At 37.6% G+C, this 72,089-nt stretch overlaps 1 protein-coding gene, 2 long non-coding RNA genes and 1 pseudogene across 4 annotated transcripts; 3 read left to right on the top strand and 1 right to left on the bottom strand.

Moving 5' to 3' along the window:
* The first annotated feature begins 26,911 nt into the window (after positions 1-26,911).
* On the top strand, positions 26,912-33,019 carry LOC130748718 (syntaxin-132). Of its 2 annotated transcripts, none has more exons than XM_057601964.1 (13): positions 26,912-27,111; positions 27,853-27,969; positions 28,386-28,442; positions 28,532-28,580; positions 28,862-28,950; positions 29,033-29,106; positions 29,198-29,240; positions 29,323-29,383; positions 29,550-29,575; positions 29,665-29,742; positions 29,891-29,971; positions 30,069-30,134; positions 32,651-33,019. In XM_057601964.1, the coding sequence occupies exons 1-13, from the start codon at positions 27,094-27,096 to the stop codon at positions 32,810-32,812; spliced, it is 921 nt and encodes a 306-aa protein (XP_057457947.1). In that variant the 5' UTR covers positions 26,912-27,093; the 3' UTR covers positions 32,813-33,019. The 2 variants fall into 2 exon arrangements, with proteins under 2 accessions (XP_057457947.1, XP_057457946.1); XM_057601963.1 differs by lacking the exon at positions 32,651-33,019 and adding an exon at positions 30,233-30,660 and having other exon boundaries at positions 26,919-27,111.
* On the bottom strand, positions 32,507-35,182 carry LOC130748719 (uncharacterized). Its single transcript, XR_009022763.1, has 2 exons — positions 34,986-35,182; positions 32,507-33,667 (listed from the first exon to the last, which is right to left on the bottom strand). It is a non-coding gene; the product is annotated as an uncharacterized LOC130748719 (long non-coding RNA).
* Positions 35,183-41,336: 6,154 nt separating this feature from the next.
* LOC130749217 (probable LRR receptor-like serine/threonine-protein kinase At3g47570) lies at positions 41,337-43,903 on the top strand (annotated as a pseudogene).
* An 18,702-nt stretch (positions 43,904-62,605) lies between these two features.
* On the top strand, positions 62,606-63,372 carry LOC130748981 (uncharacterized). The gene is made up of 2 exons (XR_009022815.1): positions 62,606-62,861; positions 63,001-63,372. It is a non-coding gene; the product is annotated as an uncharacterized LOC130748981 (long non-coding RNA).
* Positions 63,373-72,089: the final 8,717 nt, after the last annotated feature.

The raw sequence follows: 72,089 nt of genomic DNA on the forward strand, positions 1-72,089 counted from the left end.
ATAGAACAGAGAGAAAAAGTACTTCTGGAAATTGTCAATTTCTGGGAAGCAATCTAGTCTCATGGGCAAGCAAGAGGCAATCAACCATTACACTATCAACTGCAGAGGCAGAATATATCTCAGCAGCAATATGCAGCACTCAGATGCTCTGGATGAAACATCAGCTGGAGGATTATCAGATCCTTGAGAGCAATATCCCAATCTATTGTGATAACACTGCTGCAATCTCATTTAGTAAGAATCCTATCCTGCATTCAAGGGCAAAGCACATTGAGGTAAAGTATCACTTTATTAGAGATTATGTACAGAAGGGCGTACTTCTTCTGAAGTTTGTTGATACTGACCATCAATGGGCAGATATCTTTACAAAGCCCTTAGCAGAGGATAGATTTAATTTTATTATGAAAAATCTAAACATGGACTTTTGTCCAGAGTGAAGATGGATCAGAACCTCTGACTATGATACTTCTTGATCAGAAGATGTCTAGTCCAGAAGGTAACTCAATCAGAGTGTGTGTACCCACTGGTACTGACTCTGAAGCTGAGACAACAAAACGTGTGTCAGTATTTCTGATGCATTGTTCCTTGTGCCCGTGTGACAGTCTGTTATGATTGCGTGTAGATGTGCTTCTCTCCTGTGTGTGATTGTGTATTTACTGTTACTATCTATCTTTAATTTTCAACCGTTGATCTTAAAGTGCTTTTTGAATCAACAACGGTTATTTGTTAAAACCCACTATACACACACGATCTCTTTCACTTCCGGTTTTTACTCTCGCTCTCTCTGCTTTTCAAAACCGCTTTTCTCGATTTCTCTCTCGATCTCTCTTCATCTTTCAACCTTCATCTTCTACCTCAAACCTTCAACCGCTTCAAAGATGGTGAGTCAAACCAGAAGATCTACTGCAGATGCACCTCAGTTCCCTCACATGGTAGTTGGTCTAGCAACGGGTCAAAGGGGCCCTGAGAATCCGACACCAGATCAAGGTCAAGCTCAAGAGCAGATTCTTCCAATTGCAGAACGGGGCTGTGCCGTTCACTGTGTATATGCTCCTGAGGAACTCCAAGTCCTGGCAGAATGGAGATTCGACCTCGACAACCTGGCTACAAATGGGTATGATCTTCGTCCTGAAGTCCAAGCTCAAGGTTGGGGAAATTACTTCAACAGACTTCGAGGACCGGTGTATGATAGACTGGTAAAGGAATTCTGGAAGCACGCCGACTGCGATGATACTCAGGTGGTATCTCATATTCTCGGAAGAAAGATCATCATCACCGAGAAGTCTTTCGTGAATTTGCTGGGTGCAGACACTGCTTATGGGTATCGTTTCCAACTCACGGAATCGAAGCTGAAACCCAGCACCAAGGACACAATCAACCAGGCCCTGTACACCACTTACAAACCGGGCAAGACGACTTACAAGGTGATGGACCTTCACCCCAAGCTCAGGATCTGGCACAAGATCCTGCTCCACTGCATAAACCAGAGACCAAAGGGCAGTTCACCAGACTACATCAACTTCAACCAGAAGGTGATGTTGTTCTTCATCCAAGACCAGAAGAAGATCTGCCTTCCCTACTTCCTGTTCTCCTACTTGAAGGAATGCATCCGGAAGTCTCGCACCACTGCCTCCATCAAGTCAGCAATCAAATATATCCCTTTTGGGAGACTGCTCTCAGACTTTCTCATTGAAAGCAACCTGGTGCAAGATCTGGTCAATGCTGGATGTGTAGAGGATCTGAGTACCATGGTCAGTGATGTCTTCACTGCAAATTCTCTGAAGAAGATGGGTTTGGTCCAGAAGAAGATTGCTCCTGCTCGTGAAGACACATCTTCTGAGATCAGAAGCAGAAGGATGCCTCTGAATGACTATCCTCTGTGGACACAGGCAGACAATCCTGACGCCATCAGGTGCTATGTTGATGACCTAAGGGCTCAAGGATTCGAAATTGATCTTGATGATTTCGTCAGCAGACTGCCGCCAGCTCCAGAGTTTCCTTCTCCTCCCAAGAAGAAAGCTCAGAGGAAGATGCTACTGGACGAATCTTCTGAGGAATCCGATGTCCCTCTGGTCAAGAAGAAGAAGAGAAAGCCTGATGATGGTGATGATAGTGATAATGAGGATGGTCCTCCTAAGAAGAAGAAGAAGCAGGTCAGAATCGTGGTGAAGCCTACTCGGGTGGAACCAGCTGCTGAAGTGGTCAGAAGGACTGAACCTCCTGCCAGAGTGACTAGATCATCAGCACATTCAAGTAAGCCTGCACTTGCTTCTGATGATGATTTGAATTTATTTGATGCACTCCCTATATCTGCCATGCTTAAACACTCTTCAAATCCCCTCACTCCTATTCCTGAATCTCAACCAGCTGCACAAACCACCACTCCACCACATTCCCCAAGATCTTCCTTCTTTCAACCCTCCCCTACTGAAGCACTTCTCTGGAATTTGCTTCAGAACCAACCCTCTAGGTCAGAAGAACCAACCTCTCTCATTACCATCCCGTACGACCCATTATCTTCTGAACCCATCATCCATGAACAACCAGAGCCCAACCAAACAGAACCACAACCCAGAACGTCTGATCACTCTGTTCCCAGAGCATCAGCACGTCCTGCTGCCAGAACCACGGATACAGACTCTTCCACAGCCTATACACCTGTATCCTTCCCAACCAATGTTGCTGATTCTTCTCCCTCCAATAACTCTGAATCCATTAGAAAATTCATGGAGGTCAGAAAAGAAAAGGTGTCTACCTTAGAGGAATATTACCTCACTTGTCCAAGCCCTAGGATTCCTGGCCCTAGACCTGAACGTCTAGTTGACCCAGATGAACCTATCTTGGCCAATCCTTTACAAGAGGCAGACCCTTTGGCTCAACAAGCTCACCCTGCCCCTGACCAACAAGAGCCTATTCAACCAGAACCTGAACCCGAACAATCAGTGTCTAACCAATCCTCGGTTAGATCACCCCATCCTCTGGTTGAAACTTCAGACCCTCACCTTGGAACCTCTGAACCCAATGCTCAAATGATTAACATTGGTTCTCCACAAGGTGCCTCTGAAGCTCATAGCAGCAACCACCCAGCCTCTCCTGAAACCAACCTCTCCATAATTCCCTATACTCACCTCCAACCCACATCTCTCTCTGAGTGCATCAATAATTTCTATCATGAAGCCTCTTTGAGGCTCCGCAATGTGCACGATCAGACTGACCTCAGTGAGAATGCTGAACGTGTGGCTGATGAGTGGAACAATCTGGCACTTGGCTGGTGGCTCAAGTTCCAATTATGATGCAGCTCCTGCATACAGAGGGAAGTCAGAGCATTGAGGCTGCCAAGCAAAGGTTTGCTCGAAGGGTGGCTCTTCATGAACAAGAACAGAGACACAAGCTTCTTGAAGCTATTGAAGAAGCCAAGAGAAAGAAAGCTCAAGCAGAAGAAGCTGCACGTCAAGCAGCAGCTCAAGCTGAACAAGCCAGACTAGAGGCAGAGCGACTTGAAGCTGAGGCTGAAGCTCTTAGATGCCAAGCACTTGCACCAGTTGTGTTTACTCCTGCTGCTTCTGCTTCCATTCCAGATTCTCAAGCTGCTCAGAATGTTCCTTCCGGTTCTGCTCAGTCAAGCTCATCCAGACTCGACATCATGGAACAGCGTCTTGACATTCATGAATCCATGCTGATTGAGATGAAGCACATGATGATGGAACTTCTGCGACGAACTGACAAACCTTAGTTTTAGGATCTCTTCTTTTTCTTTCTTTTTCTTTAACGTTGTTTTATTTAAACTCTGTTCCTTTTCATTTATTTATTCTACTTTATTCGTTTGTGATTCTATATGCATATCTATATATATTTGTGTCACATATGTTTGCAAAAATCTTTTTATTCATCATTTTTTTATGTTTACATCATACATTCTTTCCCTAAAATCTAGAATGGAGGATCCCTCCTCATTCTTCTGCACTCTTGGCGCTGCTCTGACCTATCCTTCTCCAGACGCTCCAGTACATGCTGGATGTTGCTGAGCCTGTCCTCTAGCTCATCCCTCTCCAGAATCTCTTCTGCGGTCTTGAGCTTCTCTTCCAAACTTTCTTTTTCTTCCAGCAGCTTGAGTTCAAGCCGGCTGAGTTCTTGCACCTCCTCAACGAAGGCAAGAAATTCCCTCAGGTCTCTCTCCAACTCTGGACGCAAGTCCTCTTCCAGCAGTGTCCGTGTTAGCTCCGAGATGGTCGTTGTACCCTCTGGATGCCTGATGTTCAGGAACAAGTCCTCCTCAAATGCCTTCTTCCTCAGCTCTTCTAGTGCTACGATGTATGATGCCATTTTTTTCCTTACTGAAAATTGTTCGAGATGTGAAGCTTACCTTTCTCTCCAACACTTTATATAGGCTTCACTTTCTCTCTGAAAGTTAATGCTCCTACGGTTTCTCGAGGTTAAGTTCTTGGTAACTGACCCTTCTCTTTACTCACTTGACCGGTGGTAAACGTTCTTCTCTTGCATTAACTCTTCTATTTATTTCGCCTAACTCTGATTCTTGCATCGATTTGATTTCCTTTAAACTTAGACCTTCTCTAAGGGGGAGTACCTTGTACTTCAAGCTAAGTTTTTCACACCCCAAGCTTTTTGCTTATGACAAAAAGGGGGAGTAAACCCAGTTTTTGATGTGTAAGATGTGTTAGTGTGATTTATTTTTCTTTTGGAGATTTTAAGAGTTCCACCTTCATGACCATAGATGTGTCACTGGGCAAATACAAGGAATACATTTCACTTCTTCTGAAGTGATTATAAGTTGACTCTGATACCCAAGACTCTGATACCTTGTCCATGACTCTGATTACTTATGCGCTCTGATTACTCGATTTTCATCTATGTCATAAGTTTTTCACTCTGAACTCTTATATTATTTAGCTCAGAATCTAGACTTTACTAACGTTTTCATCAAGTATTAGATTCAGGGGGAGCTAAGCTCAGAATCAAGCAGTGACTTGAATTCAGAATGAGCAAGATAAACTATTCACATCAGGATAAGTCTTATTCTATATCTCTAAACTCTGAGTGAATTCAGTTTAATGTTTAAGAATTGTTCATCAAAAATCTTAGTTTTGTCATCATCAAAAAGGGGGAGATTGTAAGATCAAGTTTTGATCTAGTAGTACAACTCTATGTTTTGATGATTACAAGTTAACCTTTTGATATGAACAATTGTGGTACTCTAACGTGTTTTTCTGAGTGTGCTATTTACAGGTTCTGACCTCAACTCAATCTCACACAAATCAGAAGCACTGTGTATAAAGAGTGACCCAAGCAACGCTTTCGCATTCACCATGTTCAGTATGAACAGTGGAAAAGCTTCAGAAGTTCTGAAGTTATACAAACTCTGATGTGGACTCAGTCACTAGAAGCTCTGAAGATCCAGAAGTTCTGATAACCAAGAAACACTGAAGGTTCAGATGTTCTGATGGTGTAGAAGACTCTGAAGATCCAGAAGCTGAATAGTGGAAACTCTGAAGTCCAGAAGCAAGAAACTCTGAAGGCCATGTTCTTACCTCTGAGTTCAGAATCAGAAGATACAATGGTCAGAGGATCTGTGCTTTCCCTCTGACTCTGATCAACCGGCTTCACAAGTTCCAATATGAAGCATTCCCCTGATCAGAAGTCTCCTAGGTTTAAAGGTCGCGTCGCTATCCAAGTACAAAAGCTACTGTACCTTCCTGACGACCTACCTAACGTTCTCAGCCACAGCAGAAGCTGGATTTTCCAGAACTGCCCTCCAACGGTAGCATTTCCCATGCATCGCTCAACCCTAATCCTTGGAGTATATAAAGAGGCTGAAGACTGAAAGAAACGGCTAGAAGAAGCATTCACATACGCAAGACATATTCAAAATCTTCTAAGTTTTCTTTCATCTGAAATTCATTGAGTTTACTATTAGCTTTTTAGAAGCAAATCTCTTGTAAACAATTCTTTGATAAACAGTTTGTTTAGTTCCTTTAGGAGATCAAGGTTGATCGGATCCTAGAGAAGACTAAGAGAGTGAATCTTAGTGTGAGCTAAGTCAGTGTAATTGTTAGTCACTTGTAGGTTTCAAGTGCAGTTGTAACTCTTACCTGATTAGTGGATTGCCTTCATTCTAAGAAGGAAGAAATCACCTTAACGGGTGGACTGGAGTAGCTTGAGTGATTTATCAAGTGAACCAGGATAAAATCCTTGTGTGCTTTTCTATCTCTTATCTTTAGCACTTAAGTTCTCGAAAGATTTGTCAAAATCTTTAAGGTGGAAGTTTTATACTGAAAACGTTATTCAAACCCCCCCTTTCTACCGTTTTTCATACCTTCAATTGATATATCAAATACAATAGACATATTCACCGTGCAACGCACGAAAAAAAAAACACTTGTTCTTATTAACAGTAGACACTAGACACAAGACATGTTTCTCTTGTATCCCGTGACTAGAATGAAGTCACAGTTAAGATTTGTCTACACTCTACACACTCCAATTTAAACCGTACTGCTAATCTAATTTAAATTTTTGACTAATTTTAAATGTATTTGACTAGTTCAAAAACTCTTTAAAATGCATAAAAAAAACTCTTTAAAATATTAGTCTACACACTCCAATTTAAACCATACTGGCAAGCCAATTTCAATTTTCGGCTAATTTAAAATTTATCTGACTAGTTCAAAAACTCTTTAAAATTGTTTTGGTAAATGAGTTTATTTTTTTATTTTTTTTGGTGCTGTAAACGAGTTTATTTAAGTAGTTTAAACTTTTTTAATAAGCAACTTGAGGTAGCTGATAGCTTAAAGGTTAAAGTTCATTAAATTTATTCTCAATTTATCCTTATCATTTTATTAAAAATTCATCATTTCCATCTTTATATTTATAAAAACACTAAACTCTAATTATTATTTTTTTGAAATAATTACTCTTCAATTTAATATAAAAGATAAGAAACTAATTTTTAAAATATAAATATATTTATTTTATTCTATTTAATGTAATAAAAATATGAAAATAAAGATAAATTAAAAACTAATATTATCTAATATTATATTTTTTAAATGATAAATAATTTGTGAGAGATTATCATATATGTATTAATGTGGAAATAAAGTAATGTTAATTATAAAAATAATTATACAAGTACGTTATTTCTAACAACAGTAAGACTAATGATTAAGACATTATAAGACCTAGTTTCAAAATTTGCATGTTCCTAAATATAAGACCTCTTACAAAAATCTAGCAAAAGATTTTGTACTATTCCATATTCACCCCTCACATTAATTGTATGTTTTCAATTCCAAAGTTACCACATACCATTAATTACTACTATTCCAACTAACTATGAATACAATGATTATTAGTAAGAGAAAATGACAAAGGGTAAATAGGGAAGAATGTATACATTTTTAAAAAACCAATACACTAATTAGTCACATTAAGTGCTTTCTTAATAAGCGCAATTTTTTGGAATAGGTCTTATATTTAGGAACGGAGGGAGTAATAAGTATCTAAACAAGTTCTATATATCTTGCATTACATCTATCTATGTATTAAAATGTACCAATAGATATATTTGTTGGGTTTGAGAGAGAACAAACACCGAGTGATTTGAGAGAGAGAGAGAGAAAAGAGAGAGTTAAAGTGGGAGGAAATTGATTCTATTGATTTCTATTATGCATTCAATACACATTGACCCTTATATAGTCAACACATTCTAACAACAGTAAGACTAATGATTAAGGCATTAATTACTCACTTAATTGATGCCTAACCCTAACTACTAATTTTGTATTAACTTCCAACACCCCCCCCATAATGCAAAATTCTGGACAGATTTAGCAGTAAAAAAACAGCATTAAAAATGCTTAAAAAAACCTACTATCACCATCCATCACTTCACACACTTAGTAACAACTAAGAATTCTACTGGATGGAAGTAACACCAATTAGTCTTCTAAAATCTTTGAACTTGTCTACACGTAATGGCTTTGTCAAAATATCTGCAAGCTGTAGGTCAGTACTGCAGTGCTTGATTCTAATCTTCCCTTTGCTGACTTGATCTCTGAGAAAGTGGTACTTGATCTCTATATGCTTGCTGCGTCCATGTGATAAAGGGTTCTTGGACAGGTCTATAGCAGATCTATTATCCACCAGTAACTCCACATAATCACCAACACTTATTTGCAACTCAAGAAGCAAAGTATGGAGCCATAATGCTTGACATGCAGCTGAGCAAGCAGAGATGTATTCAGCCTCACATGTTGAGAGAGCAACTACTGATTGCTTCTTAGAACACCAAGAGATAGGAGCATCTGCAAAGGTAAAAATGTACCCCATAGTACTCTTTCGATCCACCAAGTCACCACACCAATCAGAGTCTGAATAGGCTACAAGTTGTAGCCCAACCTTCTCATCTTGGAATGGAAACAAGATGCCAAATGATAATGTTCCTTTCAGGTACCTCAGAATTCTCTTGGCAGCTATCAAATGAGGATGTCTTGGCTCACTCATGAACCTGCTCACCAAGCCAACACTGTATGAAATCTCAGGCCTAGTGTGACAAATGAACCTTAGACTCCCCACCATTTGTCTAAACTCAGTAGCATCAACAAGAGCTTCACTCTCACATTTATCAAGCTTGAGATTCACATCAGCTGGAACCTCTGAAGCATTGCAATCCCACATCTGAAATTTCTTCAAAACTTCCATAACATACTTCCTTTGATGCATGAACAACCCTCTGTCAGTTTGCATGAACTCCAAGCCTAGGAAATATGACAAAGCACCAAGATCAATCATCTCAAATTCTTTCTTCAAGTGACTCTTGAGAGTTTCAATTCCTGAGATGCTGCTGCCTGTGATCAGTAGATCATCCACATATAGGCAGAGAAACAAAGCTCCATGTTCCTGATTTGCTAGAGCTTTAAAATAGAGACCATGCTCTACTGAGCATTTCAGAAACCCAGACTTGACTAAGAAGGAATCAATCCTTTTGTTTCAAGCTCGAGGGGCTTGCTTTAAGCCATAAAGAGCTTTCTTGAGCTTGAGTACCTTGTCTTCACTTCCTTTTAGAACAAAACCAGGAGGTTGCACTACAAACACCTCTTCTTCTAGTGGACCATTGAGAAAAGCTGATTTGACATCTAACTGCCAAAGAGTCCACTTATTCCAGGTTGCCAATGCTACTAATAATCTCACTGTCTCTAACCTAGCCACTGGTGCAAAGACTTCAGAGTAATCAAGGCCTTCTTTTTGCATGAAACCTCTAGCAACTAACCTGGCCTTGTGCTTTGCAATAGTGCCATCAGGTCTAAGTTTGGTCTTAAAGACCCATTTAACAGTAATAGGAACCTTGTGAGCAGGAAGTGAAACAAGTTCCCAGGTATCATTCTTCTCAATGGACCTCAGTTCCTCTTTCATAGCCTCTTTCCATACTTGACTAGAGAGAGCTTCTTCAAAGCTAACTGGTTCATAATCAGCTAACATGGCTATAGATTGCACAAGATCTCCCTCATCATTAATAGTATCATCAGTGAACAGTTGATATTCCCTGAGATGTGGAGGGAGGCTTCTCAGTCTTGATGGTCTATTATTCAAAGATGGAGGAGTAACTGGAGGAGCTCCTGGTTGTTGTACTGGAGCCACTTGAGATGCAGTTTGTTTTATCTCATTATCTTCTTCCCAGTCAAGTAATATACTTGTCATAGTGGGGGACAACTCTTTCAAATCCTTCCATGAGCTGGCTTCATCAAAGTACACATCCCTGCTGAATAAGACTTGATTTATTTGTCTTGGGATTGTATAGTTTATAGGAACCTGTAGAGTTGTAGCCCACAAACACCAGAGCGTCACTTTTATCATCCAGTTTCTGTCTTCTTTGATCAAGAATATGCCTATAGCAAAGAGAGCCAAATATTCTGAAGTGTGTCACTGAAGGCTTCACTCCTGACCATGCTTCTTCTGGAACCATGTCTTGAACTCTCTTAGTAGGGCATCTATTGAGAACATATACAGCCGTAGACACAACTTCACCCCAGAAGCTATAAGGAAGAGATTTGGTTTTCAACATGCTACGAACCATATTCAGGATAGTTCTATTTCTCCTTTCTGCAATCCCATTGTGTTGTGGGGTATAAGGAACTGTTATCTCATGAACAATTCCTTCTTCTTTGCAGAAAGTGCTCATCTCTCCTGAAGTGAGTTCACCACCACCATCAGTCCTAAGGACTTTAATGGCCTTCTCTGATTGCTTCTCAACTAAACTCTTGAATTCTTTGAATATAGAAAACACTTCACTCTTCAGTTTGATGAGATACACCCAAATCTTTCTACTCCAATCATCAACAAAGGACACAAAGTATCTACTTCCACCAAATGATGGTACTGGGAAAGGACCACACACATCTGAGTAGACAATATCCAGAAGTCCGTTTGCTCTTGAGGGTGTGAAATTGCTAAAAGAAGTTCTCGGTTGCTTGCTGATCAAGCAACAATCACACACTTTACTAGGATTCTGAATTGGAGGTAAACCTTTTACTAAGTTCTTTGATCTCATCATAGTCAGGTCTTTAAAGTTCAAATGTCCAAATCTCCAATGCCATAACCAAGCATCTTCAGTTAAAACTGAGGAATTTAGACATTGAGATTCAAAAGCCTTGAGTTGAACATGGAAGGTTCTATTTGAGGACAGTTTTGTTCTCAAAATCTTTCTACCTAAAGGATCAAAAATTTCCAAGAACCTTTTCTTCATGCTAACATCAAAATCCTTCTCAACTAGCTGCCCCAAACTAATCAGATTACTAGTCATGCTAGGAACATACCACACTTCAGCTAATAACACTTGCTGGCCCTTTTTATCACTGAACATAATATCTCCCATACCCTCAGCATGAAGGATTCTACCATCAGCAAATCTAACACTGCTTTTTCTATTCTCATCAAAATTTATTAACCAATCTCTGTGACCAGTCATGTGATTTGAGCAGCCAGAATCTAAACACCATCTATCATCTCCATCTAGCACACTACTAGTTACCATCATTAACAATAGTGGTGTTTCATTAGAAGTTACCTCATGGTCTTCTCTTGCCAGATTTGCTTCATCATGCTGCTTGTCCTTACGATTTTCACCTTGTCCAGGAGGTGCCTTGCACTCAGATGAAAGGTGACCAATCTTGTTGCAATTTAAGCATCTAATTTTCTTTCTATCAAGCTTTCTTCTGCCTCCACGCCAATTGCTGGAGCTACCCCTTTTCCTAGATTCATCATCAGGGTTTTGATCTGACTTGTCCTGATCTTGATTCTTTGCACTGCCAGCCTTCGAATCACTCTTGGTATCTCTACCTTTGCTTCGATTACCCTTGTATCCACCTCTGGAATAACCTCCTTTCTTGGAAGATTGGGCCTGCAAAGCCTGATCTTGAGGCTTGTCTGTGGATCTCTCAATGAGCTTTTGCTCATGTGCTTCTAGAGAACCTTGAAGATCCTCTACTTTCAGGGTATCAAGCTTTCTTGATTCCTCAATGGCAACAACTATATGATCAAAATTTGGGGTTAGAGTTCTCAGAATCTTCTCCACAATGGTCTAATATGTAATCACCTCTCCATTTGCCTTCATTGCATTCATATGTGTGATCACTCGATTGAAGAATTGAGCAATCTTCTCATTCGATTCCATTTGTATCAGCTCATATTGTCTTCTCATCGTTTGCAATCGAACTTTCTTCAACTGCTCAGCCCCTTCGTTGCAAGTCTCAAGAATCTTCCATGCATCCTTTGAAGATTTCGCAGCTGCAATCTTCTCGAAGTGGGCTTCATCAACTCCTTGGTGAAGAAGACAAATTGCCTTGAAATCCTTACGTTTGTTCTCTTTGTGCGCAGCGGTTTGTGCTTCAGTGGGCGCTTCACCAAGATCGGAGAACCCGTTCTCAACGATCTCCAAGACTTCTTGAAAGCCCATGATGGCCTTCATCTGAACGCTCCATCGATTCCAGTTCTTCCCGTTGAGTACTGGAATGTTCGCCGGAAGACCCATGTTCGTGTTGGACATCGCGAATCAGCGAAAACCAACTGAAGAGCAGAACAATGGAAAGACGGTGGCGAATCGGAACAAGAGATAGGAACGATCGGCAGCACGGCGGCGACCACCGTGATCGGTGCCGTAAACGAAGTCTGTGAGGTGATGAATCCAGGCCAAGAAGAACGAAGCTCTGAATACCAGTTTGTTGGGTTTGAGAGAGAACAAACACCGAGTGATTTGAGAGAGAGAGAGAGAGAAAAGAGAGAGTTAAAGTGGGAGGAAATTGATTCTATTGATTTCTATTATGAATTCAATACACATTGACCTTTATATAGTCAACACATTCTAACAACAGTAAGACTAATGATTAAGACATTAATTACTCACTTAATTGATGCCTAACCCTAACTACTAATTTTGTATTAACTTCCAACAATATTTAAAACATTAAAAAAGTTATTATGAGTGTTTGACATTACAAAGCAGATCAACAAGCTTGTTATGTTGGTCTAATTGTATGCAAATAAGATACCAGATTAGACACATGTTTGAACTCTAAGAAAATTATTTATTGTGAGAGATTATCACAATTTCCTAAATAAATGAGATTAGTTTTACCCTTAAAATTAAAGAAGTAGAGATCTGGATACCGAAAAAGAAAAGAAAAGATGTTTTTTTTGGAAAAATCAAATATATATATTAATAAGAGGGACTAAAGCCTCCATTATCTAGTACAAGAGATAGCCAAATGCAAAAAAGAGAAGAAAAGACAACAGTACAGTGTAAGACAAGTAAAAACCATAACAATCAAAACTAAACTAAGCTGGTACAAGAACACGCAGCTTGACAGCAAGGGGTTGAAGAAAAGAAAAAATGTTACATACAAAAGATACAACATAAAAAGACCAAATTTTGGGATTATTTAAGTAGTGCTGTTTAAGATAGGAAGATTTAAAGGAAAGAAATCAAGGTGACAATCATTATTACAGAAGTAGAGTGTATGTCTTGAGAAGCAATTAACCAACTATATCAATAATTGAATTTTAATTTGTTTATCTTTGACTATTTTAATAATTTGAGCTTTATTCCAAGTTTCTTTTTCCCTGAAAACATTCCTGACATTGTACATCAGAATGGCCGACAACCAACAACAACCTCGTTTTATATTGAAAGAACAAAATCCAATCTAACTAATCATGTATCCTTCTCGGCGGCGAAAGGGAAGCTTATGGATTTAATTGGACCACCTCCTCTTCTGGCTAATTCTTCATTGCACCACAAACTAACTATAATATTTGAGCTTAATTAAAGTGTCCAGTTTAGTTTTATAATTAATTTTTGGAGCAATTCTTGTCACTGTGGTTGATCATATAGATGACATAGTATTAGTGGGGAATTGAATTATGAGTAAATAAATATAGTACGTGGATGCGGTCTTAGCCTAGCCATGTGCGCAACATAGTTACTCCATGATTCGCACACAAATTCTAGCATATGAGTTAAGTGTGTATTTGTCCAGCTCGGCCTACTAGGGACCTTCTGTCGGGTTGGTTGGGACCTTCCTTATGGATGGCGAAGGTTAACTTTGTCCTTCTGCTGCTAGTTCTCATTTAGCTGGCTTTGGCTTCGTCGTTCGAGATGATTGCGGAGAGGTTTTTGCTTCAACTTCTTTAGATGTCGTGAAGGCCCTCTCCTTGTGTTTGATTGAGGCTCTATCCTTCTAGTGGCCTCTCTCCTTAGCTTTTGATCTTTGCTTCCAGCGGGTTTCTTTTGAGACCGATTGCATGCTTCTGTCCAAGGCTTGGAAGAAACCTTCCAGGGACCATTCGTACTTTTCTTCTATTATCCGAGATTTTTCAATACATAGTTTTATCTTTTGATTTTGCTTTTGTTTGTCGTTGTGGTAACTCTGTGGTGGATGGTTTGGCCAAACTTTCATTTTCGTATGGTTTTTCTGTTTGGATGGACGACGGCGGAGCTTGTTTCCTTTGTCTAGGATGATGCTCGGGCCAGTATCATCTGTGTTGTTGCTTAATAAAATATGCTCAGTTTCAAAAAAAAAATTGTGGAACTCAGTGGATTTATATTCAATGGGATAAATCTTACTTCTTCATTCCACGTTAAACTCAACGTGGCATTCTAATTTTTTCTGCGTGTATATATACCCACGGATACGTGAAATCAAATTTTCGTTGACACCAATGTCAAACCAAACACACACTATTGACTTGCATTGTAATAAGTTTTTCTTTTTGGTAGAGACTAGGGTAGACCTCTTTTTTTTGTCCACCATGGACCAAGGAGTTAAAACCGTTGGATCTAGGAATCTAAGGATATTCTTTAAATTAGTGAGTTAAGATTGAATTAGTCTTAAAAGTATTAGATGTAATATCCTCTCTTTTACCACTGTGTTTGTGACAGAATTTTTGCATTTTGATTACATTGATGGTCACCCAAATACTACTAAAGATCCAGGTTTCTGTTTGATGGTGGAATCAGGGGTTGCAGGGGTATATTAAGAAAAAGCAGATACATGTCTCGGTTGGTTACACATTTTGGTGTTTCTTTGGTCTTGATGCCTGAATGTGATTTCAATAGGGAGCTTAGTGTGTTTCAAGTATGCCTTGACTTGTTTTTGAAATTTCATTAAATTGAAACCTATGAAGCACGGACTCGGGACACGGACACGGGCGGGAACGCCGACACGGCTAAACTCCAAAAAATAGGATACGGGGACACGGTTAATATATATATATATATATATATATATATATATATTAAAAAAAACAATATGATAATTTGTTCACAAAATTAAGAGAACATTAGACAAGTAAAGGTTTATCTGTAACATTCCCAAAGTATTTTTTTTAGAAATCAAGAACATGTATTGATGAAGGGGAGCCTTGGGAACAAAGTTTTCCCAAGTAAACTAATAACCAGCAAGGAATAAAGGAAAATAAATACACAAAAAGGAATTAACAAATCTAAAACAGCAACAACAAGCTAGTAGCCGAGAGCTTGAAAAAGGAAAAACAGTAGCAGTAAAACACGACCAAGGAAAGCAAGGAAGAAGCACCAATGAACTTCAAAACACAAAAGAGTATGTGCTTCAAACGTGAACCGTATGCGTTATGAGCTTTTCATAAGGTTTAATTGATTTTTAATTAGATAAACTTTGTTTTTTTTGTACAAAGATAAAGTTTGTTTGACTTTTAATTTATCTTTTTTTAAGTAAAAAATAATAAAAAAATGACACAAGAGTTCTTATATATGTGTCCAGCCATAAAGGTGTGTCGGCTCATTCTACAAGTCGTGTCTCAGCCGTGTCCGAGCCAAGAAATAATAATTTAAAATTCAGACACGTCTTAGACGTGTCCGACACGTGTCGGTCACGTGTCTGTGTCGTTCGCGTGTCCGACACGCGCGGACACGCCTCTGTTCTCACGTGTCTGTGCTTCCCAGATTGAAACCCACCGCCACCATTACCAGTTCGAAACCTAGATCTACATTGTAAACAGAAGATTGTGAGGGAGAGAATAGTAGCTCCAAGATCGGTGGCTCTCGGTTGATTCATCTCATGGATTGAGATCAAAGGGGCATGCAGATCATATTCAACCTGGTGACTCTTTGTTGTTTAATCCTAGAATAAAATCAAGGAAACACTTATCAAGAAAGAGGGGAGAATGAGAAAAAGAGAGAGTTTTTGAATTTTTTGTAGATCTGGTTGATGCTTGATGGTGGTGGAGGCGACAGTGGTCAGTGGAGGTGGGGGTGGTCGGAGAGGACATGGTTGGGGGAGAAGGGGCCAGCCCACCGCTGGAGTGACATGAAGGGGAAGAGGCAGAGTGGTATGGGAGGCTGGAAAGGAGGGGAGAGTAGGAGGGAGAAAAAGATGAAGGGGTAAAGTCTGAAATACCCTTGGTGCACCGATGTTTCAAAAAAATAAAGGTTCATCACAGTCTCCACTTTTCTTTTTTTCAACAAACTGATAGCCAATGGCCCTCAAGTGACAAATTAGGCTCAACACAACTGATGAAAGACCCAAAAGGAAACTGACCAAACCCAAATGTATGTAGCATTTTGTTTGAGTTTATTTCTACTGTTTCTAGAGTATTCAATTAGCTAGGATGATGTCACTTGTATTTGTCATTCTCCCTTTTAAGATTTAGTCATTTCTAATAAATTATGTGAACATTGTTGAGTAAAGTAAGCAAAAATTAAATATTGTTCAATCATTTTTATTGCCTTCTTCTAGCTTATTGTTGTTAGTGATCATCATTGATTATAAAACTTTCCTCCTATCAATTTGGTGCTTTCATTCTCGTTACCATGCCTTCCAAACCAGATATCACTACCTTTTATTTGAGATCTCGGTTGCCATTGATGACAAGTTGTCATCCCATAACTCTCGCCAAGACCGGCTAGAGCTCCACATGGATTCCTGACATGACGTCATTACTTACGTCCTTTCTAGCCTCATGGAGAAATTCTAGCAACGCACTCACTCTGGTTGATTTTTTTTAAGTAACACATTTCTCTTACTTCTTAAAAAAATGTTGACTTTTCAAAAATAAACCAACAACAAGAAGTGCATGTGTTGGAGTGCGTCTTTAAAAGAGTGTGTGATAGCACGTCTTAATGGGTATAAGTATTGGGATAGTAAGGCAAAGTGAGAAATCTCACATTAGATGATAGAGAAAGTATTGAGCAATTTATAAGTGAAACGATTCGTCCACTCATGTTCAATGCTTTAAGGTCTTTGGTGTAGAGAAGTACCAGTAACACTAACTTTAACATTCTATGTTCAACATTCACATTAATTTACTCAAATTCATATGATTTTTGGTGAAAAATATGGTGACCAATCCACTTTTATAATATGCTCAGAGCTCAATATACGAAGATCTCCTAGGGATTTTGGTACATCATATTAGGCAAGATAGTATATGATTATACAAATGATTCTGAGTTTATCTATTGTTTGGTGCTGACATTGTTTTGTATAGGCTTATCCATCAATCCACTCTTATACATTAAAATGATGGATTATTTAATTCAACATATAAATGATAGAAAATACCTGATAAGATTGTGACGTATAAGCTATTTGAAAGTATTTAGGCCCTGTTTGGAAGAGCTTATTTGAGCTTATTTAATAGTATAAGCTCTTATGCCAGTGTTTGGGAGAGCTTATGCAAACAACTTATGGCCTACCATAAGTTGTTTTGAGCTTATTTTCATAAGTTATCAGGATAGCTTATGAAAAAGAGTTTATGCTTATATATCTTATTTTCAATTTATTTCAATAATTTTTTTAAAATAGCTTATGTCATAAGCGCTTATGACCATAAGCACTTAATTAAGTTGTTTTCCCAAAAGGGGCCTTAATCCACAACCACCACCACTCTCCACCACGGCCGCTACTCGGCTGCTGCCATTGCCACCACCACCGCCGCTGCAATCGGCACCACCACCACCACCGCTCTACAGCACTGCGATCACCACCACAACCAACTCTACCACCACCCTTACCATCGCCCTGACCACCCTCCACCACCATCATCACCACCACAACCACAATCACCACTCTACTGCCCCCAGTCGTCAACATAACCACCCTTCACCAGTGTCATCAACTTTGTCGCCACCACGTACCACCCTTCGCCACCGCCACCTCCATTGTCGCCACCACCACCCTAGAACATTGTTGGCACCACCAACAACGACAAACTCCACCACCCTCTCACAATCACCTCCACCACCATAAACTATCCCCTTGACACAATCGGTAGATAATTGATATCTTTAAGCATTTAGTTAAAGGTTCGATTCCTAAGCAGTGTGTATAGAGAAGAATATTTTGGTAGAGACATTCCCACATAATCTGATCTCAATCTTCGAGGGGATTAGTCTGATAATTGTCAACTGTGGGATACGTTAGTGGAAACACAAAATGATTAGTGCCATATAGAGCATATTTATGCGACTTGATTATTTATCATGAGAGAGTAGAACATTAAGTTATGATCGTATAGTTATACACTAATTGTTGATATTAAAAGTGGCTTAGGGTAAAAAATATCACATTACATTCATCTTTATTTTTGTAACATGGAGGGGCTAATTATAAGTCCCAAGAAGCGAAAACACTACACTACGTCAACACTAAGGGAAGACAAAGTTATCGAAGCGTCCTGCTACAATAAACTATGACACTCTGCCAAGGGAAAGTGAAGACATGGACACCAAATCAAAAATCATGGGCAATCTAAGCAAGACGATCTGTCATTGAATTGGCTTCTCGAGTAGTAAATTGGAACTTTACCTCAAGGTGAGACGGAATCCTCCGTTAAATGTAATCAACCATCTCCAAATATGGGGATGCAAGAGTTGCACGCGATAGTATGGCCTCAATAGCCTCGGTGGAGTCACTCTCAACAACTACCTCTGGAAGGGAATCCTGCACGATCAAATCAATCGTGGTACGGATATCCCACAGCTCCGCCAACAAAGGGTTGGAAGTGCCTAATCTCCTACTGAAAGCTCTCACCCAATTCCCATCGCAATCACGAATAACTCTACCACGGCTAGTCTCCCTACTATGCCACACCGAGCCATCAACATTGCACTTAAGCAACTAAACATTAGGAAACATCCAACACAAACTGGAACTACTGCTGGGACTAGAATCAAGGAGTTCCATATTAGCATCTGAGTAATCATAAAAAACTGAATTCATCGTCCATTGAACTGTTGCATCACTCCACTGTAGTTGCTAAAAAATCACAACATTCTGCATTTTCCGCAAGCTCCACTCCATGTTCGCGAAAAGCTTTGGCCAAGCTGCCCCATCACGACGCCCAGCTCGCAAATTCCCAAGGAGCCATTGCTCGAGATTATGCGAAAAGAAGGAAGTGTAAGATCAAGTTTTGATCGAGTAGTACAACTCTATGTTTTGATGATTACAAGTTAACATTTGAGTATGAACAATTATGGTACTCTAACGTGTTTTTCTGAGTGTGCTATTTACAGGCTCTGACCTCAATTCAATCTTACACAAATCAGAAGCACTGTGGATAAAGAGTGACCCAAGCAACGCTTTCGCAACATCTATGTTCACGATGAACAGTAGAAATGCTTCAGAAGATCTGAAGTTATACAAGCTCTGATAAGGACTCAGTCACTAGAAGTTCTGAAGATCCAGAAGTTCTGACAACCAAGAAACTCTGAAGGTTCATGTTCTGATGGTGTAGAAGACTCTGAAGATCCAGAAGCTGAATAGTGGAAACTCTGATGTCTAGAAGCAAGAAACTCTGAAGACACTGTACTTCCCTCTGAGTTCAGAATCAGAAGATACAACGGTCAGAGGATCTGTGCTGTCCCTCTGACTCTGATCAACCGGCTTCACAAGTTCCAACATGAAGCATTCCCCTGATCAGAAGTCTCCTAGGTTTAAAGGTCAAGTCACTATCCAAGTACAAAAGCATATGTACTATCCTAACGACCTACCTAACGTTCTCAGCCACAGCAGAAGCTGGAATTTCCAGAACTGCCCTCCAACGGTAGCATTTCCATGCAGCGTTCAAACCCTAATCCTTGGAGTATAAATAGAGGCTGAAGTTTGAAAGATGCGGTTGGAAGAATTACACACGCGCAAGCTATATTCAAAAACCGTCAAGCATTCTTTCATCTGAATTTATTGTGTTTACTATTAGCTTTTCAGAAGCAAATCTCTTGTAAACATTCTTTCTTAAACAGTTTGTTTAGTTACCTTTAGGAGATCAAGGTTGATCGGATCCTAGAGAAGACTAAGAGAGTGAATCTTAGTGTGAGCTAAGTCAGTGTAATTGTTAGTCACTTGTAGGTTTCAAGTGCAGTTGTAACACTTTACCTGATTAGTGGATTGCCTTCATTCTAAGAAGGAAGAAATCACCTTGACGGGTGGACTGGATTAGCTTGAGGGATTTATCAAGTGAACCAGGATAAAAATCCTTGTGTGCTTTTCTATCTCTTATCTTTAGCACTTAGTTCTCGAAAAGATTTGTCAAAATCTTCAAGGTGGAAGTTTTATATTGAAAACGTTATTCAAACCCCCCCTTTCTACCGTTTTTCATACCTTCAGGAAGGCCTTAAACGAACAACATGCAAAGAGCACCATAACTAGGCCACCACGACACAACCAAGGAGAGCATGTAGGGTGGATTCACGTTAGGAACCACACGGAGGACATAGGTCATTTTCCACAAAGTGGCAATGCATGCTCTTCTAATTAGTCATGTGGATTTGAATTATTTTGCATATGGAAACTCCTAATTCACGTAATCTGGATTGATTGGCTGCTCTAAATACTTTAATTTCTCCAAATTCTGCAAATATACTTTCTATTTTAAATAAAATGTATTAGGATTTTTGTTGAATTCAAAATCGATTCATCTCAAACACATCGCTGCAAAATACTACTTCTCCATTTGGGTGTTGGGTATGTGAAATCATATTTTCGTTGGTTTGAAGTTTTTTACATTACAATAAAATTACAATGTTCTTAAACTAAATTGTAGTACCACAATTATTATCATAATAGTTTGGGGCGTGTCGGATGACATTATCCTCAAGAGTTTAAAAGCAATGTTCTCGAGCTACTTCTTCTCTTTATATACATAAAAGCTGCAACATAATCAAAGTGTAAAACCAACGGCTAAAATAAATTAATTAATAAAGATATAACTTATGGAAAAGGAACATCTCCTTAATCCAATTCACAATACATTTATAGTATAGAGTCATAGACTTGAATGTTTTAAAATGAAACTTACAAAACTACTGCTTACAATGTATAAATTGGCATTTAAAGTTTTTAATTAGATTTAATATATTGAATGGTATAGTAACCGTGTAAATATATAATATCAGTTACTTTTAAAATAAAATAATAATAACAACAACAGTTTTAAAACTTCTGAAATATGTAAGTAATATACAACAAAAACACTCTAAAACAAAAGCAACAAAGAATTGTTTCTCCTTGATTAACAGGCTGAATATTAATCAATCAATTACAAAGAGTCTAAATTTGTCTCACAAAATGCGTAGAAAATTCAGCCTTTGAAACTAAAAAAGCTTGATTTTAGATACACATTTGGAATGAGCACGCATAGAAGTTACATTGACAGAAATGTTACATGAAGTATATGTCGTGGCCTTCAATTTGATGAATTTGAGCACAATAGCTTTCCCATGAAGTATAGTAGTGGATGTGAAATTCGAAGGCCCATCTAAAATATGATTAAAAAATTGGGTTTCCTGGATCAATTTTTGTATCATAAAATTTGTTTTTGCTTTCACAGTGATAGTGCTTCGAGCTGGGATTAATGCTGCCCTAATGGGAACTTCGCCTACAATGGTGTTAGCATAATTGACATAACCATTTGAGTTTCTGAACTTGAAGTTTGCATAGTTTGGGTTCCCCATTGTAATCACTGTGTCTAGACTCACATTTGTGGCCATACCGGGGAAAAATTCGTAGATTGGAAGTTTTTTGAGGCCGACAAGGTTAACATCAACGACAGGATCGCGGGTTTTGAAGATGGTTAGAGCCAAGGTCACGATCACAATGGCAACGATGATCACCACCACGCACGCACCTAAGCAGATTTTGATGACTCTAGTCATGGTTTCTGATTTGCGGCAATGAGATGTAGTTGTGTATGAAATAGTAAAGTTATATAGTGAGTGTTATGCTTCACCAGGTTATATATAGGTCGGGAACAATTTTTGTGCATGTGCAATTGTAACATGTCACTTCCATGTAATTGACCAAATAATTTTTCTTTATCAATATTCCTTATAAGTTTGCTCATATATAGAAGAATATGAAGTTTTTTATATGGTTACCAAGAAATTAAATGCATTGTTTTAATGTTCGCTATTCCGAGTAATTGAGGGAATGCAAGATGATTTGGTCAAAGAATTAATGAATATGTTTTGCTTATAATCCATGTCATTTGATATGTTTTATAACTATTTTGTACAAACCTTAAAGTTAGATGAAATATTGTCTTGAGGGCTTAATTATATTTCTAAATAATTCCAATTATAAACATGAAAAATATCAATGTATTAAAAACTAAAATTGATATGAAGGTTTATAGGGAAATATCTTATAACCAAATCATTTATGACTAAGAACTAAATAATAAAATATGTTTTTCCATACACGATATCTACCCACATCAGCACTAACATGTCCTTGAAATATTGTCAAGTCATCAAACATTGATAATTATTTTCCATAAAAAGAAATTGATAATTATTTAAAACAAAAACATTTGTATTAGATGAAAAATGATAGGGATCACCAAATTTGTTTAATTTAAAAAATTAGAGGACTTAATTAATCAGATTAACTAGGGGATCATACTAAAATCACTTGACAGAAAAAATCAAATTAAGCTGACAAATTATTGAGTATTGCTTAATATTTACCTAGAACATCTTCAGTGTGGGTGCGATCCCAGGTCCAGGGTCCAAATGCACCATTATTCGTTGCAGGCATTTGGGGACTCTTGAGGTGTTGAAATATCATGGTTTTGGGGGGAAATGGTTGGACTATCGATGTTGTTGTTCGTTGGATTCAGCAGGAGTGTGTGTGGTCCCAGGTTCAGGGTCCAAATGCACCATTATTGGTTGCAGGCATATAGGGACTCTTGAGGTGGAGAAATATCATGGTTTTGGGGGATAATGGTTGGACTGTCGATGTTGTTGTTCATTGGATCAGTAGGAGTGTCACGATTATGGCTTATGGCTTACGAAGTGGAGTAGTAATGGTGATGGAACGGGCCCTGGTCAATGGAAAGCTCCTCCCGTATGCGTGTGCAAGTTGAATAGCGATGGGGCTTTTAGGCATAACCATCGTCGAATGAGCATAGGGGGTATTGTGTGTGACTCTTCTAGTGCCCGGGTCGTTGGGTTTATGGCTGGTCGTGATGGTGGTGATCCTCTCGTGGCAAAGATATCAACGTTGTGGATTGGTTTTACTCTCATGTGGGATTCTAATATACGTAAAGTTGTTTGTGAGGTGGATTGCTTGGAAATAGTGGAGGCTTTAGAAAGGGATAAGTACCATTTTCATGAGCTCACGTTTGACACTGGTGAAATCAGGAGCTTGCTTTAGCGTGCCTGGTTTATTTGGGCTGAAGAACACTTTGATCCAACTCATATCAGTGGAGAATCTTTCAAGATCTGATATGAGTGATCAACAAGTAAAAATAGAAACAAATCTTTTTAATCACAGATTTGCTTCAACAAAAACAACCCGCAACTGGCTCCCAACACACAGTTACTTGACCTTCAAGTAAGCACAGATCATACCATAAAGCATAACCACAAGGGACCCACTTGCATGCCAGCAGGGGCGGATGTCCTGGCCTTCATCAAGGCAGATGTCACAACATCGGCTAGGACATCAGGTTGTTTTTAACAAAATTGATGACAACAAAGGAACAACAATCTCCCCCTTTGTCAAATTTTGACTAAAAACAACTTCACTGTCAAATTTTCTTGATCTCATGGATAATAAGGAGGGAGGATCGATCAACAGGCCACCAATCCTGGATGGCTCCAATTATGATTACTGGAAGGTTCGAATGATAGCCTTTCTCAAGTCTATTGATATCAAAACTTGGAAGGCTGTTGTCAAAGGCTGGAAGCATCCTGTCAAAGCTCAAGCAGAAGGAAGTACATCTACTCCTGAAGAAAAACCTGAGGATGAATGGACAAGTGCTGAAGAAGAAGCTTCTCTGGCAAACTCAAAAGCAATGAATGTTATCTTCAATGCAGTGGACAAAAACATGTTTAGATTGATTAATACTTGCACTGTTGCCAAAGATGCTTGGGAGATTTTGAAAACAGCACATGAAGGTACAACCAGGGTGAGGATGTCTAGACTCCAGATGCTTACTACTCGTTTTGAGAACTTGACAATGACAGAAGATGAGACTATTTCTGAATATCACATGCGTGTGCGTGATCTGTCAAATGCTTCATTTGCTCTGGGAGAACCTATGTCAGATGAAAAGCTTGTGAGGAAAATCTTGAGATCTGTAACCAGCAAGTTTGCAATGAAGGTCACTGCGATTGAAGAAGCTCAAGATATCTGCAGTTTGAAAGTGGATGAGCTGATTGGTTCTCTGCAGACTTATGAGTTAAAGTTGGGTGAAAAACCTGAAAAGAAGACCAAAAGCATTGCTTTTGTATCCAACACCACTGAAGGAGATGATGCTGATAGTGAAAGTGAGAATCTATCTGAAGCTCTGACACTTCTTGCTAGAAAATTCAACAGAGCTCTAAGGAAGATAGACAGAAGGACTAGGCCAAATGTCCAGGACATTAAGTCTGACAACTCTAAATCCTACAATTCCCAGCGAAAGGTCAAAGAAGAGGACAAATCAGGCCTAAACAAGGGTGTTCAGTGTCATGAATGTGAGGGTTATGGTCACATTAGATCTGAGTGTGCAACCTACTTGAAGAAACAAAAGAAAGGCATGGTAGTGACATGGTCAGATGAAGATACTGAGGATGAGGAAGAGTTAACTGCCAACAAGGTTAATGCCTTCTCCGGAGCTGTCAATGACTCAGATTCCAGTGGCGATGAAATGACATTTGAGGATTTGGAAGAGACTTACAAACTCCTACATGTTAAATGGAAGGAAACTTGCAAACATCTGAAGGAGCAAGAAGATGAGATGAAACAAGTTAAGACTGAAAATGAAAACCTAAGGGAGACCATTGATAAACTGCAAGATGATTTGGATAAATGGAACTCAAAATTAAAGGATCTTGAAACTGTTAAAAAGAACCAAGCTCTGATACCAATTGAAATTCTGGTTCGCACAGGACAGATGTCGAACGCGATGTTGGGACAATCGGTTCGACAATTGCACAACAGTACATAAATTAAATCAACGAAAAAAAACACAGGGAATTGTTAACCCAGTTCGGTGCAACATCACCTACATCTGGAGGATACCAATCCAGGAGTCAATTCACTATCAAATAATAGCTCTCAGGTCACATGAAAGTCCCTCCTATACCTAAGTACTCCCCCTTAGTATAGAGCCTCTTCAATGTCTACCACTATTACATAAGTGAATCTAGCTTAGCCCTTCTCCTCTAAGCTATGAGGAAACTTCCCCTAACTCCTAATGATCACTGCCACAGTGACCGATCCCTTACAAGAGATTGAAAGATAGATCTCATGATCAAACAACAATTTGAAGAGATTACAACTCAACTAAACAAACCAACTCTAAGCCATATGATTATCAATGGAGGCAGTAGAGAGGTGTACAAAATAACAGAACAAGGACTCACAAAACAAAACCCTAAAAACCCAATCCTTGGGTGCCCAAGGCACACTTTGCAACTAGGGTTAAGCCTCCTTAAATAGTCGTTCTTCTGGTCTTGATCTTCAATGGGCTTGCACGAAAATAGAGTCCACAAAACAGATCTGGAACAAATCTTTTAAACCAGTAACAAATCTTATCAAATAAGATTTGAACAAAAGATAACAACTTTCACAATTTAAACCAAATCAAATCCTCTTCAAAAGATTTGATTCCACTATAATATATTCCAGATAGCATAGAGAAGCTTCTTCAATAACCCTAACTTGATTATCACGAAATCCATCCAAAGCTTCTAGAAAAATCAGCCAAACACACATCAGATCCGCAGGGACAAATGTCACAGCACGATGTTACAACATCTGGTCCCACATCTTGGCACACACATACATTAGCTAAAATGCAGACAACATAAAAAAAGGAACAACAGTTCCATCAAAGAACTCAGATCTGCTGAGTTCACAAGCAAAAATTCTCACCGAAAAAGTAGATCCAACTCAACGCATGCAACGAGTTCATAAACCAAAAAAATTCTTTGAAAATTGAAAATTAAAAAAAATAGAAATAGGAAAAGATCATCCAACATGAATTATGTGTAGCGTAGTAAGGTGAATTACGAAGTTTATTTACCTGAGAGACAATGAATCAATTGAATTTCCTCTTGAATTGTGGTTGATTGGTGCGGTGATCAGGGTTATCCATGCGATTAGAAATTTAGGAAGGTGAAGATTGGTAGGTTTTCAATTTTTGGGGAAAAATGTTTTAAAAGTTGATGAATGCCGAAAGCAGCAATGGAAGAAAGAAAGAAAGAAAAACCGCGTTCTAATTTGATGTTAAACGTGAATTTTGGTTTTTTACTTATTAAGCTATGGCGGCGCTTCAACCGTTGCCATACATTAACACAACTTTTAGCAGCGGATTCCAAACCGCCGCTATATACGATATTTAAAAAAAAACTCAAAATCCGGTGTGGCTAAAGCCACACATAGCCTACACATGGGTCCGCCCATGGTGGTGACATTGGTGGTGGTTGCATGTGATATGGGTGAGAAAAAAGATGCAATGCTATGCAAAAGATAAAAATAAAAATAAACATAGAGTCCCTTGAGAAGCAATAAGGACATTTTTGTGTGTTGTTAAATCTTGTTGATTCTAGCTGGATACAATCTGGACAGACAATCAGGTAAACGATTCCTTTACTAAAGAGGCTTGTCCAAAGGCCAACATGGGCCTATATTTAGTGAATTTCATATCCATTGGCCACCCTGTTTTCCTTATTGGTAAGTAATTATGCACACGTTTCACTTTCCCTAAAAAAAAAATTCATCAAATAAATCTTTTTCAGAAACATATTTAACTTTTAATGAAAGAATAAAAACGGTGAAAATTCATAAAATAAATACAAATAATAACATTATCATAAGTGGAAATCAAAATATTTTTATATTTTTGAAGAATTTATTGGAAAAAAATAAACAAAATCAAACAAGAAGCAAAAACAAAAGGCCTTGTGTGTGAGAGAGAGAGAGAGAGAGAGTTCGTGGGTTGCCTTGTTTCGCTTCGCTGTCGTTTCGCCGGCATAGACAGAAGAGAAGAAATTATTAGTCTTTCAGTTTGGTATCTGATTTCGACATTCCTCGCTCTGTTTGGTTTTGATTATCCAAGATGAACGATCTTCTTACTGTAAGTAACTCCCTCTTTTTATGCCAAAATTCAATTTTGATCACTGGGTTTTTACTTCTCGTTCCAAACTTTCTCTTTTTAATTTTATTTTTCTGCTTTCTTAATCTCAGATTTCATTCCCTGTTTATGTTATTACTTGGGATAGTGTTTTGTTTTTCTTTATATCAAAGAAAGGCTCCACTTTTGCCCTTCAATTCTATGATGCAAATCTGGAATCATCAAAGAAAATTTTATATATATATATATATATATATATATATTTCAAGCCTTAAAATTCAGTTCAAAGATATTGGTAGTTGAAGTTTTCCTAAGGGTGTTTAACTCAAGAATCAAGATCATAGTTAATCTCCATTTGGGTTTTGAGAGGTCTTGTTCTCTGCTATTCTTAGTCATGTTTCCTAGTCTAACTTTATTTCTGATTTGTGTCCTCTGAAGAAGGAGACCAGAATGTTTGGCATTTTGAATTGTTCTGATAGTGATGTCAGTGACATTGATTAGGTTAGGTATCTCATTCTTGTCCTGTTGGCGTCAGTGTTAACCGGCGTTAGCACTTACTTTTGAGCCAAAAAAGTGAAATAGCGGATATTGCGGTGCTATAGCACTATAGCGTAGCGCTCTGGGAGCTCACTGTTTCCGCTATTTTCCGCTTGAGGGCTTGACATAGCAGATTTTAGGCTCTCCGTGATCCGCAATTAATAACACTGAGTCTAAGGATAGTTTTTTTTCTTTTTTTTCTTGCAGGATTCATTTGTTGGTGATGCTACTTATGGCCAGCCTTCAAGACAAAATGATATTGAAATGGGAAGGCAGGATTCAAGAAGCAACTCTGATATGGGAATGGAAACTTTTAATAAGCAGGTAAACAATGCGTATACTATTTACTATTTTGTTGGTTCAAATGTTACTTTGGCCTTAGGTATTTTGTAGTTTGTGATGTTTGGATATTTGTTAGACTATATTTTACACAAGGATGAAAGCTAATTTTAGTATAAGGAGATAATGAAACTGTTAAGTCCTTCATGTTTCATGCTTTTTATTCAATATTTCAGTTGAGTATCCTACATGGGAAATCCTATTTGGCACGATTGTTTTATTAACGACACTGCACAACTTATTATGTGCCGTTGATTTCCACATGTTTAATTCTCTTCTCAATCAGAAAGCCTCCTTGCTTTCGGCCCACATCATGATTTGTTCTGGTCGTGCACTGAAATTGTCGTGTTATACAGCAGACCTCATCCTACATTTACTGATATTCTTTATGTTGTTATTAGACCCAAGAGATTGATAAACAAATTGAAAAGCTGTCCGGGCTACTTCAAAAGCTAAAGGTATCTATTATCTTCATTATTCATCACTTTTTAGCAGCAAGATCTCATCTATAACTGTTAGTTACTGAGTCAGAGTGTACTTTTGGCAGGAAGCTAATGAGGAATCAAAATCTGTTACAAAAGCATCTGCCATGAAAAGTATGTTACACTGCAATGTTTGTTATTTTTTAGTTGAAAGCATTGTTCTGAATTGGGTCATAACTTATAAGATTTTGCTTCTAACGGCACCAGTATGTATTAACATTGGTGTAGTGGGAAGTCATAACCAGACATTATCTTCCTGGAAACACTTGCAAGTGAATATTTATTTGTTTCATATCTTGATTTTTTATATATATTGCCTTTGCGGTTCTGACATTATAAATGAGTGAAATTTAATGATCTATATAAGACTAATACACATGTAACATCATTTTCAGGTATCAAGAAGAGGATGGAGAAAGATATTGATGAAGTTGGAAAGATTGCACATGGTGTCAAAGCAAAAATAGAAGCTTTAAACAGAGATGTAATTAGATACTGGCTGAATATTGTTTTAGAAGATGTCAGTTATGAGAAATATTTAATCAGGGCTTTTTTTTTTTTTGCAGAATCTAGCCAATAGACAAAAGCCTGGCTGTGAGAAGGGAACGGGCGTTGACAGGGCAAGGATGAATATGGCAAAGTAAGTTGGTAGTGCATATCTATATTCTATACTATTATACCTGAAAAACAACCTGGAAAGCTGAAATCTCTACTTTTCCATGAAACCGCAGTGCCTTGACTAAAAAGTTCAAGGATCTCATGATTGAGTTTCAGGTACGCTAGTTTCTAAAACCTAACAACCAAAGCTGTATTTCCAAGTTTAGTTCTATCTTCTCATCAATGCATTATGTTTTAGACTCTTAGGCAAAGAATACAAGATGAATATCGTGAAGTTGTCGAGAGAAGAGTTATTACAGGTTTGAATTTGAACACTTCAGCCAGCCCCTTCATAGAATAATTGTTTTGCTCTATAGTGGTACTAGATTATTTTTTATAAATATTCTGTAGCTTATTTATTAAAAAGTATAAGCTCATAATCTTCTCATGTTTTTGCCTTTGTGATTGTTTGATTCGATTGTACAGTCACGGGAAGTAGGCCAGACGATGAGGTGAGCTTGATTCATGAATTTTTTACTTGAGATGAGATATCGACTACGTATAAATTTTGTTATAATTGGCTGTTTAATGTCCGTTTTAGACAATTGATAACCTGATAGAGACTGGAAACAGTGAACAAATCTTTCAGCAGGCAATTCTCGAAGCAGGTCGAGGACAGGTACTTGGTTTATTTGACCTTTTTTTCTTCAATCTGGAAAATTACAAAATTTGCCCATAATTGTTTTATTTTGGCAACAAATCTGCAATTACGAATGTGGATATGAACTTATGATCTGTCATTTACTTGTGTGGAAAAATTGTCGCAGATTGTGAACACGGTAGAGGAAATTCAGGAGAGACATGATGCTGTGAAAGAAATTGAGAAGAAACTTCTTGATTTGCATCAGGTTTACTAGCATTAAGATTAAGATCTTTAATAGTTAATTTAGTTTATAATCATACTGATAATGTGTACATGTCTGATCCTATTTCATTACTTCTCAGATTTATCTTGACATGGCTGTCTTAGTTGATGCTCAAGGAGAGATTTTAGATAACATTGAAAGTCAGGTTAGTTCATGTTCACACACTCTTGACTTACTATTGTATGTCTGTATAGAATGCATCGCGTGTTTAGCTCAATTTGTGTTAATGGGAGGCTTGTTCAGGTTAACAATGCAGTCGATCATGTCCAGAGAGGGACATCGGCACTTCAAAATGCTAAGAAACTCCAGAAGAACTCTCGGAAATGGATGTGTATTGCCATCATTATACTGTTGATAATAGTAGCTATCATAGTTGTTGGTGTTCTCCAACCTTGGAAGAGTAACAAGGGTGCTTGAGTCAGCCCTTTAGTCCCTTTGTCCGTATATATAAGAGTTGAGTTGGTTGAGAAAGCATTTGCATGTGTCAGCGGAACATCTTAGATCAGGATTTTCGAGCTTTTATTTTGTATGATGCTTGATTTGTGTGGTGTGATTGACTTACCTTACTATACATTGGTGTGTAACATTATGAAATTCATATTCTTTGTAGCCTTCAAAAGTTTACAAGGCCTCTTATTTCATTGCACCATTTAAAGCTGCTTTTGCTGACATTTGCTAGATGTGAATCTTGCATTATTGTTTTTTCTTCAAAAGAAAGTACCTTTTCCCTACCAATTTTTTTTTTGTATAAATTCTTTATTCTTTCTTTCTTATTATGCTCCTTATTTTTCGTTTGGGGGTAATTTTTCCCAGCATCCGTTTTTCTTCATGCATCATCAATGATAGCTTCTGAAAATTAATTCCACCATGACCATCCCTGTTTCTATATGCATCATTGATGTTTTTTTTATAAGCATGCATCATCATCAATGATAGCTTTTGAAAATTAATTTCCGGAAACAATTGGCTTCGAGGCCCTGGGTGTGGTGGGCATTGGGCCTACACGGCCATACTGAGCAACCATGCCCCCTCACTAGTTCAGGCTCTAGGTTTTTCAACATTTTGAACAAATAGAAATGTTAGTAATACTCTATTTTGACACTTTATTTTTAACACTCTTTTTGATTTGTTAAAATTCATGTAAGATCCATTAAATTAAATTATATGGATCTCACTCCCAATCTAGTGGGACATACTGGGATTTTAATCAATCAATTACAGTGTTAGAAAGCATGTCAACCAAGGAGTTGCTTGCACCAAATAAAGTCATTGGTGGGTATATATCCGAACAGCCTCAATTATAAATGTGGCATTTGTTATGAACGTGTTTGCCAATTTAGACATGGAAATTGGTCCGTCCTTGCGGAAATATTTCTAGTTGATCTTTATTTTGAATAATAGTCATGAAGCTTGAATCTATCTATGATTTTATACAAGCTACTCAAATCTCATCATTATTCCAATCTTAGTGATTAATTTCTAATCATGTCCTAGTACAAATAAGTGTAGTTTAACTTCCATCTGTAGTTTGAAGCACAAGATTCATTGAGACTTTGCTCTTGAGCAAAAATTGCAGTAATAGTCATTGATTGAAAAATCAATCAAGCTTATGATTAAATACACACGTATGTATAACAAATAATGAATTTGTTTATACATAAATTGTTTTTTAATTAATAGTTATAGTTTTATATTATATCCTTTGAAATACACCCCACCCCCATTTTAGAGGAAATAGTTATAACTGATTAAATACCATAGTTGTAGTTTTCTATCATTCCTTGCTTTTCTATTTCAACTTTGTTCCATTTTTAACCCTTTTATTTCAATTTTAAATTATCTGACTACCTCAACTTTTTATGAAGTCATATTGGTAGTCCATACTCTTGCTCTAGATTGTATGAGTTTGATTTGCCTCAATTGTTTTTCTTTTGCATTTGGCCTCATTGACAAAAAAAAAACTTTGTCGTGCTTCTTGTGAATCAATGCCCACTTAGCTAATATGCTAAAAACCATTTTTGTTAGATGAGAATTTTTGTAGTTATACCTTCTATTTTCATGCGATTCACTCAATTCCTTTTAGAATGCCACACATTATTGTTGTTATAGTTGAGTATAGGCTAGGATGCACTTCTCAATCTACATTTTTTACTTTAGTTTTCAATGATAGTCATAATTCTTAACTTTTGTCCTCTTTTACTTGGTTATCTAATGTGTTGTTTTCGAATTTCTGCTTTTTAAACTTAAGTTTCGGGCCAAAAAAGTTTGATCAAATACATCATTCTTCTGATCACGCTTGAATTTTAAGAGTGAAATTTCTTCACATGCTTGAAAACCAATATATCATTCTTTTTTCCCTGCCTAGATTCAATCTATGCATAGACATATCCTGAATATTACATTAGATCATCTAGTTTTGATCAATACAAGTACAAGAACGTAGGATAATGATTAGTTCATGTTAGATTGAAATGTATGAATGATTTAAATAAATAGTGGAAAAACTAAATTTATGAGTTGCTTAAAAGAATTATGATCACTGGTAAATTGAAAAGTGAGTCTCAGTCCTGTTATCTTACAACTTGTTGCCAGCATTCTACTACTACTTCAGATTACTAATCCATTTTCTGTCCTATAAAAATGGTATTTTGTGATGAACAGGTGACAAATGCAACTGATCATGTGAGGTTGGGTAACGACGCTCTCCAAACTGCAAAGAGCTTGCAAAAGAAATCAAGGAAATGCATGATGATTGCCATCATATTGATCTTGCTCATTGCTGGCATCATTGTACTAGCTGTTTTTAAGCCATGGAAGAAGTGACCAGAAAGAGGAAAGTAATATACATATGAAAGAGATATCTCAATATTTACATCTTTTGTTCCAAGCGCAGAAAAGCTCACTTGTTAAAGTAGACTTTGATTTTATTTGCCCTTTGTCAAACTAGCTTTCTATGAATATTTGCACATGCAAATGCATAATAAAACGTCATTGATTTTTTTCACTCAGGCTCGTGAAAGGAATAAAAACTGCACTTTTGCCCCAGTAGCATTTTTCTCCTTCATGTGTAGGTAAATGAATGATAGACTTTTCGAAAGAAATTAAATAAGGTTTACGCATCCAAAGTTGGGTATGCATTCAATTGAGGTAAGCATGAATTGTCAGACTATGTTTAGTGAACACAAATGTTTGAGATTGATCAGAAGAAACCTTGAAAGGATAAGAACAGATGCCAAAAGTTCATAGACAATGGTGGCAAAACAACTAACAAGTTGAAGGAAGAAATTCATGTCCATCATCCATGTTGATGTAATTAGTTATGGTGTAGTATCCCATCATTCCATTCTCAATTGAGGTGTGGCAGAGATAGAATAATAGCCTTTTATCTAATCATATGCTTATTTCACACTTGAACATCAGCAGCTTCCTTGGAGACTTGAAGTTACAGCAAAGCCAGTACAGAAATACTTTTGTACTGGCTGCTTTTATAGTGGCTATAACTAACCCTAATATAACAAGATAAAGATCTCATGCTATGGCTAGCTATGGGGAAATTAGGTGGTAAGGCTGTCAAAATTCCAAATCATTCCAAGAATTATGGAGGATAAATGAGATATTACAGGATGATAGCATGAGTGGTCATGGAACCTGACTAAATCTTTTGGGGGGTGACAAGATCTGGATGGGTAAGTACAAAGTAAAATTACTAGCAGGTAGAACATGGCAAGTTCAATTTTAAGATACTGAATGATGCTCAGCTTTAAAATTCATAAGAACATATATTTTCCTTTTCGACATGATAACTCATCAAAGTTTGGAATGTGACTAAGGAATAAAGCTATTCTAAAGTGAGTGTCTTTAGAGAGTAAACAAAACAGCAAAAGTGTGTCTACCATTGATTTAATTTAAAATCTATCTTGATCTTTATCCTCTAAAATTTAGGGATATATATACCCACCCATACTTGTTCACTTCAGAGAAAAACTAATGTCAAAGGATCCTAGGATGAACAATTTTTCTTCATCTTTCAATAACAGAAACAATGTGTCATTGAAGAGACTCAAAATCTCATTTTTCAAATCCTCTGTTCGTGTCTTATCACACTCCTTTTTCCTTGAAAGTAGACATCATAAAAAGGAAAATGAGTATAGAACGCGTAAGGTTGCAAACACCTCAAATGGTAATAGGAGACTAATGAAGTAGAGATTCAAAATCAATCACCGGCTACCAGCTATGTGGATTAGAGAAGAAATGTCACACCCCTTAGGAAGAAGAGGAAATGCTTCAACATGAGGAAGCATTTCCTCCTCCTAAGGACGAAGTCCCTATCCTAACCCATATTAGCTGCGTAATTGATTTTGAATGTCTTTAACATGAATTATCAGATGATACATTAACTTGCAATCTTATGCTATGTATAACTCATTTTGTTCTCTACGATGCCAACCTTCAAGGAAAAAGAAGTGACACGAACATGGAATTTTATAAATGAGATTTTGAAAAGATTTTTTTTAATAGTTTTCATCTAAATCCAAGTTTTCCTTTAAACACACTAAAATTCCCATTTATACTAAGCTTCACTACAAACATCTAGACTGAGGTAAAAAAAAAAAAAAAAGATTCTAGATATAGACCATTTCACTTGACTTTTTAAAAAATTGCTTATCCAAAATCAAATTCACAAATACTTACATAAATAAGAACAAAACCTATGCTTTTGGATTCTCCACTGATCTTGCTACTTAACATACATGTAAGCTTTTGTTTTTATGAAAGTGTAGGTTTTGCAATGATTTCAGAATTCATAGATAAATAAATTTTAGTCAAAGTTATATTAGAGATAAAACGTTCCATACAAAATCACTTCAATCCAAACTGACTTGTTGATCTAAGAATTCTCAATAATATATTCTCTAATTTCCAGAGCAAGCAAACAGCATATTAATAAGATGTCGAACCCAAAAAGGAATGAAATCTAATAATCAAGGGTTTCTACCTTAAAATCTGCTTTGAATTTGATGTTCGTGTTTGGGTAGAAGATGAGAGATCCATCCATGAAGGCGAGCAGATCATTGCTGGCGAATCAGATCTGTTCATAGCCCAGAGAGAGAGAGAGACTGAGATCCTGTGTTGATGGAAAGAGAAAGCGATAGGACTCAGGGGCAGGGCAGGGTGTGATGTGCGTGTCCAACTCCAACTATTTTTCAATAATTATTAATGGAATAATAAGATAACATAATATTACATTATTACCCATTCATTGTTTAAGTCATGAGTATTTTAAATTTAAATTGAATAGTATTTTTTTTGAAATTAATTGAATAGTATTTATTATACTATTTAAATGCATCATCATTTTGTAACAAAAAAATGCATTATGATTTTTCATTTAATTATCTCACTAATTGAAATTGTGGGGGAGGTTGGTGGTGTTGACAATGTAGTGAATACTCTGTTTTTCAATGTACCAAAAAAGTGTAGCAAATACTCCTAAAAATATTTGTAGATTGACTAATTGATTGTGTTGTAGAATATTTGTAGATTACTCCTAAAAATATTCACATAACATTAAACAAATATTCACAATGAACATGAAATTAAGCAAAGATTTACATAGTAAATAAAAATGATCTACAAATAATAAAAAGAATGGGATAATAAGCAAATAAGTATCCTTCTTTCGTGTAAAATCCAAACATTGAAGCACAGCGTTAATCCTAAACCACTGAAGCAAGAGTTAATCTTAAACCATGGTCTTAGACTTTCTAGGCTTTTCTTGAATATTGTGTCTAAAAAAACATTTTGTATAGGGTAATCAGAGGGAAGAGTGGGATACTTGACCCATGTGAGACAAAAGGTAAGATAGGGCCAAAGGTAAGGTCTTGGAAAAAATATTGATATTGTCATGGAACGGTGGAAGACCATATTGCAATCACTGCAAGAAATTGGGCACATGGAGAAATATTATTGCGGCAAAATAAACATCAAGCTAACTCTATAGAAGAGCATAATCGAGAGCATCGTCTTTTCTATGTCACCCAACATTCAACTGATGGAAGAAGAGGAAGATAGTTCTTGTATAGCGATTGAATCAATCATGTGGCCATGGATGAGAGTATTTTCAAAAACATTAATAGATATGTCAAAGTAAAAGTTTGTTTGGAGATGGCACATGAAAGAGTCAAAAGGAAAAGACATTGTCATGGTGGAGACAAAGAAATGTATAATACTCAAGCATGATGCCACGCCTCAAGTACCCTCAAGGGAAAGACATTTCTTACTGCATATCATTCCTTACTTGAGGGCACCCCTCGTCATTGTATTTTTTTTTCTGCTCTTACGTCTCTTAAACTTCTTGTCTATACTATAGTGATGCAGATTGAGATGATTTTCCAAATACTCGGAGGTTGGTGCATGTTCCTTGGTTTTGTCCTGATTTCTCGGAAGAGTAAAAAGCAAGTCCAAGTTTCTAAGTCATCCACTGAGTCTGAATATTGTGCTATGCTTATAGCTTGTTTGGAAATCATTTGGCCCTGTGGTTTGTTGGCTGAACTCGGACACTCTCACCATGATGCCATGCCTCTTTAGATTAAAGTGCTATTCAATTTGCCACCAATCCAGATTTTCATGAGCACACTAAACATATTGAAGTGGGACTACCACTCCATTTGTGAGACTTTTAATGATCGTGTTATCTCTCTTTCTCATATCTCCTCACAACTTGAGCTTGCAAAGATATTTTCACTAAAGTTGTCCCTCGTCCCATCACCGATTTCTACTTAATAAATTGATGCTTCTTGATAACCATGTTATTTTTTAGGGGAATGTTAATAAGCAAATAAGTTATTATCCTTCTTTCGTGTTTTATGTTATATCAAATATCAATTATAAATAGAATCTTCCAAGTTCCAATACAAATGGTAAATACACGGGTAGGCCTGCACTAAGTAGGATTTGCAGGACAAGGCAGCCACAAGAGGTATATAACATTTCAAGATGGAGATATCATCACACCAATCAATATGCAAAGATGGAGAACATTAAAAACAATGCCTTTTATAGTAGCTGCTTCTTTTTATGGCCAATTTCTAATACAAAGTCACTGTCACAAGACTCAAGCACTCAAAAATATCTTGCTCCAAGAGTGAACACCAGTCTCTCTGGCACTTCATTAACTACTCGAGTATCTTGAAGTCCAATACTTCTCTATTTCCTCAGCTGTTCTTCCAGGAATTCTTCCAGCAATTAAAGGCCACCTAAGAAAGAAGATAGAATTTTAATAAGCACTGTCTTCAAAAGGTTGATAGAAGATAGGTTTTACAAAGCAGAGTATCACATACTTACCTCTCCCCTACCAGTTTATACATCCTGATAATAAGAAACTCCTCATCTTCAGAAAACTCATTCTTGGAAGCTTGACCGGATTGCTCTTCAGAAAAGGAAAAAAAGAACATCACACCTCCCTGAATCTAAATGAAGTATGCCTTATTTGACTAAAAACAAAGTACAAGGTAGCTAGCTAGCTGAGAGAAAAAAATAAAATTTTATACCATCATGTCTTGGAATCGAAATAATTTGTTGCAGTTGTTGATCCACCAATAAAATTGTGTTATACCATTTAATAAACACTCACGTAAGGTTAAAATTGTGTCTTAAAATAATATGGTACAATTTTATTAATGGGACAGACATAAATCTTAATCTGATATCTTGCACTTATTATGATATGTGTAAAAGCTTAGAATGTTACTATACTAGTTTTCACAACCTTACATTTTCTAAAAAAACCACTATAAAGACCAGATAAAAGAAAGAAAAAATCATTGAATCATCAAAGTGATCCCAAACAAGAGAAGGGCCACAAGAAAAAGATTCAGCAACTACATATTCAAAAGAAGAACAAGTCACAGCAAGAATCAATTCATGTGAAAACTCAAAACCTGCATGCACTGAATAAGGAATATTATTAGTAGACTCTAAAAGAGAAGCATATATACCAGAAGAAACTGCTGAAATTTTGTCAGAAGAGCGACCAGTGTCGGCCATTTGAAAGAATTGAAGAATTGAGAAGAGGATAAGGTATGTTGTGAAGTTTGAGTATACTTCAGTGAATAAATTGTGGTTGAGACTTGAGAGTGAGGGGGGGGGGGGGGGGGCTATGCTATTATTATCTGAGGGAGGTATATTAATAGGAGTAGTAGAAGCAAGTGATTGATTTCAAAGGAATTATGGTTGCCGAGATAGAGACTAGTGAAGAATGAGCGGTGGAGGGTGGAGACAGAGTAGTGAGAGGAATGGTAGTTGAAGGAGGTTGACCATTTAAGTGTTTCTTTGTTAGGTAAGTTGCACAGTCATTGTTTGTTGAACATAAATTTTTGTAAACAGGTTTGTTGGGCGAATGAAAAAAAAAATTCTCTACTCACATATATATTTTTTACATCGGAAAGATAAATTGCACATTTCAGGGATTTGATCCCTAGACCTCTCCACCCAACCCATTACCCATATGTTTCAGAGCTCTTACCATTTGGGCTATCATTCGAGACATCTTCATAAATATCTATGAAAAGTGATTAATATAAATATATTTTATATTCACAAAAAAGTTGTTATTTAATTGAAAAGATGGTAGTTTGTAAGTTTGTGTAGTAACTTATTTTGAAGGGGAAAAAGCTTTTAGTGGTTAAATCACTCCCTTTCAAAATATAAGTTGTTGTTTAAGGTTGTGCACGAGTATTAAGAACTCATCATTTGATAAATATTTTGATTGGAAGAGTCTTATTTAAAGTTAACTTGTATTAAGGAGTGAAAAATGTGATTATTGATTAAGTATATAGTGCGAGTTGTAATAGGTGTAAATTGGAGGTAACAGGTAAGAAATATAATATTAAATCAGGATATAAAAGAAAAAAAAGTTAGAAAAATACTTTAAATTTACAAAACAACCATAATCACACCGATCAGTCATGAGATTTCTATTTGTATTGGTTTGAAGTAACTTTTATACTTCATTTCAATATATTTCTAATAACTTATTTAAAAAAGAAAGGGATGTATCCACAATGCAACCATTTTCACTTGAGGTGATGTATCCACAATCCACATAGTGCATGAGGTTTGACTTTTGAGGTGATGTATCCACGTACTAAGTAAAATAGTATTTACTTCAAAATTATATATATTGTTGCTTAGGAAAAATTTTAAGATTAAAATATAAATTATTCAAAGTGAATGCAATTGTGTCAACTTATACACTACAAAAGAATAGTATTTGGGCCATCTAATTCCTCCATTTGAGTTATTTTCTTGCATAACATTATTTTTTTATTTAAAATGTTGTTTATAACATCATAAAGCTTGTGTCATTTTTATTTATCAATAATTAGTCCACATTGGTTGACATCTGAACATTCTTACATCAGTTTTGGTCTCTCATAAACTTATTTAATCAAATTTAGTCTCTTTCTTCCTCCTCTTTCTCATCCCACCCACCACACTTTTCCCTATTGTTTCCCGCGAGCCATCAAAACCATTATCTCCCAGTTAAAATTGACATTCTGCCCATTCCCTAACCTCCATAAAAAATATTTAGGGTTAAATAAACTGTTGGTCCTTGAATTATAACGAGATTTTGGTTCCGTCCTTATACTAAAATTTTGGTGATTTACATTCCTATATAAATTAGATACAAAGTAGATATAGATAAGTGGCAAGATATGGTCAAGCCACTAAGCCCAACAATCAAGAAAGATTACCTGAGGTACTATTTCTAATCACTATCTGATTCTGATTATACTTAACTATAACCCAAATCCTTCCTAATTACAATGTATGAAAGCTGTAGTGTTTAGAGTAATAATTTTCTTTGTGGATTCACTTTGTTAATAATATCTGTTATGATGGAACATCATTTCATTTGAGAAATTTTTGGTGGTGTTAGGGACATAGGGGGGAAGCATAGAAACTTCCCACTTTTCATTAGGGTGTTAAGTGAAGTGATTTGGTGGTTAAAGAATCAGAATTGAGAAGATCACATACATTAATAATATGTAATGTAAAAGTGACCAAGTCCTAAAGCTAATGAGAATTTAGAAAGATTTCTTTAATTTTGGAATAAGGGGAAGGTTTTGCAGGTGAAAAGTACATAATCTTTCATCATTACATATCTTGACAGTGGTAATTTTTCTATTGTTGGAAATTAAGCCACTAAATTATGGTCAGGGATTAAATTTCATGGCATGCTATTGATATTCTTGTTTAAGTTAGTGGAGGGGAGAGGTCTCTGCCTTCTTTCTGAATTCATTAATTTACAGGGAAGTGCAATGTGACCATCATAGCCCTCTTTTTCATGAGCACCTGTTTTTTACATGTTAATCAGGTGAGAGGGCACCAAAGAATATCAATAGAAAATACTTTAAGTACTCTTTATCTAACAGTATCAAATATCCAATTTCTTTTGTTTGTTTCTGCGTACACAGAGGATTTCCTCTTTCACAAAACTATCTAATTTTCTACATCTTCCATTTTCTTGATACCCCCTCTATCTAACTAACTAACTTCTCTATCTGTTCATAACTACCATCTTAAGTCTTAACTATCTAAATTCTCTAGCATTTCCCTTCCCCTCTCCTAACATACAACACAAAATAGAAACTAAATTCTCTATCATTTACCTTTCACAAAATAGCATTTCAGATTACATAATGAACCAATTGTCCAAAATAGTGAAGATGAAGCAAATCACAAACCAGTTGAACCATCAGTCCCAAATCAAGATAAAAAATGAAAAAAAAAAAACTAGATCTCAAAATGTCAAAGGAAGCAATTTATACCTTAAATTTAAGCTACTAAAAGTAAGAATCAGAACAAGAAGTGCAGCAAAAAAAGATCATAAACAAGGAATCAGAAATTCATCATTATGAAGAAACGTAAATGGAGGAATTGATAGTGTTTGTCAATTGCCTACTATAGGGATCAATTTCTTTAAGTGAAAAACAAGAAACTATAGCAGACTGCATATCAAGTAGATCGAAAGACAGACAAAATTTATGAAGAAACGATGAACTTTGAGGCTACTGAACCTTCCCATTTTGAAAGGGTACCAAAGCAATGCCTTGAGCTAAATTGTATTGAATTTTTCTATTAAAGTTGTCCCCAAGTCAAGGTCGTGCGCATTAAGTCGCAACCTTATTCTGGTGGATTTTCCATCACCCTCATAGGCCATGTTGCTTAAAAATGGGATGGTTAATGAATAATAAATGTCATTTTCCCTGTCTAAGTGTATCCAGAATTCCACCTTATATTAGTAATTTATCTCATTTTCCCTGCCAATGCCATTCCTTTCCAAGTCTCATTTGCTACCAACAATGTGGGGAGCGTGAGTGATGCTTTTTAGTCAAGCCACCATCGAATGAGAATGAGAGAAAGAAAGAAAAAGCATAAACGACCAGAATGTTACTTTAATGTTTGCAGTCTGTTAATTTTTCTCCTAGTGTCTTGGATGCAAACCGGGCTTCGATCCAACATTATATATACTGATATAGAGCTCTCCTAGTTACTCACTCAAATTCCAAGACCCTACTTCCTCAATTCAAATGAAGCTTTTTCCTCTCATGTTTCCTGCATCTTTATTTTGGTTATACCTTATTCTCTTTACTTTCAAACACTGCCCAAAAACAACTGCTTCTATTTCCAGAAACCAAACAGACCATCTAGCATTGCTCAAATTCAAGGAACAAATCTCTTATGACCCATATGGAATTCTAGATTCTTGGAATCATTCTACCCACTTTTGCATGTGGCATGGAATTACATGCAGCTCCAAGCACCGAAGAGTAACAGAGTTGAGCTTAACAGGGTATCAGTTGCTTGGAACATTGTCTCCTCATGTTGGCAATCTCTCTTTTCTCAAAAAACTCAACCTCACAAAAAACAACTTTCACGGAAATATCCCACAAGAATTGGGTCGGTTGGTACGGTTGCAGGTACTGCATCTCACAAATAACACCTTTGCAGGGGGGATTCCTACAAACCTAACAACTTGCTTTGATCTCAAATACGTGGAAATAATCTGACTGGCCAGATACCGATTGAAATTAGCTCTCTCCAGAAACTTCAGGTATTGGAAGTTGTGCACAACAATTTAACTGGTGAAGTCCCTCCATTCATAGGGAATCTTTCATTCTTAACGTTTTTCTCGGTGAGTCATAATAACATGGAGGGAAATATTCGAGAAGAAATGTGTCATCTCAAAAACTTGAGATTTCTAAAAGTGAGTGTGAACAAATTGTCAGGTACATTTCCTCCTTGTATTTACAACATGTCATCTCTTACTATCTTCTCAGCTGGAGTAAATGAATTTGATGGCTCTCTTCCACCCAACATGTTTCACACCCTCCCCAATCTCAAAGATTTTTCAATTGGCGGGAATCGAATCTCAGGTCCAATCCCCACTTCTCTTTCAAATGCTTCAACCCTTGAAGTACTTGAAATTAGTGGAAATAATTTCATCGGACAAGTTCCAAGTCTAGAGAAGCTGCAACATCTTCGGTGGGTGCAAATGTTTTCTAATTATCTAGGTGACAAATCAACTAATGATTTGGACTTTCTGAAATCACTCACGAATTGTAGTAAGTTGCAACATCTGGTTATAGCCGATAACAATTTTGGAGGTCCTTTGCCAAATTCCGTGGGCAATTTATCATCCCAACTCAGTTACCTTGACCTTGAGGATAATTACATATCAGGAAAAATTCCTGTTGAATTAGGAAATCTAATTAACCTAATTCTCTTGAACATGGAGAGTAACCACTTTGAAGGAACAATTCCGGTTGCTTTTGGGAAGTTTCAGAAGATGCAATTATTAGAGTTGGGGGGAAATAAGATGTCAGGAGATATTCCAGCCTCCCTTGGAAACCTAACTCAGTTGTTTCATTTGGGTTTAGAGGAAAACAACTTAGAAGGAAATATTCCTCCAAGTATCGGAAACTGTCAAAAGTTACAATACTTAGACCTTTCAAGAAACAACCTCAAAGGAACCATACCTGTTGAGGTTTTTAATCTGTCCTCATTAACAAATTTACTAGACTTGTCACACAACTCACTGAGTGGCAGTCTACCAGTAGAAGTGGGAAGGCTGAAAAATATTGATTGGCTAGGTGTCTCTGAAAATCAACTGTCAGGTAATATTCCACAAACTATTGGAGAATGCATAAGCTTGGAGTACCTTTTTTTACAAGGGAACTCCTTCCATGGAATCATTCCATCCTCTTTGACTTCACTCAAAGGTCTTTTACAATTAGATCTATCACAAAACCGCTTGTCTGGGTCAATTCCTAAGGATCTACAGAATATTTCCTATTTGGAATACTTCAATGTTTCCTTCAACTTGTTGGAGGGACAAGTACCAACAAAAGGTGTCTTTCAAAATGTCAGTGCATTGGTGATGACAGGAAACAAAAAACTTTGTGGGGGTATTCCAGAGCTGCATCTACTGCCATGTCCTGTCAAAAGTATGAAGCATGTAAAACACCATAGTTTCAAGTTGATAGCAGTAGTAGTTAGTCAAAAAGCTATTTCTTGTTGGTGAGATCATTTTTGAATTTTAAATGCTTTACTGTATAGTTTTTCCTTCCAGTAAATTGCTTATGTAGTTAATATTCGTTTTTTTCTGCCTCAATCTTGGTATGTATTTAAATTTTTATCCTGTGCTACGAAAGTAATAGGCTTATTCTTTCTCCAATTTCAGGTGTTCCTGCTCGTGTCTATGAAGCATAATGCACTGCAATTTGAGTTCAACCATCGGTGTGGATTTGTTCAATAAATTTCCTCCTGTTCTAGCCATTTGCATTTATGAGTTCATCTTTCATGTAACATCTATTAATAGTCGATGAATGCAATACTATATCTAAGTGATGGACTTATAGTACTTTCCATACTTATTTCCATTATGATCAGACGTAACGTAATTATCCAAATTTTACAGCAAAATTAAACATCAGCGAAATAGCCGAGAACTCTTTCTAGCTTCAATTTTTTTAATATAAAGGATGAAGTTCACAAAGGTAAACAAAAATTAACTAATGAATCATATGGATATCCTAACTCAATAGCAGGGTGCTCAACGGTATCAATAAACAATAAACAAAAGCAGAACACACCTCACGTTTTACTAGCTCATTGCAACTGATCTCAATAACAGAGATATTGGATGTTGTATTGGTGAAAACTAATCTTTGAGAGTCACAATACTGAGCAAACTCACATTTGCATAGCATAAACTGCCTTAACCAAGTACACAGAAAACGTTAATTTAACACAAGAAATTTTCACTACTAAAAAAAAGCAAATCAACGATTGAAAGATTCAATTAATGACAAAATTTATGATAGAATATCAATCGTAACGGAATATCTTGCTACTACTAAATTTTAATGAAAATTATAGTTCGTAACAAATTAGTGACGATTTTTTTTTCTTTGTCATCCTCCTATCCTCCTATTACCCTATTGAGCAGTCATTTTCTGCTTCTTGCAACTGGCAAAAGGATCATTTAATACTCTAAGCATAGTCTCAATGACCGAGAAAATTTGACACATAACAAACAATAAACTAAATTAGAATTTTCTAAGGTTGACCTCAAGTCAAGGAGTATGCATTACTCTATGCATTATTATAATTTAAAAGGGTTGTCTAAATGACCCATGATAAAGTTTGGGTTAAATAACCCATCATCCAATCACATTTGAGATAAATGAGTTGGAAATAAATTAATAAATAAAATATAGAAATTCCAACTCACTTATCTCCAATGTGATTGGATGATGGGTTATTTAACCCAAACTTTATCATGGGTCATTTAGACAACCCCTAATTTAAATTGTAATTTTCTAAGGTTGACCTGCCATACAATGAACTTATGTTCAATTCTTCAAGGTTGACACCAAGTCAATGAATGCCATGGCATATACGTAACTGTAGGATATTAGATGGAAGGAACCTCTGCTGGTATCGTAATCATATAAGAAAATCAAGGTTTCATTTCACATTCGTCCTCCTCTCTTTTCTTTTGAATGGACAGATAATAAGTTGTTAAGGTAAGGAAGTCCCACTATCGAATAAAAGAGGAAAATTTCTACAAAGTCAAATTCTAATCCGTTTTCCATTGGCTCAGTATCAAGTTCAGCAACATATCATAATAAATGTGTGTGTATGTATGAAACGTATTCTGTGGTGTATTTATTTCTTTGATACCAGTATACCACACACTCAACCATCAAACCCCAACATATATACGTATATAGAGCTATCTATTTATATATGTAACTAATTAAAGATACTCACTCAAATTCCAGTATCCTCTTTATATATTTCCTTAACCAAATGAAGCCTTTTTCTCTCTTGTTTTCTGCATCTTCATTTTCCAGGTTTATCCTTGCTATGTTTCTATTCACTTCAATTATATATGAATTTAGTTAAATCTGTTCATGGTGCTAAGCCTATTTTTTTACTTGTTAATCCATTTGTCAAGCACCCATTTTAGTTAATTAGTGATAGCTAATTCCTTAGTACCTAATCCTAATTAACTAGATATTTAATTTCAAGTTCAGGCTAACACAAATGAATTGCTACCCTTATCCCTAAGTTGTAGAAACCCTTATTCAATTTCTTCCTAGATCCCTATCATCTACCAATTTCCCAATAGTGCACACAATATCATGAAACTCACTCGCGATTGGATTCAATAAAAACAAAGAAGAAATTCATGAACTAACATAACCATTCATATATAACTGAAATGTATCAAAGCATAAGCTAGAGCAAACAGTTAGAAGTCAAGAAAGGACCACAAATCTAAATAGCTAGAATCAACAATGGCCAGATCACCTCCTATCATACGACTCCATCAATGCATAACCTTCGAATAAGATCTAATCGATATCCATATCAAAAGCGGGAAGGTCCTCATCATCTAATGCGCACCATGGGTGGTGCTCAACTCTGTCTTTTTATCTTCACTGTTAGTGTTAGATCCCGTTTTTCCATATCAATCACTCCCATATTTTATGAATCCTCCAGATCCAGAAATCTCACTCCTAAACAGAGTTTTCAAACGTGCCTTGAATCATTTCATCGGTACAAAAGATGATTAGTTCATCATAGTCATAAGAAACAATTCAAGAAGAAGGTAGTAAAGCATCAAAACTACAACAGAAACCTGAAAGGGGATCCTAAAGAACTCCTTATCTACCTCCCAATGTCTCCAAAAGTTGTCAAACGTCAAAAGATATCCAAATAGGGTTGAAAAATTCAAGTTATATAACATATTTTCGTAACAGGTTTTAGAGCACAAATTTTAGGCACAATTCGTGCTACTTTCATGTTAGAATTTCTAGAATCGGCTTATATCGTGCTATAACACCAATTCCAAGAAAAATCGGCGCTACTCTCATGCTAGAATTTTCATAACTAGTTTCCGTCGCGCTAAAGCACGGTTTCCAGGCTAAAAAAGGTACGAGTTTCATGTTAGAACAGTGCATCTCTAATGAATGCATTTTTTACTTGATTTTCTTCCTTTTTCCTTTATCTCCTCCTATCATATGGCACCATCGATGCATAACCTTCAAATAAGATCTAATCGATATCCATAAGAAAAGAGGGAGGGTCATCATCATCTAATACGGCACCATCTTCATCGTCCTTCCTCCTCCTCCCTCTTTCTTCTCCACATTCTCTTAAAGTAAACAAAATGACATTTGTCATCAAACCATGCACACTTCTTCCTCCTTGTTCACGTGAAGTAAACAATTGAGATTTCTAATCAACTCATACCGAAAAACTACTAGTTTTCCTCCCAGGAAGAACTCAGGAGTTAGCTTTGATCATCTTCATGCTCAAGAGCTTTTCAGCTCTAGGAGCTGTTCAGTTGCAAGCCATCAAGATTCTATCTTTGCTTGCAAAATGATACCTTTTAATGGCTCCAAGTCAAAGAACATGTTTGGTGCAAGAAGTTTACCAGATCTAGCATACGAGGTAAAGCTTGGGCACGTCATAAGAATGAGTTCATCTGATGAAAGAAAACTTTTAAATACTATAGTCCCTGGTGAGATTTCATATTATACAAAGCTTTGGAGGATCAAAGGAAGAATATTTTATAGGTACAGATCTTATGTTTTTTTTTATAAACATTGTTCTTGTATTTGTTGTTATGACTTAGAATGTCAGAAAATGTAACGTGAGATAAGCCTTCATGTTAGGTATCAACCTACTTATTCTACCACAACAACATCTATGATCAACTCCTTCACTATCAGGTCCACATTCTTCCTCATACAGTAAGAGGAATCACCGGCTTCGGATCATGTTGAAGGTGAACTTCCCAACCACCAACAAGACCGGAACAATTCCCAAGGCATTGGACACCAAAATGAAGATGTCCAACTGATGAATAAGTGCATAAAAGATCCAACAAAAGTGGCTCATCAGCTTAGTAATCCACACTTGTCATTTCAATCCAGTTTTCTTTTGGAGAATTTGTACCATCTCAAAGATGGTCACACCAACATTCCAAGCCAAGGAGCATGAGCCTACAATTACTACTCTTGCACATTTGACATCATATTCAACTAGAGTCCAAAGTGTCACAGAGACAAACACGACACGGCCAACCAAGACAACTATGCCGGTATACAACATATTTTCGTAACAGGTTCTAGAGCATAAATTTTAATTCGTACTACTTTCATGCTAGAATTTCCAAAATCAACCTCTATCGTGAAGCAAAATCGGTGCTACTCTCATGCTAGAATTTCCATAACTAGTTTTCGTCGCGCTACAACTGTAAGGCCCTAAGTTCAATTTGGAACAATTTTATGGAAGTTTGAATAAAATTGAAGTTTTAGCTAACGTTTGATAACTGGCAGATTAGAACTGTCAACTTGTGTGAATTTTTAGAGGGTCGTAACGACTTCATTTGGGAAAACTTCCTTCATGAGAGTTGTAGCCCTTCAAGTCTAGAAAATTCTCCAAGTGGTTTCGAGTCAATCCGATATCTGTAGCTTCAGATATCCCCGTTTTAGTGAGCAAAGGTCCAACTGCCCAGACCTTACGAGCTCTAACTTAAAACTTTGGGCTTAAGCCTTGGTTAATGCGTTATTTGGGTTGGTTAGTGAACTTATGAGATCATGATCAGGAGATTAAGAAGAGGCTAAGTGGGCCAAGTGACTTGGATGAGAAGGAAGGAGCTAGGGTTATGAAAACCCTAGCCCATTAGTGGTGATGCCGCAGCCTTGCAAGGAGAAAAGGGAGAGAGATTTTGATTTTTTTTTCTGAAGTAAAGAGTGATTAGTACCAATTAAACCCTGTCCCCTCTGACTTAAACCAGCATTAAACCCAAAAACCACCACCCTAGCCCACTATTTTCCCTTGACCGCCAGTTTTGTAAGAAAAAGGGGAGAGAAAAATCAATTTCTCTTTCTTTCTTTCATACTTCAGAAAAACAGAAGCTAATCACGTAAACACACCCTCATCTCCTTCATCTTGCTCCAAGAACCACCACCATCCAAGCCACCGCCGGCCACCATCACCACCCATAACACCTTGCGCGTGAAGGAGGAGCAGCGAGTGGAAAGGGAACCGCGTGGAGGGGGAGAAGAAGGACGTGGACAGCAAGCTTTTTGATCTTGAATCTTCATCTTTTCTTTCTTTTCAGGCCATTAACCCAAGGTAAGGGCTGGTTCTAGGAATGGGTAGGTTCTTTAGGGAATATGCCATGAATTGCCATGAGAAACAACTTGAGTTTTGGACTGTTTTTGCATGATTTCCTGTACATGCTGGCTTGCTGGAATTTTTCTCTTGAAAAGCCATGAATATGATCCTCAAACGTTGTTTATGATCTGAATCTATGATTTTATGCGAGTTGCCATGGTATTTGTTAAGTTTTGTGCTATTTTGCACTTGTTATAACATGATCCTTGCTACATGTTTGGTTCTGAAATTTTTAGTGGATATTTGGGTTGTTGGGGCTGTACCAAGATTGCCATGATCAAAGGGGAAGGAAGGAAAATTATTTTTGAAAACCATAGAGCCATGGGAGTTTCGCTGCCAGTTTCCTGTACTGGACAGCGGACTTCAGAGCCCCTTTTTACCTGTTTAAGGTCATCAAATGAAAAAGTGATTAAAATGAAAGTTGTAGATTTTCGAAATATCTTTCCAGACATATAAAAATCATAATTTTTGGTTTAGTAATGTGATCTGGGGGTCGTGTTTAGTAACTGTCACACCTGCTGTTTTTCCTGTTCCGGACAGTTAGCTTTAAGGCCTAATATCACCTAATTCTGGGACTCAAATGAACAAGTGTGTAACTAGAGAGTTGTAGATATTTAAAATAGCTTTCTAGAAAGGTATCATACGTGATTTTTGGTTGAAAGATGCATTCTGTGGCTCTATTTTTGTGAAAGTTGTTTCTGCTGTCAATATGTTGAAGTTGCGATGATATATTATGCATGAGTGAATGTTCTTGCGTTCCTTTACGTGGATTATATTTATTTTCTCAGTTAATGGTTCAAGGGTCGCTCACCTAGCCGTAATTCCCTTGTAACCCGTGAATGTTGTGTTGTGAAGGTTGTTGTATAAAGAGTATGATAAGACTCTAGGATTGACTTTAGAGACTTAACAAAGAGAAAAGTGTAATAAACTCGCTTGCAAGTAAATGTGAATAATTTAGACATAGGTCAGGTAGACTATGGTCCATGAGAACGATGGTACCTTGCACGCGAGGGAGTTATTTGGGTTGACTGCGGTCTCCCGTGAACCTTGTGGGCCGGTGTGGCTTCACGTGATTTGGTTGACTGTGGTCACCGTGAACTTTTGTGGATCATTGCGGCTCCACGTGAATTGGTTGACTGCGGTCACCGTGATAACCGTGCCTCTGCGGAAGCACGAAGATGGCCATGGAAGCTTTGGTGGGTTGTGTGAAGTGAGATTCCGTTAGTAACTGACTCTTTCCCATAAAAGACATATAATGTACTTATATTATATATGTTGTTGTTGATTTTGTCATTATCATTCTTTTTGTTGGACCTGACCCTGCTTGTTTGCTATGTGTTTATTTGGGGGGGGGGTAGATGGTCGTGAAGATAATGGCGATGACTCATTCTTGGGAGTTGATGCTACGTGACGTGCCAATACCGGAGGACGACTACACTTCAGAGGAAGAGGAAGAGGCTAAGGAATAGGGTTTGGGTTGAGAGTCTTTTGTTTTCTGTTGGGGTTGAGAGTTTCCGAAGTGTTGGTATCGAACAATTTTATTGCTTAAATTCGAATGAACAAGTTTTGATGTAATCTTTATTTTCATTCAGGCCTTTGATTCGTACTCTTTACAGTTGGTTATTTAAAAAGTTTTACGATGTTGGTTACTTCCGCGTGTTTTTGGAAAGGTTATGTTACAAGAGTTTTCGTAAAATGAAAGGTTTGTCATTAATTGAAGATTAATAAGTGAATCGACGAAAACTCTTTACGAAAATTGGTTAATTAGTTACTGTGTAACACTCGAGAAATCGGGGCGTTACATTGTGGTATCAGAGCTCCGGTTGAGAAACCAGAGCACTAAGGGTTTTGGGCTTACGAGTTTCCGAACTCGTTGTATTTTGTTTTTGAGAAAGGTGTTTTTGAAATTCCGCGGTGAGGATTGGGTAGACTTGTTTGCTAAGATGTTTGCTTGACGGTGGAATTGTCTGAAATTAGTATCATTGCCGTGATACTTGAGATTGTTGAGGAGTGTGTGAAAAAGTTAGGATTGCTAACTGCTGATTTACCATTCGATTTGGTGGTGACGACCCCTGCCGCCGATCAATTAGTTACGCGCACGGCATGCTTACAATGTCCGTTGGTTTACGAGGATCGGAAGTTCTTTTCCAACCTCGTCTGTTTAGAGCTTAAAGAGCTGGATGTGATCTTGGGAATGGATTGGTTAGCGCAATATCACGTGCTCTTAGATTGTGCTAACAAGGCGGTAGTATTCCCAGATCCCGGCGTTACGGATTACTTAAACTCGTACAGCCTGGGGAAGGGTTCACCGGCGTATGTGAACTCTATCGTTGCCGAAGCAAAACATGATGGTGATGTGCGCAATATCTTGGTGGTACAGGAGTATGTCGATGTGTTCCCAGGAGATGTACCCGGCTTGCCACCAGTCAGAGAGACGGAGTTCTCTATTGACATTGTGCCTGGTACTGGACCAATATCAATGGCACCTTATCGTATGGCCCCAGCGGAGTTGGCAGAATTGGCACAGCAGTTGGATGATCTATCCTCAAAGGGATTCATTCGACCTAGCGTATCGCCATGGGGTGCACCTGTGCTATTGGTAAAGAAGAAGGATGGGAAGTCCAGATTGTGTGTGGATTACCGGCAGCTGAATAAGGTGACGGTGAAGAACCGTTATCCGATGCCTCGGATAGACGACTTGATGGATCAACTTAGAGGAGCGGTGATCTTCTCGAAGATAGATCTTAAGTCAGGATACCATCAGATCCGAGTCAAGGAATCTGACATCCAGAAGACCGCATTCAGGACTCGATACGGGCATTATGAATATCTTGTGATGCCGTTTGGGGTTACTAATGCACCCGCAGTGTTTATGGATTACATGAACATAGTGATCAGACCATTCCTGGACAAGTTCGTGGTGGTATTCATCGATGACATCCTAATCTACTCGAAGAGTAGAGAGGAACACGAGGAGCATCTACGCCAGGTGTTGGGCGTGTTGCGAGAGAAACAGCTATATGCTAACGGCTCAAAGTGTGAGTTCTGGATGGAGGAGGTGAAATTTTTGGGGCATGTCATATCAAGTCAGGGTGTGGCAGTGGACCCTAGCAAGATCGAGACGATTCTGTCATGGGAGCAACCTAAGACGGCAAGCGACATCAGAAGCTTTGTTGGGCTTGCTGGCTACTATAGACGATTCGTCAAAGATTATGCAAAGTTGACTTTGCCGTTGACCCAGTTGACGAAGAAGAATCAACCGTTTGCGTGGACATAGAAGTGTGAGGCTAGTTTCCAGGAGTTGAAGAAGCGGCTGACCACCGCACCCATACTAGCTTTACCTAAGGAAGGAGAACCTTATGACGTGTACTGTGATGCGTCACACAATGGTTTGGGGTGTGTAATGATGCAAGATAAGAACGCAATTGCCTATGCTTCAAGGCAGTTGAAGACTCATGAGAAGAACTACCCCACACATGACTTGGAGTTGGCTGCCATAGTTTATGCTCTCAAGATTTGGAGACACTATCTCTATGGCAGTACGTTCACGATCTACAGCGATCATAAGAGTTTAAAGTACTTATTTGATTAGAAGGATCTGAACATGAGGCAGCGGAGGTGGATGGAATTTCTTCAGGACTATGAGTTCACTCTACAGTACCATCCGGGGAAAAGCAATGTCGTAGCCGACGCTCTCAGCCGGAAGGCTATACATGTGTCCTCAATGATGGTCAAGGAGTTAGAACTGTTGGAGGCTTTCCGAGATCTGAGCTTGGACGTTAAGCTCGCACCAGGAAGACTGAGTTTCGGAATGGTGACGGTGTCAAGTGGACTTTTGGAAGAGATCAAGTCTAGACAAGAGACTGATGAAGGGATATATGAGTGGCGAAACCGTGTGACTCAGGGAAAGGCACCAGAGTTCTCTATTGGAAATGACAATATTTTGCGATGCAAGGGACGGATATGTGTGCCTAATCATGCAGAAATGAGAAGATTGATCCTGGATGAAGGGCACAAGAGTAGGTTGAGCCCGATATGAACAAGATGTATCAGGACTTGAAACTTCACTTCTGGTGGCCTGGGATGAAGAAGCAGGTTGCTGAGTATGTTTCTACTTGCTTGACATGTCAGAAAGCGAAGGTAGAGCATCAGAAGCCCGCAGGGAAGCTGCAACCACTAGATGTCCCAGAGTGGAAGTGGGACAGTATTTCTATGGACTTCGTGACGGCTTTACCTTTAACTCGGAGGAAATTCGATGGAATTTGGGTTGTTGTTGATCGTTTGACAAAGACCGCTCATTTTATCCCGATCAACCTGAAGTACAAGGTGGAGAAATTGGCGGAGATTTATGTGGCTGAGATTGTGCGTCTGCATGGTGTGCCGACCAGCATCGTGTCAGACAGAGATCCGAGGTTTACCTCTCACTTTTGGGGAGCCTTACAGCAGGCCCTCGGAACTAAGTTGAGATTGAGCTCTGCCTATCATCCCCAAACCCATGGGCAGACAGAGAGGACAATCCAGTCGCTGGAAGATTTGCTACGGGCCTGTGTGTTGGATCACAAGGGCGGTTGGGATGAGATGCTGCCACTGATCGAATTCACTTACAACAATAGTTTCCATGCGAGCATCGGCATGGCACCTTACGAAGCTTTGTACGGTCGGAGGTGTCGTACGCCCTTATGCTGGCATCAAGATGGAGAAAATTTGGTGATTGGCCCGGAATTGGTGCAACAGACCACCGAGGAAGTCAGGAGAATTCAGGAAAAGATGAGAACCGCGCAGAGTCACCAAAAGAGTTACGCCGACAACCGACGCAAGGAGTGGGAATTCCAGGCCGGAGACCATGTCTTCTTGCGGGTTACCCCGATGACAGGTGTCGGAAGGGCAATCAAGTCCAAGAAGCTTACTCCGAAGTTTATTGGGCCGTACCAAATCACGGAGCGAGTTGGACCGGTGGCGTACAGGATCGCCCTACCACCGTTTCTATCCAACATCCATGACGTTCTTCATGTGTCGCAGTTGCAGAAGTACATGGCAGATGATTCGCATGTGATTACGCCAGACGACATACAGCTGAGAGATGATCTGACAATGGAGGTGCCACCCATCAAGATCGTCGACCGAAGCATAAAGCGCTTAAGAAACAAGGAGGTGCCTTTAGTGAAGGTCGTGTGGAACCAAGAGACTGGTGACGCGACCTGGGAGTTAGAGGATAAGATGCAGGAGTCACACCCCGATTTATTTGTAAACCCTTAAGTTTTGAGGGCGAAACTATTTTAAGGGGGGTGGTATTGTAAGGCCCTAAGTTCAATTTGGAACAATTTTATGGAAGTTTGAATAAAATTGAAGTTTTAGCTAACGTTTGATAACTGGCAGATTAGAACTGTCAACTTGTGTGAATTTTTAGAGGGTCTTAACAACTTCATTTCGGAAAACTTCCTTCACGAGAGTTGTAGCCCTTCAGGTCTAGTAAATTCTCCAAGTGGTTTCGAGTCAATCCAATATCTTTAGCTTCAGATATCCCCGTTTTAGTGAGCAAAGGTCCAGCTGCCCAGACCTTACGAGCTCTAACTTAAAACTTTGGGCTTAAGCCTTGGTTAATGCGTTATTTGGGTTGGTTAGTGAACTTATGAGATCATGATCAGGAGATTAAGAAGAGGCTAAGTGGGCCAAGTGACTTGGATGAGAAGGAAGGAGCTAGGGTTATGAAAACCCTAGCCCATTAGTGGTGATGCCGCAGCCTTGCAAGGAGAAAAGGGAGGGAGATTTTGATTTTTTTTTTCTGAAGTAAAGAGTGATTAGTACCAATTAAACCCTGTCCCCTCTGACTTAAACCAGCATTAAACCCAAAAACCACCACCCTAGCCCACTATTTTCCCTTGACCGCCAGTTTTGTAAGAAAAAGGGGAGAGAAAAATCAATTTCTCTTTCTTTCTTTCATACTTCAGAAAAACAGAAGCTAATCACGTAAACACACCCTCATCTCCTTCATCTTGCTCCAAGAACCACCACCATCCAAGCCACCGCCGGCCACCATCACCACCCATAACACCTTGCGCGTGAAGGAGGAGTTGCGAGGAAAGGGAACCGCGTGGAGGGGAAGAAGAAGGACGTGGACAGCAAGCTATTTGATCTTGAATCTTCATCTTTTCTTTCTTTTCAGGCCATTAACCCAAGGTAAGGGCTGGTTCTAGGAATGGGTAGGTTCTTTAGGGAATATGCCATGAATTGCCATGAGAAACAACTTGAGTTTTGGACTGTTTTTGCATGATTTCCTGTACATGCTGGCTTGCTGGAATTTTTCTCTTGAAAAGCCATGAATATGATCCTCAAACGTTGTTTATGATCTGAATCTATGATTTTATGCGAGTTGCCATGGTATTTGTTAAGTTTTGTGCTATTTTGCACTTGTTATAACATGATCCTTGCTAAATGTTTGGTTCTGAAATTTTTAGTGGATATTTGGGTTGTTGGGGCTGTACCAAGATTGCCATGATCAAAGGGGAAGGAAGGAAAATTATTTTTGAAAACCATAGAGCCATGGGAGTTTCGCTGCCAGTTTCCTGTACTGGACAGCGGACTTCAGAGCCCCTTTTTACCTGTTTAAGGTCATCAAATGAAAAAGTGATTAAAATGAAAGTTGTAGATTTTCGAAATATCTTTCCATACATATAAAAATCATAATTTTTGGTTTAGTAATGTGATCTGGGGGTCGTGTTTAGTAACTGTCACACCTGTTTTTTTTCCTGTTCCGGACAGTTAGCTTTAAGGCCTAATATCACCTAATTTTGGGACTCAAATGAACAAGTGTGTAAATAGAGAGTTGTAGGTATTTAAAATAGCTTTCTAGAAAGGTATCATACGTGATTTTTGGTTGAAAGATGCATTCTGTGGCTCTATTTTTGTGAAAGTTGTTTCTGCTGTCAATATGTTGAAGTTGCGATGATATATTATGCATGAGTGAATGTTCTTGCGTTCCTTTACGTGGATTATATTTATTTTCTCAGTTAATGGTTCAAGGGTCGCTCACCTAGCCGTAATTCCCTTGTAACTCGTGAATGTTGTGTTGTGAAGGTTGTTGTATAAAGAGTATGATAAGACTCTAGGATTGACTTTAGAGACTTAACAAAGAGAAAAGTGTAATAAACTCGCTTGCAAGTAAATGTGAATAATTTGGACATAGGTCAGGTAGACTATGGTCCATGAGAACGATGGTACCTTGCACGCGAGGGAGTTATTTTGGTTGACTGCGGTCTCCCGTGAACCTTGTGGGCCGGTGTGGCTTCACGTGATTTGGTTGACTGCGGTCACCGTGAACTTTTGTGGATCATTGCGGCTCCACGTTAATTGGTTGACTGCGGTCACCGTGATAACCGTGCCTCTGCGGAAGCACGAAGATGGCCATGGAAGCTTTGGTGGGTTGTGTGAAGTGAGATTCCGTTAGTAACTGACTCTTTCCCATAAAAGACATATAATGTACTTATATTATATATGTTGTTGTTGATTTTGTCATTATCATTCTTTTTGTTGGACCTGACCCTGCTTGTTTGCTATGTGTTTATTTGGGGGGGGGGGGTAGATGGTCGTGAAGATAATGGCGATGACTCATTCTTGGGAGTTGATGCTACGTGACGTGCCAATACCGGAGGACGACTACACTTCAGAGGAAGAGGAAGAGGCTAAGGAATACGGTTTGGGTTGAGAGTCTTTTGTTTTCTGTTGGGGTTGAGAGTTTTCGAAGTGTTGGTATCGAACAATTTTATTGCTTAAATTCAAATGAACAAGTTTTGATGTAATCTTTATTTTCATTCAGGTCTTTGATTCGTACTCTTTACAGTTGGTTATTTAAAAAGTTTTACGATGTTGGTTACTTCCGCGTGTTTTTGGAAAGGTTATGTTTCAAGAGTTTTCGTAAAATGAAAGGTTTGTCATTAATTGAAGATTAATAAGTGAATCGACGAAAACTCTTTACGAAAATTGGTTAATTAGTTACTGTGTAACACTCGAGAAATCGGGGCGTTACAACAACACAGTTTCCAGGCTAAAATAGGTACGAGTTTCATGCTAGAACAGTGCATCTCTAATTAATGCATTTTTTACTTGATTTTCTGTCCTTTTCCTTTATCTCCTCCTATCATATAGCTCCATCGATGCGTAACCTTCAAATAAGATCTAATCGATTCCTATATCAAAAGCAGGAGGTCTGTATGTTTTCGAGAGGGTCTGTACCTCACTTGTTGAGCATCCTTCCACGGCTACTCTAGGATTTCTTCGAGAGGGTCTGTATGTTTTTGCATTTCTTTATGCCATTTCTCTATTTTCATTTTGGTAAGACATTCTGCACACTGATTTGCTTCTGAATAGGTAAATTGTACTTTTAAATCTTTAAATCTTACCCTCTGCCTTCTTATTCTCTTATAGACTCCTCAAGTTTTCTTCCTCCGTTAAGTGAGTTAACCCCATTCCGGAAATCTGAATTTACAATCACATTTAGCAATCCCATTTCATGGGCTTCGAGGCAACTTTTGTAGATGGCCTCAATTTCTGCCTCATTTTGGAAGCTTATCCCATCTAACATCTGGGAACGTCCGTGGATGTATTTCCTATTCCAGTCTCAAATAATGATTCCAAGCCCATATCTATTTTTATCTTTCACTGCACCATCTACATCCACAGTAAAATACCTTACTGGCGGCATCTTCCAGGGGGTCCATATATCATCGTGCGTTGAGATAACTGGCTGGTTGATGACCCGAGGTTTATTCTATGTTTGTCGAGTCCTTCTTGTTTCTTTCTTCTTCCTTTTTGAGTCTTTTATTGAGTTTTAAGTCAAGTTAAGTCCCTTTTTAGTTCATATTTGCATCTTAGTAGTTTAGGTGTTTTTAATTTGTTTAGATGATCTTTTAATTAGTTTTTATTGAGGTTTAAGTCCTAAGGTCAGGTTTGATTTAGAGTCTTGAGAGAATATGAGAGTTGATTGCATATTAGAAGTTTTATTTGATGAATTGAATGAAATATTTCTGAATTATTGTGATTAAATGAGTGTTTCCATGAGTTACATTGCGGAAATGATGGTTTTTGAGATTCTTTGAAGGTTTCAGGTGATTTTGATGGCCAATGATGATGGTTGAAGGCAAAGTAATGAGCCATGATGATAGTTGAAGAAGGAGTTACAAAATTCGGAGAAGAATCTGATGAACCACGCGTGTGCGTCGCCTATGCCACGCACATGCGTGGTGGTTCTGCTGGAAAAAGTAAAGGAACGTGAAGGCCACGCATGTGCGCCGTTTTGGCCACGCACATGCGTGGTAAGCAGACCTGGAAGTTATTTTTTAACAGATGATCCACGCATGTGCGTGGAGGAGGCCACGCACATGCGTGGCGGGCCGCCCAAAAGTCTATAAATTAGGATTTTGTGATTTCTTTTAGGGATCTGGTACTTTTTTGAACAAAACTTAGAGTTTTAGTTCCTTGGAGCTTGTGGGAGGCTTCTTGGCCCTCTTCTTTCAGGTTTTTGTTCATTTAGTTTGCATTATGAATTCCCTAGCCATGCTTGGCTAGTTTTTCTTTGTACTTTGGGTGAAGTGAACCTTAGTTCTGATTATGGTTTAAACTTCTTATTTTCTTATATGAATAAAGTTTCTTTTCCATGTATCTTTTCTCTGAATCAATATTCTCTTGAGTGCACACAAGTGTTTTGCTTTCTTCTTGCACAACGGAAGTTGGTGAGGATTAAGGGACTTGGGATTAGATTGATTTGTTTGCTATCACTTAGGAATAAGGGTAGAAACTTATTGTGTTGGCCTGAACTTATAAACTTCATTCTTCAATTGAATTGACTAGGCACTAAGGCTTTAGGTTTGGCAAATGAAATTGAATGATTTACTTGATTAAGGAATTAACAAGTAGAGGTAGAGGCTATAACATCATGGATAAGGATTCTGAACTTCATATAAGAATTTGATTTGAGAACCATAATTTGACTAAGTGGAGCTTTGTCCAGGATAATTCTTTATATGAATTATAATTCTTGCTCTTCATCACAAGTGTGTTAAACACAACAAACCCTCAAACTTATATTGCTTTCTTTTTCACATTCTGAACACAAAACTCTTAGAAGCAATTGATGAACAACTATCCCTGTGATTCGACAATCTTTTGTATTACTTTGATCAATCCGTACACTTGCGGAATTGCTATCAAGTTTTTGGCGCAGTTGCCGGGGATAGTTTTGTTTTGTTGATTGATTCTTGAGTTTTATTGTTTGGAAATTTTTTACCATTGCTTCATTGAATCGGTGCTACTAACCTGTTTGGTGAAAGTGATTTTTACAAGGTTCAATGGATGCTTTTGATTTGAGTGGATTCCATGGATATGACCAATGCCAATACTATGACCAAGGATGGGAAGGACAACCCGATATCTTTTGGGAAGGTGATGACAATTTCAATCCATGGGATCTACCAAATCATCAATACTATGGAGAGTTTGAACATCAAGCATTTGATCAAGAACAATCCCATCAATATCAAGGGAGCGGGAAGAAGAGCTTGGAAGAGATTGTGACTGATTTGGCACTTAGCAATCAGATTTTCATGGACGAAACCAGGAGTTTCATGAATGAAACCAGGATCAGCTTGAGGAATCAAGAAGCTTCCATCAAGAATTTGGAGACTCAGTTGGGTCATTTAGCCAAAACCATAGCTGAAGGGGTCCCAGAATGTTTCTGCCCTCAAGCTTTGGAAGAGGGAGAACAATCACTCACTATCCATGAAAGTGACATTGTGGAGAAGAGTGAGGAGCCACAGAGTGAAGAAGAATTTCCAAAAGAAGACTTCACCAATGTTCTTGAGACAAAAAGTGATTTTACAATGGGTGAACAAATGAAAAATGTGATTGAATGTGATGATGTTCATGAGGTATCCATAGAAGATTTTGTCTTTGGAGACAAAATGCAGAAAGATGAGGAGGAAACTCCAAGTCTTAGCATCAATCTCAAGGACTTGTGGATCAATGGAAAGCTTGGTAATATGATGATGCAATTGTGTCAAAATTTGCATGATCTAAAAGGTTTAATGCAATTTGCTATAAACCCTGGATAGAACTTTGAATCCGGGGTAGTCTATCAAAGACTTTAAAATTGAGCTTCTTGGGAAACAACCCAATTCCAGGTTTGCTTTTCTTGAATTTGAGTTTGTTTTAATTTTGTGTTTCTCTATAAAAAAAAACATTTTCTTTTTAGGTAGTTAGTGCATCGAGTCTTTTGCATGTTTTGCTTTCTACCTTTGAGTCAGTATGGATATCCTTGGGTTTCTTGCTGTTATGCTGAACTTGCTTAAGTGGTTTCACCCTTGAATTAGCTGCTTCTTATTGAAAGTTGTTGATACTTCCATATTTTTATCTTGTGGTCTTTGAACATGCTATTGTGATTGGAAGGTGAGGTAGCTTGATCTTACTTGCTTGAGTTCATAAGAAAGGGTGTTTCACTTCAACACCCTATTGTTTTTGTTGAGTGCTGAGTGTCTCAAAGTTTATTCCTAACATGCTTGCACATACTTAGCTCTGTTTTGAAATGCATGTTGGTTGTTGCTTAGCGCTTGAATCTTTGAAGAGACTTGGTAGGAAATTCTTTCTGGCCTCAGAACTTTGCTGAAATTGCATTTTTTTTCCCTAGTTGCCCAAGTTGAGCCTTATAATTGAATAATTTTTCTTGGCCCCCAAACTATGGTGAATTGTGTTGTTGGTGAGTGTCTTATGGTTTTGTTTGAGCAGGTAAAATTATAAAAGGACTTCCTTCCTAACAAAGAAAAGAAAAAAGAAAGCTAGCTGAATTGTCAAAAGAAGGGTAGTGCCTTGACAATTGAAAAACAAAAGAAAAATAAAATAAAATAAAAAGAAGGAAGGAATCCCAAAGTCTAAACATTCTGCTCAGGTTGTGTTGAATAAAGAAGTCACTCACCCCAACATGTTTTGAGAGCCCCTTATGCTACCCTTTTTCTTGGTTTCCCTACCTTTACCCTAGCCAAAGTTACAATCATTTTTAGTCTCTCTCTGATTCTTGCTACTTTGCAACTAACTTTGATTTGATTGATTACCAGGGCTGAAGTTTTGTGCTTGTATGTTAGAGCACCAAAATGTGAGGAAAGTGCTTGATATGTGAGGAAGTTGATGAGCTCTTGCTTGGAAGTCTTGCTTACTCTTGCTGACTTCTCATCTTTAGTTGTGTGCATTTGACCTTTCTTTTGTTTTGTGAAGTATCTTGTTTTGAAAAGCTTAAGTAGCTGAAGAATGGGTGATTTATTCTGTGCTTGAGGACAAGCTACCTTGAGTTTACGCTTGAGGACAAGCTGCCATTGAGTATAGTGGTGTGATGACCCGAGGTTTATTCTATGTTTGTCGAGTCCTTCTTGTTTCTTTCTTCTTCCTTTTTGAGTCTTTTATTGAGTTTTAAGTCAAGTTAAGTCCCTTTACAGCTCATATTTGCATCTGAGTAGTTTAGGTGTTTTTAATTTGTTTAGATGATCTTTTAATTAGTTTTTATTGAGGTTTAAGTCCTAAGGTCAGGTTTGATTTAGAGTCTTGAGAGAATATGAGAGTTGATTACATATTAGAAGTTTTATTTGATGAATTGAATGAAAGATTTCTGAATTATTGTGATTAAATGAGTGTTTCCATGAGTTACATTGGGGAAATTATGGTTTTTGAGATTCTTTGAAGGTTTCAGATGATTTTGATGGTCAATGATGATGGTTGAAGGCAAAGTAATGAGCCATGATGATAGTTGAATAATGAGTTACAAAATTCGGAGAAGAATCTGATGAACCACGCGTGTGCGCCGCCTATGCCACGCACATGCGTGGTGGTTCTGCTGGAAAAAGTAAAGGAACGTGAAGGCCACGCATGGCCACGCACATGCGTGGTAAGCAGATCTGGAAGTTTTTTTTTAACAGATGATCCACGCATGTGCGTGGAGGAGGCCACGCATGTAAGACCCAGGATTTTAGAATTAAATAACTAGACTATTGATTTATTTTCGATTTATTAATTTAATTGAGTGTTTATATTCTATTGTTTTATGTTTGATTATGGCAAGTGTTCCATTATGGAACTTTTGACTGTAAGATCGATAGGTTTCGCTTTCCGGAAATCCGATAAAGTTAGACTTTATCTCCGCAGGGACTTAAGTGAAACCCTGCCCCAAAGGATTTGTGTTCGGGGCTCCTTCCGGAGTTTCCGTCCACGTAGTTTTAATCATTTCGTCTCTATAAATTTTTTCCGTGAATGAAGTTTTTTCATCCGGAGAATATTTCCTTAATTAGTTTTGTGTCAGATTTTGGAGCAGGTCGTTTCCAAAATATTTTCTCCTCAAATGATAATAATCACTATTGTCATTTTCCTATAATTCATATTTAGCTTAGACGCATAATATGACGACGTCATATTTGTTCTAATTGTCCCACAATTATTCTTTAGTTCAGTTTTTTCTCACTTTCTTGTCCATGGATCATTTTATTTTGCACAAAGTGATTCAATTTTATACCTTATTATTTCATAGAGTTCCTCATAATTTTTGAGATAATAATATATCACCTCTATATTTTTCTCTTAACTCTATAAGTTAAAATCATTCAGTGTCTAAATAAATTCGTACTGATTTTAAAATATCTTCTCCCTAAATATCTAAACCATCCGTCCTTATCCTCCCTCACTCACGTTCACTCTCTCCTTCTCTTTCATTGTCACGTTTCTTTTTTTCTCTTGCAGCAGACCATAATCTTTCTTCTTATTCTTCTTCTTCTCTATATATATATATATATGTATGTCTGGTACCACTCTCTTGTCCACGCACGTTCTTATCCTCTTCTTCCTTATAATACCAATTATTTAGTCTCCTATCATATGCTAACTTGCGTCCTCTCTCTTCCATTCAACTAAGACCATTTTCTCTCATCATTTTCTTACTTCCTGGACCGAGAGAGAGAAGCAACACCCAAGTGTTTTTATTTTATTTTATAGCATATAAAGAAATCAGCCACACAAAGCTTGTTCCCTTCCTAGTAAATATGAGATTCATTCCTCACCCAGTAAAACAACTTATCTATTTGTGGTATGAATTAAGTTGTTAGTTTATTTATCATGACATGCAATTAATTTTGATTAGCATGCTTTCTCTTTTATATGTGGTAACTACATGGAGTTAACCCTTTCTGTTTGTTACTTGTTGTTTGGGCGCTTAACGCTATTAGGCGATGGAGAATCTTCGAAGGAGCTTAACCTTTGTGCGAGTAGAGATGAAGACTTGAAGGACAGTGGAGTACTCGACGAGTAGAGTCGGGTTTAAGGCTAGAGACTTGGGTTAGAGAGCTTACCGTTTTTGGTTTAAGCTTGCATAAAGATTTTAGGAATTTATATTTGAGGTTTCGGGTAGGTTCTGATGCATTGCTTTCCTGCGGTTTCCCGTTGTGGAGATCGTAGGGAGTATGTCGGATTCATGGTGTCATTGCATAATAGGTTTTTTATTGAGTTGTTTCTATTGGGTAGGTTTTGTAGTTGGGAGTATGTATGACATGTTTTGGAAATACACTTCGAAAAGAAAAAAAAATATACTTATGTTTATACATCCTTTTGGAAAACATTGCATATTTATTTTATCAGATTGTTACCGTAACCCCTGAAATTCGGGGCGTTACAACGCACATGCGTGGCGGGCCGCCCAAAAGTCTATAAATTAGGATTTTGTGATTTCTTTTAGGGATCTGGTACTTTTTTGAACAAAACTTAGAGTTTTAGTTCCTTGGAGCTTGTGGGAGGCTTCTTGGCCCTCTTCTTTCAGGTTTTTGTTCATTTAGTTTGCATTATGAATTCCCTAGCCATGCTTGGCTAGTTTCTCTTTGTACTTTGGGTGAAGTGAACCTTAGTTCTGATTATGGTTTAAACTTCTTATTTTCTGATATGAATAAAGTTTCTTTTCCATATATCTTTTCTCTGAATCAATATTCTCTTGAGTGCACACAAGTGTTTTGCTTTCTTCTTGCACAACGGAAGTTGGTGAGGATTAAGGGACTTGGGATTAGATTGATTTGTTTGCTATCACTTACGAATAAGGGTAGAAACTTATTGTGTTGGCCTGAACTTATAAACTTCATTCTTCAATTGAATTGACTAGGCACTACGGCATTAGGTTTGGTAAATGAAATTGAATTTACTTGATTAAGGAATTAACAAGTAGAGGTAGAGGCTATAACATCATGGATAAGGATTCTCAACTTCATATAAGAATTTGATTTGAGAACCATAATTGGACTAAGTGGAGCTTTGTCCAGGGTACTTCTTTATCTGAATTATAATTCTTGTTCTTCATCACAAGTGTGTTAAACACAAGAAACCCTCAAACTTATATTGCTTTCTTTTTCACATTCTGAACACAAAACTCTTAGAAGGAATTGATGAACAACTATCCCTGTGGTTCGACAATCTTTTGTATTACTTCGATCAATCCATACACTTGCGGAATTGCAATCACTGGTCTTCCTTTGGGGCTAAAGTTCCCTGAAGTTCAATAACAGAGTTCCATAGTAAATAATATTAGTGGAAACAAACCTATAGCTTTGACCTTCATTCACGTCCTTCCTTCTTCTGCCCTGCTTCCTTCTCCTCTTCTTTTTCTTTCTCCTCCCTTTTCTTCTCCTCCTTCCTCTTGCGATGCAGTTCACCCTCTGCCTTATTATTCTCTCATAAGGCTCCTCAAGTTGTCTTCCTCCGTTAAGTGAGTTAACCTCATTCCCGAAATCTGAATTTACAATCATATTTCATGGGCTTCGAGGCAACTTTTGTAGATGGCCTCAATTTCTGCCTCATTTTGGGAGTTTATCCCATCTAACATCTAGGAACATCCATGGATATATTTTCCATTCCTGTCTCGAATAATGATTCCAAGCCCATATTTTTTTATCTTTCACTGCACCATCTACATCCACAGCAAAATACCCTACTGGCGGCATCTTCTAGGGGGTCCATATATCGTCGTGCGTTGAGATAACTGGCTGATCTTCCTTTGGGGCTAAAGTTCCCTGAAGTTCAATAACAGAGTTCCATAGTAAATAAAATGAGTGGAAACAAACCTGTAGCTTTGACCTTCATTCACGTCCTTCCTTCTTCTGCCCTGCTTCCTTCTCCTCTTCTTCTTTTTCTTTCTCCTCTCTTTTCATGTCCTCCTTCCTCTTGCGATGCAGTTTACCCCCTTGCCTTCTTATTCACTCATAAGGTTCCTCAAGTTGTCTTTCTCTATTAAGTGAGTTAACCCCATTCAGGAAATCTGAATTTACAATCACATTTGGCAATCTCATATCGTGGGCTTCGATGCAACTTTTGTAGATGGCCTCATTTCTACCTCAGTTTGGGAGCTTATCTCATCTAACATCTGGAAATTGTCAGAAATTTTAAATGGTGTATATTTGGGTCATCATCATTCAACCAAGAGTATTCATATATCCAATTGTTTTAGTTTTTTTAGGATAAGCCAAATTTTATAAAAGGAGCACAAGGGGTGCTCAGCCAAATACAAACAGAAAACAGAAAAACAAACACATAAGAAGCTAACGACAATACCCAATAGGGTATAAAAATACTAGAAGACAAAACCAGTCATAATCCACCAAAAGGTCATTCTTTTCCTTCAATCTGCAACAAATTTACAATTTAACTTGGAATTATAAATCATTAAAGCCCAATGTAATTTTGATTGAGTATGGCAACCTATCTGTCATACACCCACAAAAATTTATATCATCAGCAACTTAAGCAAATGCAAGGAGAATGTGTTATCCCCTTCATCAAACGCATGATAAAGGGACAAAATCACAATTTCACCCAAAATTCTAGTAATCATAGCAACAGAAAACCTGATCCAAACCGAACAACGAAAATAAAATTAAACCATCAAATTACCAATTCTTGGGTCGTTGAGAGAAGGAAGGTTGTGGAACAGTCCAAATCTTCCACCACCAGGCTTGCGGAGGATCGTACGGCTTCCATTGAAAGGATTAATATTCCATCCTGTATAGCAATGGCAAACATGTCAGAACCACTCACAAAATAAAAAAGGTTCAACACCAAATATTTCTTCGATTACATAAAAATCAAGCCCAGAAGCAGAGCAAAACAGGGACAGCGGTGGAGACCTGGGTGGAAGCAATCACTAGTGCAGGCCAAACCCAATTAAAATTCTAAGTTCTAACCCGAATATATCCATCTCCTCACACATCAACGCGGCTAATCCAACACTATCAATCCCTAAATTCCTCAAAATCAATCTCAAATTAAAAAAAAAAATATTGATTTATAACCAACAAACGAAAATGGAAAAAACAGGACAGTAAAATAATACACCTGTCAATTTTCTATTTGAACACCACACCCACAAAAAGCCACAGAAATCACCAAAATCAAATAATTACTTTACACATGTAATGTAACCCATAAATTAGGAAAAACGTAGAAAGAACTCACTTCTTGTTTGTTTCAATATCAGTCGTCGTACATACTCTTCTCATTCGGGGTCTAGCTCCAACAGTGCCCTCTCTTCTATTTCACCTTTATGAACAAAATATTTGTCAAAATAAAAAAGACCAGTATCAGGGTTCACTTCAATGTGAATGTCGTCCTCATGGTTGGTTTTAGGTGAATCTCTGGCAACTTCACGGGCATTGATGATCCGATCAACAAGATTAGAAATGAACTTCTCATCAACTAATTTCTTTGATGATTATTGGGTAGAATAATCATCAGCAATATTATTCCCTTTCTCCTTGTCTGTGCTGCAGGAAGAATCACCTTGATTCTTGCACAAACTGGCAGGAGTAGGAGCAATATCTTCCCTCTTCTCTTCTGATTCTTCTGAGGTGAGGCTGCCGGAAGAATCCCGACCACCTTTTCTTGAAAGGTGCCTCAGACTCACATTATAGCAGCTCAAGAAACTTGTGAGTGGACTCCTCCCCAAATGCCTTATGAGAAAAAATGCCATCAGGTGCAGAAAAACACAAAGGGAGGAAGGTGATATAAAAATGGATCACATGTACTACAATTAAAAAAGTTGCCCCCGAAATGGAGAGATGACCAATAAACACTAATTATTTTAATAATGTAAAAATAACTATTTACCAAAACTAATTAAAAATAGGGAAATGCGTGATGGTACGAGCGTTGGTTCTCGTGCCATGCACGAATTACACTTTCTGGAGGTTTTGAACCGCCATAAAAGTGTTATTTAATTCAATCAAAAAAGTTTACACTTTTCTGGGGGTTCGAAACCGCCAGAAAGTGTAATTCGTGCATGGCACGAGAACCAACCTCGTGCCACGTAGTACTGCTCTTAAAAATAATAATATTTATCGTTATGAGGTGGTTTTGGACATATGGGTAGTTGATGTGGAGCTCATGTGAAATCATCTTGTCTAAGGCGGATTTAGAATAAAGAATTTGTCTGTTATGATGGAATTGAGAGAAACCATGCATGCAGTCATACTGATGTTTCATTTTGTAGAAAATTCTATGTATAAGCGTCGGCGATGCTTCTTTTCCCAGAGACCATGGATTCTGGGTTGCTGGGAGGCTCGGCCTCTGGTGTGGAGGAGCGTGTTTCTTGCAAGGCCCTTTTCCTAGAATTGGGGCTGGGTGAACTTGTCTATGCTGGTGACGCTTGCCTGGAAGGTTTTTGCTCTCTCCCTTCTCCGGTTTGTGGTGGTGCAGGTTTGGTTCCAGCGGGTTATGATGTGGTTACGGTGTCGGAGCAGCGGTAGCGGGTCGACCAAGGAAAGGCTTTGCAGCAGGTAAGCAGAAGGACTTAGGAGTTTTGGCTGATGAGGTCGTCGTGCAACCGGTGGTAGAGGTATCTTCTTTGATTCTCCCTGAAGCTTGTGGTTCTGCTCGTGCTTTGACAAGAGCTCGTAGGGACTTTCTAATTGCTAAACAAGTTGAAGTTGTCCTTATTGGTTCTGAGGAAGATGCCATTCAACTGACCATCTCATTGCTACTCATCCACGTCTTTATGGAGCTCCCTAGGGTGGTGTTGGTGTGTTGAGTTGATCTGGGTGTTTTTGGGGTCTTGTTTTAGCTTTCTGGTGAGGGTGTTGCTACACCCCCTTATGGTTTTTCTCCCTTGCAGGATTGGGCTTTTGGCTGGTTTTTTCTCTGTCCTTGCGGGTTTTTGGGGCGTTCGCTAGTGTTGGTTGTTTCTCCCTGGTTGTTGTCGGGTGGGCTTTTGGAGGCTTTCAGGTGCTTTTCGGTTTTTCTCTTAGGCATTGGGGGCTTTTTCTTCTCTGGGTCTCGGGGTTCTTTTGTTTTTCCTTTATTTGCTTTCTAGCTAAGGGCGCTTATTCGGTTTATTTAGTCGGCTTTTTGTTCCCTTTGAGGAGGGGTGTTGAATCTTGTATATTTCCTCATCTATTTATGAAGATATATATTTTTGCTTTCTAAAAAAAAAAGATCTCACTTCACCTGAGAAAAATTGTGCTGAATGAAAATTCAATTTGAGGCGAAATTCAGTATATCATATCCTTATAAATCTACAGTATAAATTCACAATCTTCACACAACTTAATAATACTACCATTTACTCATAGGCTTGCATAATTGAGTCAACTGTCCACACTACGTTGCAGAGATAAATGTACTTTTCGACTATACGAATTTGTATGTTCCATGACGTATAAATTTGCATATAAAAAAAATTATAGTTTTGGCACAAACATTTACTTCATTGTTCAGTGCAAATTTGAACGATAAATTAATTCAAACAATAAATCACTGAGTGTCACAACCTCGAGGACGCTTACTTGCCTCCCGATTTGGGTTCTGCCTTCTCCGCACATCGGGATTATTGTCTCAGACCATCCTGACATCTACGTCAAATATCTCATTCAAGTCTAGCTCAAAATCAACATGTGTATCATGTAGTTCTGAAGATCCAACCTCATCGTAATAATGCGGTCACTCTGGTAGGGTTGCCAATTTGAATGATGATTTAATTCAAATTTAATTTTTTTTAACGTCTATTATTATTTCTACTAAAATCTGTATTTATTATGAAATAATTTTAAAATTTATGTATTTTTTTGAAGTGGGACAAATTTATGTTGAATGATAATTTTTTTTATTGATTTAATAATAGCTTTAAAATTTTCAATAGTTTTGGAAGAAACTTGGCATTGAACAAAAAATAAATGAGGATGGAGGTTACTAAAAGAAGCAACACGTGGAATGAAGAGAATGGAGAATGATGATTGGTTTGGGAATGGAAGAGAGAGAGAGAGAGAGAGAGAGAGAGAGAGAGAGAGAGAGAGAGAGAGAGAGAGAGAGAGATAGAGATAGAGAATATGTGTGTCTGCTATACGTTGTGTCTGTGGCCGTTGCGTGCGGCTAAACGGAAACCAGCGTGGTGCTGCCTCCTTGTTCTTTTTTTGTCTTATTACTCATGCCACCCAACATCATGATCATGACGATGCTCTATCATCAATGTTCATCGAGCCATATAAACATTATTCTAATAAGGATTATACTACCATTTCTTCAGGCTGCATCTTTTTTACAGGCAAATAGCATTCATGGGATAAAGTTTAATGATCAACATCCTATGATTGACCAACAAATAATTACTTACATACTGTTATTAATTATCTTCATAGGGTATAAAAAACCTCTCCTTAATATTTTTAATTAATTTTAAATTTAGCATCAACAGGGCAATTATGATTGATAGCTCACCTGGTTGAGGAGGAGTTTTGCGAGATTGTGCAAGTCACTAATTATTTGGCGTCTCCCATATTTTGAGTACATCAAATCCTCTTTTAGCTTAGATTTAGGTTATTCGAGACGATAGTGGAGACTATTCTTGCATTAGTTTTTCCTCATGTAGTTATCGACGACGACTATACGGAAGCTCTTATGTTCCCAACCTCACCCTCACCGCCATCAACTTGACCCTATTGTCACCGTCATTGACATCCTCTAGGTCAGATTTTACACAAACTACATCTTTATGATTTTTCAATAAAAAATACATATTGCAGTTATGTTTGTGGGATAATATTTTCACAGCTAAAACCGTGGGCATAATTTGTCCACAATTTGTTTATCGTGGTATTGAAATGTATACGCCACAGTTTTATGCATTTGTACTTAAAGTTTGGTAAATATATCTACGATTTAGAAACTGTGACCTATACTTGTTTATAGACACAATTTGTTATCCGTCGAAGAAAATGGCATGGGCTAAAGTAAACACTGAAAGCTCTAACGCCTCACGACTACATTTATGCCAACCGCTATACATAGTGTGCTAAGTAGACGAATTCTCTCTACCTTTAATTTCAATTCAAGTTCTTCCATTTCTTTCAATTATTTCCCAACTTTTTTGAAGTTCTCTACTTTCTCTACTTATACTTAGCGCAATAATACTCACCAGAGTGTTGTTTTGTTCAAGTTGTCGTCAGTGAGCAATTTTTTATTTTCTTCTTTCACATGTGAATCAAAGCTCAGTGGAGTGTTGGTCTTTTGAGTTGTAACTGAACAAATTCTTGAAGTTTCACCCTTGAAAGCACATATATAATTGTTTTAAACCATCAAATAAGGAAAGAGCCCATGAAATTGGACCTAATCCAACTCTCAAAGCAGGGTGAAAGAACATATATAATTACTTTCAGTGGCGGAGCCAGAATTTATTTTGAGCTTGGGCCAGATTAAACATCAATACGGACATATCCACATTGGTGGTTTTGGGGGCAAATGCCCCCACAATTTATTATTATTATTCTCTAAATTCCTTTTAAATATTTTATACTATATATATTGTTTGTTTGTATAGCAAAAAAGTGTATGTTATTTGTATTATTTGGTCCCACTAAATTTTTTATATGTATGTGTGTATTTTGCTCCCACAACTAAGAAATCGCTAGATCCGTCACTGAGCATAAGTGTTTAATTTAAAAATCCTAATCGAATATTTAGATAAAAATGACACCAAACTTTAGAACCAAAATTAACATTAGAAAATATATGTAAAGGGAAAACCCAAAAAGCTTCATCTGGTGAGACTAATAACTTGTTAAGTTTCAAGCTTGAATAGAGGAAAAGCACATTTTTTTTGTCTGGATGCGGAAGATCAAGGAAAAGGTTTTGTTCCCAACCAACATAGTTCACATTTTTACAATATCTAAATACAATATAAAAGAGAAACTATAAGAAGGAAAGAATTGACACTTAGCAAGTATTGAGGGACCTTTCAACCATTTTTACAAGAATTAAATAAATTAAAAAGAAAATGTTATTACTACTTTTGGAAACTTCAAAGTGGTACTTTTGATAATTGGAATTAAGTTGAGGGTAGCTAGGTAATAAGCCACTTAATTTATTTATATTTTGAATTTTTTTAATCAGTATAATGCCTCTTATTAATGATACCTCTTGAATTTGTTTCCCACTACCCATTTATTGACCAATCAAACTTTTTCTAAAAAAATATTTAAACCTTTAGTTTGACTTAAAAAAAATAACCTTGGAACTCTGAGTACGTTTAAGTTCCATTTGATTGTTTCCAAGCCAAAGTTCCATTGAAATTCTGAATATGTTTAATACTCAATTGATGGGATTCAATGTACCACATTAATTCGTTTCTGATTTCTTTTTCTTTTTAGTCCTAACACTTATCAAATTCTATTTTTTATATAATTAAAAACATTATTTTAATAATTTGCCACCCATTGTGACCACTTAGAAAATTATAAATTTAAAGGTTGTGATGCATACCCTATGAAGTCGTCCATCTTCACATTGGAACCTAAATTGATACTCATTATTGGGAGGTATTCCCAATTGTTATTAAAATCCCATAAATTAATTTATTGAATCTTATCACTTCATCCTCCTATAAATAATCTGCATTTTTGCATCTCAACTCAAACTCATCTCTTTCTCCCCCCATTGTTGCTTAATCACTTGATACGTTTTTCACTCTGCAATGGCTCCAGTTTATGATAAAATTGCAAGCCTCAATCCGATTAGAGATAATTGGAATATTCTTGTGAGGGTTATAAGGCTGTGGACCATTCGTGTTGGAGGACAAACAACAAAGATCGATATGATTATCATGGATGATAAGGTTTTTGTTTCAATTATCTTATTTAACTTAGTATTGTGCATTCATATTTGGTACTTTTAATTTTGGGAAATATTTCATCCATGATTCTTGCAGTGTTACTTATTTTAAATTGTTTCTAAATATTGCGAAATTTAATCTATATTTTTTTTCTCAAAATCTTAGGGTTCCAGAATTCAGGCTACT

The sequence above is a fragment of the Lotus japonicus genome, chromosome 3, assembly GCF_012489685.1.
Source record: "Lotus japonicus ecotype B-129 chromosome 3, LjGifu_v1.2".
In the NCBI taxonomy this organism is placed as follows: domain Eukaryota; kingdom Viridiplantae; phylum Streptophyta; class Magnoliopsida; order Fabales; family Fabaceae; genus Lotus; species Lotus japonicus.

Excerpts from the sequence above, each read along its gene's own strand:
- LOC130748718 (XM_057601963.1), top strand. Across the intron at positions 28,951-29,032 it reads TAGAAGCTTTAAACAGAGAT|AATCTAGCCAATAGACAAAA; the intron begins GTAATTAGATAC and ends TTTTTTTTGCAG. Across the intron at positions 29,972-30,068 it reads AACTTCTTGATTTGCATCAG|ATTTATCTTGACATGGCTGT; the intron begins GTTTACTAGCAT and ends ATTACTTCTCAG.